General features: G+C 44.6%; 1 protein-coding gene across 2 annotated transcripts; it reads right to left on the reverse strand.

Moving 5' to 3' along the window:
• Positions 1–9,989: 9,989 nt before the first annotated feature.
• PPP4R2 (protein phosphatase 4 regulatory subunit 2) lies at positions 9,990–57,604 on the reverse strand. Of its 2 annotated transcripts, none has more exons than XM_058678500.1 (9): positions 57,436–57,604; positions 53,007–53,088; positions 27,552–27,722; positions 17,604–17,697; positions 14,920–14,957; positions 12,896–12,970; positions 12,494–12,637; positions 11,310–11,587; positions 9,990–11,074 (listed from the first exon to the last, which is right to left on the reverse strand). In XM_058678500.1, exons 1-9 carry the CDS (start codon positions 57,443–57,445, stop codon positions 10,755–10,757), a joined length of 1,212 nt encoding a protein of 403 aa, XP_058534483.1. In that variant the 5' UTR covers positions 57,446–57,604; the 3' UTR covers positions 9,990–10,754. The 2 variants fall into 2 exon arrangements, with proteins under 2 accessions (XP_058534483.1, XP_058534482.1); XM_058678499.1 differs by lacking the exon at positions 57,436–57,604 and adding an exon at positions 54,013–54,310.
• Positions 57,605–65,420: the final 7,816 nt, after the last annotated feature.

The raw sequence follows: 65,420 nt of genomic DNA on the forward strand, positions 1-65,420 counted from the left end.
GGGAGCTCTACCTGGGGCGCCTGATGTTCACGGACCACATCCCCAGATGCAAATTCCCTTGGCATGGCTGCCAGAGGCACACATGGAGGCAGAGCAGACAGTATCAAGAGGGAGGTCCAGCCGCCTTCTGTTGCCTCATGCCAAGAGGACTGGAATGTTGCTGGCAGACAGGACCTTCGACTGGACTCTCTCCGCCTGCCAGCAACTCAGTACCTCACTCACACACCCTCCGCCCAGAAGCCTCCTGCCACGGTGACCCTGGTAGCATCTTGCTCAGCCCTCTGCAGGTGCAGGGCTTAAACAAGACACCAGGCATGAGGGTGCCAGCTTCTGTGCCCACTCTCAGACAGATGGAGGAACCCAGAGACAATGAGAATAAAGAGGGAATTGGCAGCTGAGCCTTCCTTTGGGAATCAGGCCGGCCAGCCAGGATGAATTAAATGTTTATAAAAAGAAGAAAAAAAAAAGTGAAATGAGCTGGCCTCCAGCCCCAGGCCCGTCTTGCATCTGACAGTGGTACGTGTGTCTGCAGAGGCACACAGGGTCTGCCTGGCCCGGTCCCTGCCTCCTGGCCTCGCCCGCTGTGCGACAGCCTCCCCTGCCTGCTCGGTCTGCATGCTCTACTACACTGCCCTGTCTCAGGACCTTTGCACAGACCAGACCTTCTGCCCAGAGTGCAATCTACCACGTCCTCCAGTGGATGGACACTTGTCCTCCTCAGGTATAGGTCAAGTTCAAGTGCACAGCGTCTTCCCTGTTGCCTTCACCGGACACCCTTACGCAGACTTCCTGTCCACCTGCCCCTTCCCACACGCTGCTCCGCTCCGCAGCTCTCTGCAAGCCACCCCATCTGTCTTGGTTTTTATTGTTTCCCTGTGAGCTCTCCGGGGACGGGGTTCATCTCCTTGTTCCTAATTGTGACCCCATCACGCTCACCCGACGAGAAAAGGAGTGGAGTCTCCCAGCCCTGGTTCCATCTCGCCCACTCTGCCACCACCACGGGGCCCCTCAGCGCCCCCAACCCAGCTCTTGTTTGTTAAATGAGCGGGGAGGCAGGTTGGGGCATCGCAGGTAAGCCTTGCTTCTTTGAGACTTCGGCATTCCATTCCAGAGTGTCAGGTGCAAATCCCACTTCCTCCACTGCCTTGCAGGGTCTGGGGAGACAGCAGGGATCACTCCAGTCCTTGGGACCCTGCCACCCACCCACGTGGGAGATGGCCTGGATGGCGTGCGGAGCTCCTGACTGGCCTGGCTCCGCTCTGCCTGTGGGAGGCATTTGGGGAATGAAACAAAACACATGGGAGACCTCGGTTGATCTGTCTGTACTTCTTGCCTTTCAAACAGAAGTGGACGCCCACCCGTCAGCCACCTCTGCCTCCTGGGGTCCTTCACGGAGACCCCCAGCTGCATTAATTCTACCCAGATCATTCCAGCTCAAGCGTCCTTGGGGCTGCGACAGACTGCTAAAGACCACTCTAGGAACCAAAATGGGGTGAGTGGTCACTTCTTTATAACCCTGCTCCAAGATCCACTTTCAGCAAGTACTGGGAGCTCCGAGGCAGGTTCTGGCTCTGGAAGGCAGGAAAGCAGGCACTGCCCTGGCCACCAGGGGTTCCAGGGCACCTGGTCCAGCCCCATGAGCAGACCAGGGCGCAAGGCTTCCTGTGGGCATCACTGGATGTGTCTCCCATTGGATTCCCAAATGCCCAGCCACAGCCCTCTCGCGGGGTCTCCTGGTCCTGCCTGCCCAGCCTGCCCAGCCTTTACCTGCAGTGACCAAGAGGCCCCAGCGGTCAGCCAGGCAGCGTGCTCCCTCTAGCGGACATTATTTAAACTGCAGCAGCAGCAGCTCCTGCATCCACCTGCTCCTGCGGGAGCAAGCAGAGCTGGTGCTGCGGCCTCATGAACGACAACCCCTTCCTCCGCGACTTTCATAAAGTTGTGTGGGGGAGGGATGTTGGCATGAATACCGGGGCCATATCCTTGGATCTTTGGGATTTCAAAGCAAAACTTGCCATGCCTTGAGGGCGGGGGAGAAGAGCTGCTTCCCACGCGGTGGCTGCTGCCAATGGTGTCTTTGATGGCTCCAGTGCAGGGGTGATTTCCCTGGAAATCCACGGAGGCTGGGAGTGAAGGGAAGCTGAGGCTTGGGGCAGAAGGGAGGGGCAGGGATCCTACTGCCAAGCCCGAGACAGGTGGCGGGCAGGCGGACCGGATAGTTTCAGTCGTTTCTGTGAGGTGGGACGGGGGAGGAGAAGGAAGGTTGGAGGATTGCCCAAGATCAACTCTGGGGGGATCCCGCCAAGTCCACGCCTTCTGTGAGCTCCGTTTGGAGTCCTGAATGCTCCCATCCATGCACCTGGGAAAGCAGCAGAAGGGGACCCTGCACCCACATGGGAGACCCAGATGCAGTTTCTGGCTCCTGTCTTTAGCCCAGTTGCATCCATTTGGGAGTGAACTAGCAGATGAAAGATTTCTTTATCTCTGTCACTCTAGCCTTCAATTTTTTTTTAAGTATTATTTAACACCAAGAAAACACCACACACACACACACACACACACACACACACAACACACACAAAGTCTACAGCCACAGAGGGCAGGTGGTTGACACAGAGGTCAAGCCAGTGCCTGGATTGCCCACATGAGCATGCCTGGTTCAAGGCCTGGCTCCTCCTCCAGTTCCCACCCCAGTTCCCTGCTAATGTGCCTGCGAAAGCAAGACAGGACAGGCTCCTGTTACAAGCATCGTGTGCACCTGTCCCACGTCCAGCAAGTCCCACATGTCCCCACAAGAAGCCGCCATTGTGCAGCCTGGAGTGTGGCAGCTTCAAGCATACGTGTGTGGGTCTTACTCCTAGACAGTGAGCATTTGTAAATGAGAGAGTCCACAGCCCCTACACCGGGCCATCCAGCACACAGCGCGTGCTGAGGCAGGGCAAGCGTGGTTTATTCAATGGTTTACAGATAACTTCCCGACAACTGGGAGGGAATTAGATCGGAGAGCCACACCACAACTCGAACCCCCACCTGAGACTGAACCAGGGAATGGAAGATCTCTCGCTTTCTCTTTTCCCTGTCTCTCCCTCTCATTCTTTCATTCTGCCTTCCAAACAAGTAAAAAATAAATTTTAAAAATGCTAACAATTTAGTTTTCAGATAAACAACGCATCAAGCATCATTTTTAGTACACATATGTCCCCAACAGCGCATGGGAGAAACTTATACTACAATCCTTACCACATGGGCCTTTGCGATGGCTCAACTGGTTAATCCTCCCCCTGCAAGTGCATCCACGAGGATCCCATATTAGCACCAGTTCGTATTCCGGCTACTCCACTTCCCATCCAGCTCCCTGCCAGTAGCCTGGGAAAGTAGCTGAGGGCAGCCCAAAGCCTTGGAACCCTGCATCCACGTGGGAGACCCAGAAGAAGCTCCTGGCTCCTGGCTTTGCATCAGCTTGGTTCTGGTTGAGTGAACCAGCACATGAGCTTTCTATTTCTCATTCTGTCTGTAAATCTGGCTTTCCAACAGCCAATAAATAAACTTTTTACAAAGCTCATCCCAATGAAAATGTATCTGGAATTCTAACTTAACTGGGCACCTTGTATTTCACCTGGCAGCTCTGTGGTACCCCCATCCACACCCCACGCCCCCAGGCTGCACACAGATTTGCTCTCATCACGACCCGTACCCACCCTTAGACTTTTTTGTCTCTCATGGGCCTCTCAGTACTTGGGCATGGCCAGTGTGTGCAGACGCGAGGGCTACGCGGGGTGCCCGGATCACGGCGTCACGAGTGGTCCTTTGCTGGGCATTGCCGGTGTGTGGTTACGGTGACGCCTGCAGAGCTGTTTTGTTTTGATGGCGCTGTCACGTCTCAAAGGGCATCTTGGACTGAAAACGGACAGGAGCTTTTTCCCTTGCCCGTTTGAAACGCCACCACATCTTGCAATTACACAAATGCCCACTGGAGGGCACCATGAGGCCGCATTTCTGCTCCCGGCAAAGCAAGTGGGAAATTGGAAAGACTTGCTGGGGACCCGGCAAAACTCCGGGATCCTTTTTCTTATTCTCCTACCAGGAACTACATTTCTCTGTGATGACACAGCCTGCTATTATTATTGTTGTTGCTGCTGCTGCTTTTGCTGTTGTTATTATATAATTTCTTTCTAGATATTAACATTTTTATCATGAATTAAGTAACTGGAAATCTTATCCGGCTACTAGGAGCCTTACAAAAGAACCTTCTTTACTCAAAGACACCTTGACCTCAGTGTGCCAGGGTTGACTGACAGTGCACAGCTCATCAGCTGTAAGTATAAACTGAGGGCCAAGTTGCGGCTTAGCCCATTAAGACCATACTGGCATCCTACATGATGGCTGGGTTGGGTCCTGGCTGCTCCACTTCTGATCCAGCACAAGATAGTCCTAATACTTGGGCCTTTGCTGTCCCACACAGGGGACCCCTCCCAGGTTCTGACTTTCACTCACAGCTGTTTGGGATTTATGATTTTCTGAGTCACTAAAGTAAACTACTAAGGGAAGATCAGACCTCCCCTCGGTCACGGAGATCCAGTCTCGTCTGTGTAAGTCACACAAGTTGAGCCTAAAGTGTGAATGACAAAAACGAAGTCAGGTCTGGAAATCTTGGACAAGGAAGAGCAGCGGGGAGGGCCCCACTGGAACAGAAAGTCCCGGGACACCCATGTCATGCCACAGTGGCTCAGCACAGGCCTGAGGGCAGATAGCCCAGGAGCCCCCAGGCCTCGCCACAGGCCATGGGCAGTGGAGTGAAGCAACGCGTGACATACATGGGGCCCTGAAGACAAACTTAGATCCCTGCCTCACACCACACACATCGGGGGAGCAGTGCTTCATACCAACCGGTACTACTTGCAAGAAATGAGGACCCAGTGCCATGGCCTAGCAGCTAAAGGCCTTGCTTTGAACGTGCTGGGATCCCATATGGGTGCCAGTTCTAATCCTGGCAGCCCCACTTCCCATCCAGCTTCCTGCTTGTGGCCTGGGAAAGCAGTCGAAGACGGCCCAAATCTTTGAAAAAATCAACTCATAAAGATGCTGTAAAGCTGCTGGGCCTCACTGTCTTGTCACTGTCCCCTTCCTCCTAAACTCTGGACATGCAACCATCTTTCTTTCTTTCTTTTCTTTTCTTTCTTGGAAAGGCAAGTTAACAGAGAAGAGACAAAGATCTTCAGTCCTCTGGTTTACTCCCCAAGTAGTCATCACAGCTAGAACTGAGCTAATCTGAAACCAGGAGCCAGGATCTTCCTCCAGGTCTCCCAAGCAGGTGCAGGGCCCCAAGGCTTTGGGCCGTCCTCTGCTGCTTTCCCAGGCGACAGGCAGGGAGCTGGATGGGAAGCTAGTAAAAGAACAGGTGTCCATATGTGACCCCAGCATCTGGAAGGTAAGGATTTAGCCGGTAGGATTGAGCCATAGTGCCGGCCACCAGCCAGTTTTGTTTTTTCTGTCAGTGTTTTCTGATGCAAATAGATGCCCATTAGAATTCATGGCCCCGTGCCCCTTGCTCTCTGGGGTGACACTGCACAGCTAGCGTTCTTCACTGAGCACATTCGGCTGCCCCCTCGTTCACCCTTGTTCTTGGCTGCGTCCCTGTGTGCTCCACGAGTTTTCAGTCTGGCTTCTGCAGTTCTTGGTGAAGGTCATTTCCTGTTGGCCAGCTGTGTCCACAGGGTGTATTACCAGAGAAAGAACAAGAGGCAGCTGACTGCCTGGGCGGAAGCCACTTGTAGTTACTACTGAAGACATGTGTCCGGAGAGTAATCAGGGAATGAGAACCCACTCAAGATGCAGGTATGTTTGCAGAGGCCCCTGGCAAGGGGTGGGTACAGCACACCCAGTCACCCCAGACGCACCTGAGAGACAACCACCCTGCCAGCCCCACTCAGTCGGTGCTTCATCCGTAGCTCCACCCTGGTCTCCTCACACACACACACATTCTATTTCAAAGTCAGAGTGACAGATAAATAGGGTTAGGGCAGGCTGAGATGAGGAACCAAGAGCTTCGTCTGGGTCTCCCACACGGGTGCAGAGTCCCAAGCACTTAGGCTTATATTCTTGAGCTGCTTTCCCCGCCCAATAGCAGGCAGCTGTATGGAAGTGGAGCCACCAGGACTGGAACGGTGATGCTGGTGTAACGGGCGGCAGCAACTCACTGTGCTGGACAGACTGCACTCGGTGACGCTGCACTCAGACCCAGCCTCGGCACGCCCCTTCCTGGAGGCCCAGCAGCAGCAGCCCACACCCAACTCCGTCTCGGTGCCTTGGTCCTTGTGGCAGTGACAACTCACCTGGACGGAGCTAAAGGGAACGTCCCCACCCATACAGGAAGCCGCATTCCCTGCAGGATGGTCATCGGTTCCAGTATACAGGGTCGGGCGAGCACAGGGGAGGCCAACTCCACACATCCCCACACCAAGCTGAGCCAATAATGGCCACAAAAGCTAAAGATCACTTAAAGGGGCCTGGGAGCTGTGCAAACGGACAGAGCTTTCAAGGCCCCCACCTGAAGTGTCATAAACAAAAAGGGAAAAAGGCCGGTTGTACACCTCAACACGTGCCGTGTGCATTCGCTATGGCACAGGGAGCTGCAAGGTGGTGCTGAGGTGCCGCCTGTCGCACACCCACAAGGCAGGGCCAATGGTTGCCCTCCTAATGAAGAAAGGCCTATCTGGTTTGCACAAGGAAAAACCCACCCACCGAACAGCAGAGCTGGAAATCAAACCAAGAATCTTCTCCAAAGCCCTTGCTTTGTAGTATGATGCCTCACCTGGCCTGTAAGGGAACAGGGTGGCCGTTACAACCAAGGGATTTGAGCAGGAATAGTGGGATCCCAGAGTATCTGCTACTGTGTTCTACTTGAAATTCTTTGTTGGGTGTCAATTTATCTAATTTTCAAAATAAATCTTAAGTTCAAAATATCTAGCTGAAATGGGCCTCGGTCCCTGGCACCCAGGTGGAGCTGCAGGCTCCCGGGGTCAGGCTGGCCCAGCCCTGTGTCTCAGTACACAGCAGAATCCAGAGTTTTTACGACCCTCTCTCCTCTGTCATCTGAAAGGGTAGTTTCTAGACCACTCTGGTAAAAGCTGATGTGGCCGTGTGAGCAATAGATGAACTTCCTGCTGGTAAGCCTGATGAGCCCAGGAGGTCAGGCGTGTGCCCTCCCCGCCAGCAGCCCCAGCGGTCCTGCACCGGGTCCCTCCCTACAGAGCTCCACTCTGAGGAGGGTGGAGAGGCAGCGGCAGAGGTGAGGATGATGATGGGAAGTAAGTGAATTCCACACGTGAAGGTTATCTTCTAATTTATACTTTATTGCATTATGAAAATAACACATTTATTTGGCAAAGTAATCTAGGTTCCGAGTTGAAATAAAATTCTGAAGTGTACTGATTATTTCTTAAACGTGAAATAGATGTATTCTAACCAATACATACTTGCATTCTTATAAGTAGGCCAACAACCAAGCAAAACCTAACCGTAATACTTTCATATGAAATTACAGATGTTTTTGCATTCATCCATTTTATGATCAGCACGTATCGCAAGAGACATGACCTTCATTTCATCCAACCAATGTACGTAAGAAACTCCTCTTCAGAAAAAAACAATGTGAACTACCCCCAATTTTTATTTCCTTTGGTTCTACAAGCTGCATTTTCATCCTCACCACAAGCTACATTTTTCACAAACATTGTAGCAGCTTTAGATTCTGCCCAGGTACCTTTGTAAGTAAGCTAGTATATTACATTTACACTATTTGAGAAATTGCTGATTTTACAAATGCAAAAATGCATAAATACATGCCTATCTACACTGGCAAAACAAAGTCCTCTGACCTCCCGGCTGTGAGGCCACGTCTCCGGCCCAGGGCTGCAGGGACGCCCCTGCAGCCACAGCACCCCACTTAATGGCACCCAAATGGCAACTGGGTGCTACAGCCACACTTGACAGGTGTAGTTAAAACAAACCTCACGTGGATTAGTCAAATCTAATCATCAACATTGAAAACAGGACATGTTCACTACTTTATTTCTGTTCTGCTACAACTTCAGAAATGAAAACATGGGAGTTTGCAAAAATGTATGAAGAGGTTTTCACTTTTTAAGAGGGAAATGTGCTAAGAGCATATCACATACACTCTCACTGTCTTCATAAGCATCTTCCAATTCCTGCAACGTTGGGTTCAGAGGCAAAGTGCCTTTAACCACCAAGGTCTTCATTCTTCACTTGGATCATTTAATAGAACTTCGCTTGATGCGTGTTAACAAACTGTGCCTAAAACGAGCCTTTTAAAAATTCACAAATGAGTCAGAACTGGCATTTCCATTCAGGAAAGTGTGCATTAAGTGTATCTAGGCATACTTGTGGCCATCAGCATCTGGAGCAAGCTCAGCAAGGTTTCCCATTTCTACCACAGGAGGAGTCTATCTATCTTCAAGAAGATGCTCCACTAGCATTCTACAGTTATCTGCGTGAACAGCAACAACTTAGATCTATGACCAACAAATGAGTATCTAATAAATATTAACACTATTAAACTATAGATTAAAATGCAGGATTTCTCATAGAGTTAAGTGGTGTCATTGTGGTACATTCACCATTATTGTACTTTATTTAATAAAGAACTACATTTGCCCTTGCAAAAAATAGCTAATTGCAAGTTTACAAATAAAACCACAGACCTCAGAAGTCATGATGTTAAATATTCAACTTAGAACCAATGAAAATAAATTGACGAAGTTTACAAATGGTCCATGGCACAATTAAAATAAAAAATATCAAAAGGTCACAGGATCTTAAAGAATACGTTTATTGACAGGAATTCCATAAATATTCTAAAGAAAATCTCAAAAGTTTCCAAACTTAAAATGCTTAAAATCTGTTCTCATTGGCAAAATATCGCTTGATAAGATTAATAGGTCATTACAAATGAATGTCACATGTAAAATTAACTTTATAATATTTTCGCAAGAAAATTTTAAAAATTTACAGTGTTTGCTTTTACTCCTCTTGGGTACAGTAACTCATTTCAGTTTTTATTTCAACTGTTAGACATATTCATAAATATATTTATCCAGTTGCTGTGAGCAAGTCAGTAGTATGTTATTATCCTACAAACATAAATGGACTCAAATCACTTTGGTATTATTAGTCACAGCAAGTTTAGTTGTTAAAATGCAAAATTTTGTAATCTCTCTAAATTGCCCAAATATGAGACAAGGTTAGGAATTCTTTTCCTCATTTTTGTAAGTTTATCTGTGTACTTCAGGTTTCTGACACTAGAAAAGGTGTTCTCACATTTTGATAAAAATGTACTCCAATATAACATTAATATTTATTGCTTTATATGAATACTGTATTGAAAGCCCAAGCATTCAGTTTACACACAGAAATTGTACAATGATATACCGCTTCACAAAGGCAGTGAACACAGGATAGCCTACAAAATCTACTTTACACAAATTTAAAAATTCTAAATATCAAAAAGTACAGCTGAGGAAACAGGTATAAATTTGGCAGCCAGTAATTTCGACAGGGAAGTTGCAGCTCGCATGACTTTAAATATGTGAATTTTAAAATGCTGAGTTTAGAGTAATCATTGTGCTTTGTGTTGATTTGAAAAATATAACACTGGCTGTCAAAGAAGTATGTTCAAAAATATTTAATTTACTTCAAAATGTCATACAAATTATGGTGGTTCCTATGCACCCCTAACACCCTTCTTAGCTCAGGGACATTACTAAAGCAATATATTAATTTTTCCAGTACAGTGGTGTTTCTTACCATTGACATTTGCGTACTCTAGAATAATTTAGAAAGAAATGTGTAGGAAAGCAAGCAAAAAGTCAAGGGACCTGCCTGGATCTTCTGAGATGCTCTCCTATCAGCTTTGAAGCATCCATTTCTCTAACACAGCAGGCTACTGGGACCAAGTTCCAAGCACATCCTCTCATCAACAGCCGTGTTTCCTCCCCAGCCCCTCAGGAGCAGACACAAGGACTGCAGCTTCAAGATTCCTTGGAATGTGTTTAACCTGCTATTTCAACAGACAAGATGTCCAGGGTTTCACAAGGGCCAGATTTTATTTGAATTATTCAGAAGAGAAAGAAAATGCCTTCTGAAAGAGGTGAACTCAATCATTACCAATAGAAAAAGTATCCACTGTATTCATCTCTTATAGAAACAGAAAAATATAACATTTCCCCCCTTAGAATAATATATATGTATGTATATGTATATATATGTATATATGACTTAAAGTTCCATTGTACACAAACAATAAAACCTGGAAACCAGCATGAAACCCTACAATTCACATGTTAAAATATTGAAACTATGACCAAAACAGGAAAACGGCCAGAGCGTTCACAGAGAAGACAAAGAGCTTTCTTGCACATGTATAAACTAAATGTGATCACCTCAACTAAGTTTTCAAATTATAATTATTATTTTCCAGTTTAAAAACTTTAACCCTTAAAAAAAAAAATCTATACACAAACCACTGATTTGACCAGACCAAAAAAACAGTCAGTGGTGAGTAGGACCCAGAAATATTCAGAGTCCTCACATGTACGACCTTTCAGGACTCCCCCTCACAGTACGTGGCAACCTGCTTCTCTTGCAAAGCTGCAGGTGCACTTGCTCACATCCGAGTTTTCTACAGTGTAAACCAGAACTGTACGTGAAGGCCTGCACCTCGGTGCCCCTGGCGGTCAGTCCTGCTCCATCGGCTCCTCGGGGGCCTGGGCAGCGTCGCCATCATTCTCCATGGAAGACTCCGACAGAAGCTCTCCAGTCTCACTGGAGCTGCTGGACCCTTCCGAGCCGCCTGCCTGCTGGCAGCTGGAGCCGCTGCTCGCAGGGCCTGGATCTTCACTACCTTCAGAGCGGGAATCCTTCTCAGCTTGAGACGCAGGGGAATCCTCCATCTGATTACTTTCCTCAGAAGTCTCTTCATTCACAGTTAATGCATCATCACATTCTTTCTCTTGATTTTTTCTTTCTGGGATTTCTCTTGTTGTCATAAAAGACTCTAAAAATAAGCAAATGTGCTATAGTTAAAATTTTATTTTTAAAATACCTCAACTTGTTTCATGAACTTTGCTATTTTACAGCTCAAATCACAGCCCCTGGAACTTAGCTGCACCCACACAGCGGAGGGAGACAAGCCCAGCACGAGCACTATGAGGAGTTTCACTGCATTAGATCCTCTCAGGAAAAGCCAGGCAGGAACGAGAGCCTCTCCTCAGGCCACCCTTCCTACAGACCTTCGTCCTCGTCCTCGTCCTCCTCCTCTTCGGCACAGTGCTGCCTGCTGCCGCGGCTTTCCTTGTCTTTACCCTGAGGTGAAGACGAGCCTTCCGGCCCTGCTGCCGAGGGACTCGCGCTGGAAGCCATCTGACTGGCTGCCTCCCTCACTTCCCCTTCTTTCTCAAACCGCAGTCTCTTCACCTCCCGGCCCTCGGCGTCTCCGGCATCTTCTTCTGCGTGTTTATTTTTCGTAGGGCTCACTGAAGACGCTTCTGATTCAGAAGCTAGCGAGTCACTGTTAATTTTTAAAAGTATCATCAGTAAGATTATTTTCCCCACCTACATCTTTTAAGGTCTAATAATTTTTCTCAAATTGCCTTTTCATCTCAAAATTAATTGCAGCATTTACATAAAGAGAAAGTACAAGAGAATAATGTCAATTTTAAAAATGTTTTACAATTAGGATCTGGCTGACAGTGACCATTCTACGCAGTTCTCTAGTAAGCCTAACATGCATCCACAATCCAACTGTTCAGTCTTCTCCCCTCGTCTTGTTTCCCTTTAGTGTGATGCAGAAAAAGTTTTCTTTTAACTTATTTACAAAGACACTTTCCCAAGTAACTTTCAGGATAAACAAGAAATAAAGAGGGAAAGAGGGAGAAAGAAAAAAACGAACAAAACAAAGAAGGAGAGATCTTTCCTTCTTAAAACCCTTTTGCATGCATTCTCCCCACCGGCAGCTTTCAACCTTCAGCACACGGAAAGCTGCCACAGAAGCCGCACTCCATAAACCACAGAAGACTCGGCTCTCTGTGCGGAGCAATGGCCAGGCCTTTCTCAGTGCGCAGGAACCTGCTGCCGGGACCCGAGGACCGTGACACCTACAGATGCTCGCATCTCTTACTACGTAAAATGACTTTGTGCCTGTCATGTCAGGTACACATTCTAATCTGTAGGTGACTTCTCAGTTAATACAACTCTCCATGCCATGGAGCCCCTATGCAAATAGCCGCTCTAGGTACCGCCCATCCATGTGCACCAGACAGTCCCAGCACAGGTATTTTTGATATGACAACTGCATCCACAGATATGAACAACTCCTGGCTGTACAGTGGTGACTAGAGTGGTGTAAATAATAAGGAACAATGTTGAAAACCATCAATAAACTTGCTTTAATTTGTAATATAAAATCCATACGAACCTGTGATTTTTCTCTTCATTTTGCTGTAAGTTTGACTCCTTACTGTCTAGGCTCTCAGGCAACCCATTTGTTGTCATTGGGACAGACAAAGAAACCTTTGGTCGGTTAAGTGGCCTGGGGGTTCCAGGCCCATTTATATTAGACCTGCAGTGAGATAAATCAAAGTCTCATTTTCCATTTTGTTTTTTAAGGCTACTATCCCCACTAAAATCTGTTTATATAAACATTTCACAGAAATATCTGCTACAGCTTTATTTTCAGATTCATGCTTTGTGAAATTAACTAATTCCATGAATACATCCTATACCCCCCACCAAAATGCCCAAAGGTAAATAGCACATGGAGCCTGCTGTTCAGTATTAGGAAACTGCAAGATCTTTGGATATTAAAAAGCAATCTCACCTTTCAGTATAGCTTGGTGAATTACCAGGAAACATAACACCATTCATCCTATTTAAACTATTAGAATTGGTTTTCCTTTAAGATAAGAAAACAGTGTTTAAGAATCAGGGGTGTACAAGTGTTTCTTAAAGAATTCACTGTCTTTTCTAAACAGAACAAGTTTTCAAAGTGAATAGTCACACACCACGAGCATACAGGGGAAACAGCTCCCAGTCAGGATTTCACATCTTTGCTAATTAAAAACAAACAAACAAACAAACAAACAAAAAACCCACATGCTCACTGGCGAAACACTGTTTTAGCTCATAAATGAAGGCAATTCTTTACCACATCTTTTAAAAAATTTAAGAAACATGAGACTCCTTTAATACCAAAAGTATACTCTTGAGAATTCTAAAAAGTCATTGTTATTTCTATGAAAGTAGAAATGGCTTAACTTTTAATTCCTAAAGGTTTATTTATTATACAGAGTATAAAGTTTCTTTGTTTATAAACAGAGTAAAGAGGAGACAGAAAGACCTTCATATGTTGGTTCACTTCCCAAGTGGCTGAAATGGCCAGGACCGAGTCGATCCACAACCAGGACCCAGAAGCTTCTTTCTGGTCTCCCCCTTGAGTTCAAGATCCAAGGCTTTGGGCAATCTCTACTGCTTTCCCAGGCCACAAGAAGGGAAGTGGAATAGCTGGAACACAAACTGGTGCCCATATGGGAACCCAACACTTACAATTAGCCAATCAAGCCATGGCACCAAGCCCAACAGCTTACCCTTAATTCAACAGCTCCTTAAAGAGGTTGGCGGGGAGGGGAGGGACAGGCAATCAATCTCTTCTCCCTTTCACATTTCCACAGGATACTGAGTAATGTATAAAGACATATGGAGAGGGAACAACCCTGGCATCACTGGGCTAAAGTCTAGAGACACTGTTAATCCTCCCATATATTTTTCCCCATGCATTCACCCTCAACAAAGAACTCTGCTCTGAATACTAACAGTGCCACCGTTTAGAAAATTCGTCCAGAGCCCAGCACAATAGCCTACAAGCTAAAGTCCTCACCTTGCACGCACCAGGATCCCATATGGGTGCTGGGTCTAATCCTGGAGGCCCCGCTTCCCATCCAGCTCCCTGCCTGTGGCCTGGGAAAGCAGCAGAGGACAGCCCAAAGCCTTGGGACCCTGCATTCATGAGGGAGGGAGCCTAAGAGGAGGTTTTGGGTTCCCGGTTTCAGATCAGTGCAGCTCTGGCTGTTGCAGCCACTTGGGGAGTGAATCAGCAGATGGAAGATCTTCCTCTCTGTCTCTCCTACTCTCTGTATATATGACTTTCCGATAAAAATAAGCAAATCTTGGGGAAAAAAAAAGAAAGGAAATTTGCCTTGAACTGAATTTTACTTTGCTATAATAAACAACAAGGATGACATAGAGAGACTAGCAGCAAGCAGCTATTCCAAATGTGCATTATGATGTAGTGTCACCCTGAAAGGCTTCTAGGCTGGCGCCTTGGGGTGCCTGGGGTCCATGATGGCAAGCTGCAGACAACAGATTTAGCATTACAGTAAATGGGGTGGTGTCCCAGCTGGCTCTACGTCCCATCCAGCTCCTGCTCATAGCCTGGAAAAACAGCAGAGGATGGATGGCCCACGTCTTTGGGACCCTGCACTCGTATGGGAGACCCAGACGAAGCTCCTAGCTCCAGATTGGCTCAGCTCCAACTGTTGTGGTCATTTGGGGGGTGAGGCAGCAGAAGGAAGATCTTTCTCTGTCCTTCTCTCTGTAAATCTGCCTTTCCAATCAAAATAAATGAATTTTTTTTAAAAAGCACAGTAAAGTACCACTTTACAGAAAAAGTATACAGGCAGGCAATGTGACTGGTTAAACATTCTAGTTTTGGGAATGGGTGGCAGGTCTGGCGTATTTGTAAATGTCATCATGCTTAATTATATTTAAAACAAACTCACCTATTTTAACAAAACAGATTAAACTACAATTGAACAATATAGTAAAACCAGAAAACTGTGTACTTACTCTGAAGAAGGGTAAACACAGCTAACAACCATCACGTTCTGCAACAAGAAAAATCAGTAATGTACAATAAACAAAGTTTGCTTCTCCTTCTGTGCTTTAACACATTCATCTTATTTTGATGTTTACACAGCTGAGAAGGACGCACGCCCATGTGGACCACAGATTACAGAAGGGTCGAGGAATGAGGGAAAGTAGATGAGACAACTGTTTCCAATGTCCTTTTTTCTGCCTGTATCTGCGAGAGCTGCCACTAACAAAAACCAGTCATTTAGTAAATACAAAGACACTTCTCAAAAGCATCCTGGTGGATTAAATTTCTATTCATTCCCTTATCACTAATAACAGAGAAGAAATGGTTAAACATACGAACAGAAACACCCTAAGCCATTCACTTTGCTCGTTTCCTCCCCTCAGGTCTGGAGCTCCAACCTAGTGGAGCAGAGCTGTGTGTAAAGCTGTGTGCTTTACATGTTTAGCTGTGTGTTTTACATGTTTAGCTGTGTGTAAAGCTGTGTTTTACGTATGACCGTGTGTTTTACATGTTTAGCCATGTGTTTTACATGTTTAGCCATGTGTTTTACATATTTAGCCTGAAGTGCTTAGGCCAAGTACATTCACCTCTCTTATATAATAGCCAAGCCAGACCTTATTTAGCTTCACAGCTGAAGGGAGAATGCCACCTTCCTTTGCAGCGTACCTGAATCTTGAGTAATCTCTCTCATGACTGCAGTCAACACTCCCGGGAGTTTCCTCTGAGTCAGAGCCTGTGCTTGGTGTCAGACCTCGCACAGAGCCCTGTTAGCTACAAGGGAAACTAAGAGGAAAGCACCTGGTCCAAGGTTCACAGCTCTGAAACACCAAGGTCTTGACTTGCCGGCAGTTCCTGGCACAACTAATGTGATATACTGATCTTCACCCCCTGGATTCTGTTTCCAAACCCCAGCCCAGATCCAGCCACTCCAAGTGTACTGGAGCATGAGCTAGCAGATGGGAGGGAGGGAGGAATTCAGGGAGAGAGCTCCCTTCACATCTCAAATACATAATAAATTTTACAAACCACACAAAGTAAGGGGAAGTACCATGGTGCAGCAGTACTGGGCATGCCAGTTGGAAGTCCTGGTGACTCCATACCACTGCCCAGGTCCCTGTTCATGCACACCTGAGCAGTAGCAGAGGGTAGGCCCAAGGAGGTGGATCACTGCCACACAGAAAAGAGGCCAAGGTAAAGCCCTTGGCTCCTGGCTTCCACCTGGTCTGGCCCTAGCTGTGTGGGCAATTGTGAATAACAACATAGAAGACCCATCTCTTCCCCCCACCCACTCTCCATTATAACCTTTCTAATAAATAAATAAATAATCTTAAAAATTAAGAGTCTAGGGCTGGTGCCATGGTGTAGCATGGCTAGGCCTCCACCTGTGGTGCGGCCACCTGTGGTGCTGCCACCTCATATGGGCACATCTTATAGAAGGCTGTTCCCCTTCTGACCCTGCTTCCTGCTAATGGTCTGGAAAACCAGCAGAGCATGGCCCAAGTCCTTGGCCCCTTGGGCCCAACCGGGAACCCAAAGAAGCTCCTGGCTTTAGTGTGGCCCTGTGGGGAGTGAACCAGTGGAAAGTCTCCCTCTCTGCCTTCCAAATAAATAAATAATAAAAATAAAAAGTCCTTAAGGTAAAAACTACTGATGAATCATTAGTCTCCTATATTTTGTGAATATTTACTGAGGTTATAAAGACTCAACGAAACATACTCCAGTAAGAGCCTAAAAACTGCTGTCAATCAGTAAGGATTACATCAGAACCTCAAAATGAAAGCTGGACTATGTTTTAGGATCCACCATCAAATGAGAGTCAGTACCTCACTGGTCCAATCCAGGTTCCCACAAGATCCTTTATTCATGCATTAAAATCAATTGTTTTCTCTGTTCACAACGTTCTCACTTTATTAACATCCACGTCCCCACAAAATATCAGACCTACTTTTTTCTACTTAATATCTAATTTGAATAGTATACATCATCAAGGCTGATAATGTAAATGATGTCTTACTGCACACTGAGATGGATTACCAGCACAGGCTCTGAGCAGTGCACACTGTACAGCAGGTGAAGCCCGTCTGGGATGGTGACACCCCACAGCAGAGCACCAACTGCAGTTCTGGCTCTTCAGTCCTGATCCAGCTTACAGCCTGAAAAGAGGGTGGCTCCTTATCTGCTAAACAGAGATGGCCGACTTGCCAAACCATATTTTTTGCTACTGTTGTATATTTGTTTAATCCCAACCAGAACTAACTATCGTTTCAACTTTCCTTCTTGCTTACGTTTCCTTTATTTGAAAGGCAGAGACACAAAGCTGCCCAGAGCAAAGGAGGTATTTCTTCCTTCTGCAGGCTCACCCTCCAAGTCACACTGGCCATAGTTACATCAGGATGATGGAGCAGCCAGAATGCATTCTACAGGAAATCATAGCTACAAAACATGCGGAGTTAAAATCTCAACTTCTCAGAATCTTTAACATACTGACAGATATTATGAATATCCAAGAGATAATAAACTGTTTTCCCCAAACTCAAAATGACAACTGAAAACAAATTCTGGAACAAAAGCCTCAAAATCATTTAGTGCTTTCATTAAATCTGTATCAGTTATCAAATACACGTCATTTAATGTAATAGCCATAATAAAATACCTTTTCTACTCCTCTGAGAAATTTGTCTGTTCCTGTATAGTTCCTTCTTGGATCTGTTAGCAATTCACATAGTCGCTGAATAGTAAAAGGGATACTGCAAAAGAATAATTTTACACTTTGAGGTCATTAATTTATCTCAAGATATTAGGAACATTATTTCACACATGTGTATTACTAAGGGAATGAATGGTAAGTCATTTCAAAACAGACAACAAGAACACTTGTCTTAATAAGAAATTATTCCAATGAAGTATTCTAAACACATTTCTGCTCCATTAGTAACAATTTTGCATACAAACTTCATGCTTAATCCATCTTAAAATCCAGAAAACTGTCCTCAATATTTTGATAAAAATCCCGTTAACTTTGCCAAATAATTTCACCACAATTCAACATTCACTTGCTAGTAGCAAATACAAAACTGAGTTGGGTTAGAATTAAAATAACCTATTTCTAAATAAAGTTTTGAGTTCATACAACCATGTGCATTCATCAGAACTACAAACTGAACACTTTGTGAGCAGCACTAACAGACGTAAGTCTTAAAGATTTCAATGTTTGCCCTACAAATCTTAGCCCCCTTACAAGAAGGATTAAAAAGCTTTAATTTGAGAGTTAGTATTCACAAAGGTCTTTAGTTTTTATAGGCAGTCTGGAACAATACTTTCTCCTGCAAGATAAAACACCTATTAAATAATGATATCAAGACTCAAATTCAATTTCTGTACTTTAAACCCCCTGTCCATCATGTCCCACATTTAAAATCCCAGTTGTTCACTGTTTAATTAAACTACATGTTGCTTTCCTATTCTTCGCATCGATACTATTCCTGTGTCCTTATACTAAGTCAGCCAGCGTAAAATTTACAACAAATTTTGGAAATGTGTAAAGTAAGTGCTATTTGTGTGAAAATGATGTTTTTACATTATTTAAGAGTGCAAGAATCAAACCCTCCTGTATAAGCATTCAAATCCAAAGGTAAAAAGCGACTGTTCGGACAAAAGCCATTGCACAAGAAAGCAAAGATCTGCCCGATTAATAGAACTGGGACACTCTTCATGACTGTATGGGACACTCCTTTGAATTTTTGGGAAAGGACATTCTTTTCCTTTTTGAAATCTGCGCACACTGAAGTATACACACACAACTAAGGAATTCTGTGAATAGATAACAGAAAGCTCATCAACACTATGACTAATGGTCAACGAGCAGGCTCACATGTTCCTTTCTGCCCACTCACATGAAGACACATATTTGGAAACCCCCAACTATCACAACAGAACAACTACAGTTTCCCAAATATATGTCACTTCTTATACTTGACTGGAAGCTGCTGCTTCTTTTTTTTTTAAGCAAGATATATTAGAAAAGTTGAGAAAGGAGACTCCCGTCCTAGTGATGGGAGGGGGCTTTGAGACCCTCTGCCATCGTGTCAGGAGGAAAAGTAAAAAGACCCGTATCAATGGTGGGGAAAGCATCTTTTAAAGGTTCCCCTCAAAGATGTTTCTCCATAAACAAAGAAAATTCCTGGTTGACTGGAAGCTTATTAAAAGGACAAGACCTCTTCACATACATCATGTTCAATATGCATTTATTTGCATATACACAAATGGACTTTAAACCTTCATAGAGGACATGCACACAGGCCCAGAGTTAAGACATAATGGATTAACCCTTCATCCCATGAGTGAAGGCTCATGTCTTGGTTACGCTGCTTCTGACGCAGCTCCCTGCTAACTAACGTACCCAGAAGAGCCTTAAAGAATGGCCTGAGTGCTTGGACTACTGCACTCACACGGAAGACCCAAATGAAGCTCCTGGCTTTGCCCTGCTCCACCACTGGCCGTTGCAGCCATTTGAGGAGTGAAATCTAGAAGACGGGAAAACCTTTCTCCTCTCTCCATATCCCTGCCGTCCTGATAAATAAATCAGTATTTTTTTAAAAAAAACTGGCAAACATACATCACAAAGGTAGGTGTTTGGCAAGTGGGTAAGCAGTTGGCTCAGCCTGTCAGCATCTAGCTTAAAGAATGCCTAGCTTCGGGCCCAGCATAGTAGCCTGGTGGCTAAAGTCCTCGCCTTGTGCACCAGGATCCCATATGGGCCTTGCTTCCCATCCAGCTCCCTGCTTGTGGTCTGGGAAAGCAGTAAAGCGTGGCCCAAAGCCTTGAAACCCTGCACCTACATGGGAGACCCACAGACTCCTGGCTTCACATCAGCATAGGGCCACTGGGGAGTGAACAATCAGACAGAAGATCTTCCTCTCTGTCTCTCCTCCTCTATGTATATCTGACTTTCCAATAAAAATTAAAAATCAATCTTACAAAAAATCTTTTTAGACAATAACACAATTTCCATGAATGTTTTCCAGGCCATGCAATGACAAATTCCAGTAGTGACACATCAGCCTCCCAGGCCCACTTCTGCTCCACTGTTCTCCAGGTCTCACACACACAAACACCATCAGCACACCTGAGCTAGTCTCATCAACCTGCTCACAGCAACACAATGAGAATACAGAATCTACACATTCTCTGAAGAAGTCTATGGGCTTCCAAACAGTACTGAACTGAAAAACATTTAAATGGTTATCATTCAATTGTGCCCTTCCTTTTCAAACTAAAATTCTTACACCAAATCCTATTTTCTCTTAAAGTTTTTAGCATGAATATTTCAACTTCCTGTTTGATATACTGAATGTTTATTCCCAATTTTATTTAGGAAAGGAAGTAAAATTGTAGTCAGTTATTAATAGCTTACATTTTGGCAAATATTAATGCTACTTTCATAGAAGGAATAAAGTATGTTTTAATAGCAGCACCAGCAGTTATCAGCCTATGATAAATTAGCTCACATTCTTCAAGAATTTTCAGACGCTTTTAGTTATTTTGCCATCTATCCACTAGATGGTGATAAAATGCCAAACAACACTCTTCCTTCACATAAGCAGCTAAAACACAACCAAGCACGACAGACAGACCTGAAAATAATGACAACGGACAAGTAATCAAAGCTAATAAAGTAGTGCACAAGTGCCAAAGAGAATAAAGTAAATGTCAGGCAAATGAACCTGCATCTGAAAACATTTCATTTGAAGTGGGACTTGAAAAAGCAACTTATGGGGGAGCCAATACAATGGCTCAACTGGCTAATCTGCCGCTTACAAGCACCAGCACCCATCTGGGCAACGGTTTGTGTCCCAGTTAAGCAGCAGGGGATGTCCCAAATCCCTGGGCTCCCGTACCTACAGAGAAGACCAGGAAGAGGCTCTTGGCTTTGGATTGGCTTAACTCCAGCCATTGTAGCTATGTGAGGAGTGAACCAACACATGGAAGAGTCTCTCTCTCTGCCTTTCTAATACAAATAAACCTTAAAAAGCCACACATGAAGAAAGCAGATCAATCAATGTACTAGGTCTGTCTATAGCAAGTATGCTTCCTGCTGCTCTTCACTAGACACAGCAGACAACACAGTTCATTCTTACTCCTGAAAATGTTAAGGTTTCTTCCCAATAAAAAACGAACTAGCTAAATTAAAATACACATGCTAAAAATAAAGCGAAACTGGAGGTGGAGGAGTACGTGGGCCACTCTCAACAAAAACTCAAACTGAATGGGGGTAGCACACAATAGAGAACAGATGTCCATTAGCAAACAGGTTTGGTAAAATAACCGTGGGAAAACATTTCAGTTTGTTTAACGTAACATTCTGCAATGACTACTTCTGAGGCTTTTCAAGTAGGATCCCAAGTAGGGCAGTCTGCAATGCCATCTTTTTGCCTTTATAATGTAATTTGGAAACCAAGGAACTGAAAACACCATTGACATAGCTGGCACTGAGTGTGTGTGTGTGTGTGTGTAACAAATTATCCAACTAAAAAACTTTACTCATGCTCTTATTTACAAATCAGAGACTCTGAGCATGCATTTCTTATATTATCATGAAGAATAACCGTGACTAAGCATAGAATCCTATCAGTGCCTGCAATATTTTAAAAGTAGTTCGTGCATCTTATCCCTAGGTATGAATGATCCAGATCATGGAAGAAAAAACAATTTAGACATGAACCACATGAAAATAAACCAAAAGTATTACCCTATCCTTAAAAGTATTTTAGGGCACAGGCTCTGGTATGGCTAGTTAAGCTGCTGCTGGATGTGCCAGTTTCCCATATGTGAGTGTGGCTTTGCAGTCTTGGCTGCTCCACTTCCAACTCAGCTTCCTGCTAATGTACCTGGAGGCAGCAAAGGCCCGTTCGCTGAGTTCCTGCCATCTACAGAGGAGACCCACACAGAGCTCAAGGCTCCCAGGGCTCCCAGGGCTCCCAGGGCCCCCAGCTTCAGGGCAGCCCAGCCCCTGGCTGCTGTGGGCAGCTGGGCAGTCAATCAACCGACTGCCTATGCCCTTCAACTAGACAATGAACTTCCCAAAAAATTACTTTTAACTCCAAAGTAACCAATGAATCTAATAAAAATAGGATCACACATATTCTCACTAGAAATTTATCTTAACAATAATCCACCCACATTTATTATTAAAAATAAATACCACAAAAGCTGTTAAACATCACAGAAAGACATGTAAGACATAAAGCAGTGATTCAGTCAGGTGCTACTGCCCAGCACGTTAGGTCGCCACCTGCGATGGCCCACATCTGGTGCCTGGTTTTAATCCCAGATGCTCCAGCCTTTGGATCTGGCTCCCTGCTGACGTCACTGGAAAGCAGCAGATGGTGTCCCAAATATGTAGGTTCCTGCCATTCTCATGAACAGCTGGCTTACAGGTCATTGCTGGCCTTGACCTGGCTTGGCTATGGCGTGTGGCAACTGTTTGAAGAACCAAACAGAACAGTGTCTCTTTCTCAAATTTTTAAAACACAGAGGGTTTGGGAGCCGCCCTCCAAAAAGTCTGCTGTTAAGACACTGGCTGGTACACAATCCTTACCAGTTTTGGATCCAACTTCCTACTAATATTGTTCACTCTACCAGGAGGATGACGGCTCAAAGGCTTGGGTCACTGCCACTCAGATGACATTCTGGACTCCTAAGTTTGGCCTAACCCAAATGAAGGCTTTGTAGGGAAGGTACTTCACACTCTTCTCTTCCTCACTCAAGCTTTGCGTTTCAAGTAAAACAAATACTAAACTGAACAGAGAATATTAAAACCAAAATAAAAGGGCTGGCGCCACAGCACAGCACGCTAAACTTCCACCTGTGATGCCAGCATCCCATGGTACCAAGTCTTCACTGGGAGCTGCTTCACTGCTCCCTGCTGATGGGCTTGGGCGAACAGCACACGACAGCCCGAGTCTTTAAGTCTTTGCACCAACACGGCCAACCTGAAAGAAGCTCCAGGCTCCAGCCTTCAGCAATGCCCACTGCAGCCATGTGGGGAGTGAACCAGTGGGTGCAAGATCGCTTTCTCTCCCTCCGAAACTCTTTCAAATAAAAATAATAATAAAGCACAATCCAATACATTTTTAAGAGGACTTCAAAAACAGATTGCTAAATCTAAAGACATAATTTCCATTATATTTTAACCAGATCATAATCTGACTAAAATAAATCATAACCTGCTAAAATTGTTGCATCACTGTTACAAAAATATCCTGAATATATACATATTAAGGTATTCAACTAGAAACAGGTATTTAAAAAAAATACATCTTACTGTCTACAAGATAAAAATCAGTTCAGTATCTTTACAATATATAAGCAACTTTCCTCACGAAAAAATATTATACAGTACAAAGACTATTTCAGAGTGAAAATCTAGAGATGACCATAAAACCAGATATGCTACCATGATGTCAAGAGGGCAGGTTCAAGTCCTAGCTGCTCCACTTACGATCCAGCTCCTTGCTAATGCCCCGGGAAAGCACTGAAGACGACCCAAGCCATTAGGCCCCGGCACCTCCGTGGAAGACCTGGATAGTCCCAGCTTCCAGCTTCCAGCTTTGGCTGGTCCAGTCTCATCCACTGCAGCCATTTGGGGAGTGAAACAGCAGAACATCAATCACTCTCTCTCACTTGCTCTCTTATCTTTCAAAGATCAGTGTCAAAATAGCCACCCACTCTTGTTTTATGCATGGAAAGTTTATTTTCTTCTTTTATAAAATAGCCTGATTTGTACTAAAATATTTAAGTGGGAGTTAAGTATATTATCGAAGGTTTAGCAGGTTCACAGTTCTGATGACCGTTTGGTTTTATAAGTCAGAAATACCACTGCAATGCCATGTTATCACCACTGCTTCAAGCAAGATGCCACCCCATTCTTTTTTTTTTTACCAAAGACTAACACTTCAACAGACACATCCACAAATATTCATTCACATGTATCCTATATTTCCTATTAAACACCAGAAATTCTGGCGTTTTACAATTGAAAATATTGTGAAATGAGACGTGTAAAATTTAAGAATTAGCCTCCTAAATTGGATAACGAGTAAAATAAAAAGCCTTCTTATAGTAAAAAAAAATCAATACAGAAAAATAGAATTAAGACCGTAAACATGTTTTAATATACCAACAACAATGAATTTTAAAAAGTAAATTTAAACCTAGAAAATATTTATCACTGAGTAAGATTTAGATCCTGAGAAAACAGATTCAGAAACATCTATTCTGAAATGTTTAACAGTAATTTAACCCAGACCTGGAAATCACTGGAGGAGTGATACAAGTGACTGCAAACAAACAGCTGTGTACCTACTGCAATAAGTAAAACTGAACTGTAGTCCTTGGGTGACACAGCTTAGAAACCTGCCACAAGGAGAATCTGATAACCAGGGGCCCGGCACAATACCGTAGTGCTTAAGGTCCTCACCTTGAATGCCCCGGGATCCCATATGGGCACCAGTTCTAATCCTGGTGGCCCCACTTTCCCATCTAGCTCCCTACTTCTGGCCTGGGAAAGCAGTCAAGGACATCCAAAAGCCTTGGGAGCCTGCACCCATGTGGGAGACCTGGAAGATGATCTGGGCTCCTGGCTTCGGATCAGATCAGCACCAGCCGTTGTGGTCACTTGGGGATTGAATTATAGGACGGAAGATCTTCCTCTCCGTATATCTGACTTTGCAATAAAAATTTAAAAATAAGTCTTTGAAAAAAAAATGAAGGAGGCAGAAGAATCTCAAAATTAGAAGATATTTCCTGTCACCAGGAGGAAACAAACAAAAAGCTGGAAGAAGAGCTGGATCAGGCCAAAAAAGTATTCAAGAATTGAAAGACACTATTAAAAGGTCAAATATAAGAGTTATGGGAATCCCAGAAGGTGCAGAAAGAGAAACTGAGATTAAAAGTGTATTCAATCAAATAATAAGGAAAAATTTCCATCATCTAGAGAAAGAATTGGGAAACAAGATCCAGGAGGGGCAAAGAACTCCCAACAGGGTTGACCAAAAGTGATCTTCACTACGACACATGATCATCAAGCTCTCTTCAATTGAACACAAGGAAAAGATCCTTAAATGTGCACGTGAAAAAAAATCAACTGACAGGCCCAGCACAATGGCATAGCGGCTAAAGTCCTCACCTTGAATGCCCCGGGGTCCCATATGGGCGCCAGTTCGAATCCCGGCAGCTCCACTTCCCATCCAGCTCCCTGCTTGTGGCCTGGGAAAGCAGTCAAGGATGGCCCAAAGCTTTGGGACCCTGCACCCGCATGGGAGACCCAGAAGAGGTTCCAGGTTCCTGGCTTCAGATCGGCGCAGCACCAGCCGTTGCGGCTCACTTGGGGAGTGAATCATCAGAGGGAAGCTCTTCCTCTCTGTCTCTCCTCCTCTCTGTATATCTGACTTTGTAATGAAGAATAAATAAATAAATAAATAAATAAACTGACATATATAAAGGAATGCCAATTAAACTCACAGGAGACCTCTCACAGAAAATTCTACAGGCCAAAAGGGAATGGAGCGACATATTTCAGATTCTAAAAGCAAAAAAAAATTATCCGCCCAGGGTAACGTACCCAGCAAAACTTTCTTTTGTCTTTGAAAATGGAATAAAATTCTTCCACAGTAAAGAAAAGTTCAAAGACTATGCCTCTTCCAGACCTGCCCTACAAAGGATAATTAAAGACGTTCTCTTGACAGAGAAAAGGAATAGCACCCAACAAAACCAAAGGCAAATGCGAAGAACATCCCAGTAAAATAACAGAAGACTAAATCAACGAACAACCCACTGCTAAAACGACAGAATCAAATTACCACATATTTGTATTAACCCTGAATGTAAATGGCTTAAACTCATCAATCAAAGGTCAGATTAGTAGACTGGATTAAAAAACAAAATCCATCTATTTGTTGCCTACAGGAGACACATTTCGCCAACAAAGATCAGCAAAAACTATATCTCATGGTTTTTGATGTTTTTTGTTAGTTTCATCTCCACAAAACAATTTCTTCTGATTAAATTCTTCAATGACTCATAGATCATACAGTTACATCATTTTCTTCGAGAAGGTTCTTGATTTTCTTTTTCATTTCTTCAGCAACACATCAGGCATTTGGTAGCATGTTATTTAACTTCTTGCTGTTGTTAATTTTTTTTTTCTTCCTGTTGTTGATTGTTTATGGCTTTTCATTTAAGGGGATGTACAGTAAATGTGTAAGAGACTATCATATCTAATAGTACACTATTTAACTTCATGGCATTGTAAATTTCTAGTTTTCTTCCTGTTGATTTTGTATTGTGGCTTTTCATTTAACGGGATGTACAGTAACTGTGTAATGGAGACTCATATCCAGATGTGAGGATACAATACAGTATGCATTTCTACTTCCAAACAAAGATGGACTCCCACTGAAACTGTTTACTATATCTTGACAGTTAAGATGCTGGACTCTGCCTTTTGTCCATGGACATGTGACTATTTATTAAGAAGAACTATACTATATTAATGATATAGGGGAACTCAGTGAAGGGGGAGGGAATTGGGGAGGGGATAAAGAAAATCCCAGGGTCTATGAAACTGTATCATAAAATGCTAATAGTAAAAAGAAGTAAAATTAAAAAAAAACTTACAAGCTAAAACTACAACATGGTACACGGGAAAAACATATCTCCTTTACAATCTGACCAATCCCCCGCTCCTCCAGTAACAGACTGATCTCAAAGAAAAAGTTACAATTTCCCCCCCTAAAAATGTACTTTGATAATAGACTAGAAACCAGAGCATAAAAATGTGATATTTTAAGCAAAATTCCTAAACTTAAAACAGACAAGTGTGAATTTTAACAAAGTTAACTACACCATCTTGTTTAAAATTCTGTGCTTTGAAACACTCACAATTTAGGACACTAGACATTAAACTTCACCAAACAAAACATATATCTAAATATTAATTCACATTTATTATGTCCACAATGAGCAATATGTGGGACTATCATTCCGCATTCCAAATGGCTAAGTGGAAAATTAAGCACTTCAACTTCTGTTGCACTCTGAAAGTGCAGACACAAGAAACAGCCACACGGGTACTATGGGCAGAGTGTCTTACTGTTGTTTTTAGTGTTTACAAGAAGCTAAAAATGGTTACTAGTTGATGGAATAATTCGAGAAAAATCCTCAAAAAAAATTCTAAATAAAAAATTACTAAACAATAACTTCATTAAATTATTTACCATTTAGAAATAAATACAACCTCAATGACATATACATTCTATACAATTTGGCATAACAGTAAACATAAATAAGAAAATATCATTAAAATATTTCCTGACAATATTTCCACTTTCATAGCTATAGTCTGAAAGTCACTAAACTCAAAAGTAATTCAAGTTTTACTTTTAGACACTGTGAATACTTTAAGGTAAAAATCCATAAATATCATGTCGTTATAAACCTTGAAGTTATTCTAATGGATAATCAATACCACATAACCAGATACAGCAAAAGAAAAACCATTGATGCCTTGTAAAAAATATTTAAAAGAGAGTTAAGTACATACCCATTAAATCCAGTGACAATTTTCAGTATTCTTTCCTTCATTTCATCAAAGGGAATATACTCGACATTAGGGTTGGGAGGACCTCTTGGTTCAGGAGCTGAAGTTCTGAAATCATCCATCACTTTCTCCAGTTTGAAGATAAAATAACCTTTAAATTGCGACCACTGAATCCTATAAACAAAACATTGACAAAACATAAAATCACGTAGCTTTACAACTCTTGAATACAACACACAAATACAGACAATCTACTCTGAGATGAGACTAAGAAGAAATGTGCAGTACCATGCACAATTAGTATGACGCCAAGTGCCAAGCAGATTCCAAGGAACCCCCCACGCCTCTGACATCAAAATCCCACTCTTAAAATGCTCTACACTCTGCAGGCATACAAGATGCTCGGACTGAGTAATTTCAAAACACGATTGTTTCACTTGTGGTCCTATAAGAAAGCTAATCAGAAAGGTGTTACTCCTCCACTATGTCAGGCCAGAAATAAACTTGAATTTTAAGACTTTTAATGTCCAAAGCTATAAAGCTTTTAGCAGACTAGTAATATCTGTTGTCTTTTAACTATCAAACAACAAAAGCAACTTTTGTCTTTACCCAGTGAATAAGTTTAAAGTTAGGATATATGTTCTGTGAAGCCTACACTGTTGACACCCCATCTGGGCACCAGTTCGTCTCCCAGCTGTTGTCTCTGATCCAGTAGGAGGCCTGACTGGGAAGAAGCTGCTGCTCCTGGCTTCAGCATGGCCCAACCTTGGTCAAGGCAAACATTTGAGGAGATAGGCAGTGGGTGGAGCCTCAAAGTAACTGCCTTTAAAATAAATAATTTAAAAAAAAAAAAAAGGAAGCAGCAGCAGCTGACTTACTGGGATGGAATTTGGATCTATTCATACCTTCATAGCTTCATTTCTTTAAAAAAAAAAGTGTAAACAAACCCTGCAGCCTTCTTGTCTTACATTTTACCACCAACATATGAGAAATTGTGTGCTGACTAAATCCCAGGAGCCCCAAAAGTCAGGATGTCAACCGATCACCCAGGCAGGCAGTATGGCAGCACTACCGCAGGCAGTGACAGATGAACCTCTTTTACAGACTGACGACTTACAATGGCACAGAGAAGGAGTGGTAACCTGCAGTCACCCAGTCATCCCACCCAGCGAGTCCACAGGCAGTCCCAAGGGGAGTAGTTCTCAAGTTGTGGTCCACAGAAATAAGAGCAGACTTTTTCACACTGCTGACAGGTCAAATGACGGTACGAAAGTAAAGGTAAAGCTGAGAGCATTTTAACATGAATCAAAACAGTAGCAGCAAATTGTATTCTTTTTTTCTTTTTTTTTTTAAAGATTTATTTTATTTTTATTACAAAGTCAGATATACTGAGAGGAGGAGAGATAGAGAGGAAGTGGAGCTGCCGGGATTAGAACCAGCAGCCATATGGGATTAAGGCAAGGACCTTAGCCACTAGGCCACGCTGCCAAGCCCGCAAATTGTATTCTTATAGGGGTCAATTACCTGATCTTTATCACTCCAAAACCAATCTTTAAAGTCTGCTTTACTCAAAGTGCAACAATTAAATAAAAATCACTAATTTCACTGAATCTCAAAACTTGATTACATCTTCTCACGACTGGGCATACTCTCACCTGAATACTGTCATCCACTTAAAAAACTACCAGCCATCTTTCATAGAATATTCTTTCTGTCTGAAAGAACTGCCATGCAACTACTACTTGTGCAATCTAAGAGAACTGTGAAAGCCACTTTCTGGAACACAATGTAGTAGACTACCAATTCAGCAGAAGCAGCTGATTCATGTTTATTATCAACGACAAATCTACACTTCCAAGCAAAGAACAAAAACTATGGGAAATTTTTTCTTCACTGTGGGATAGGCAGTTTCCTGTAAAATTCCCAAAATATTTTTAAAGCCATCAATGTCAAAAGTATAAAGTGACAGTGAAAGATGAACATAGTAAGTAAAATCAAGTGAATCAAAATGTCATTCTTTAATATATCAAAGGACACTATCAACAGATTGAAAACTCAGAATTAGAAAATGTATCTAAAAATCTAAAAATCTTCTATCGATATCCAAAATTTATAAATGGGCAAAGGACCTAAGTAGATATTTTTCCAAGGACATATCAAAATGGCCTGTAAGTATACGGAAAAGATGCTCAAGATCACTGATCTTAGGAAAATATAAATCAAAACCACACAGAATGAGGAGCAGAGTCTCATCTAGTAATGCCTGTGTTCCACTTGTGGCTTTCCAACTCCAGGCTCTAGCCAACAGACGCTGGCAGGTGGGAGTGGAGGGCTCTTGGGAGATCTGCATTAAGCTTCCGGTCCCGCACAGCCCTGGTTACTGTGCACATGAAACAAAACCACAAGATGGGAGTGCTCTGCCTCAGTCACTGCCTCCTGAATAAATTTTAAAAACAAACACCAAAAGGTAAAAAGACCTCAAATATTCACCAACTGAAGAACAGAGAAAGTGCGCTATGCGCACACAAAAGGGTGTAGATAATTTTCTCAGCTTTTAAGAGAAAACTGATAAGTTAATACATGGATTAGCTTTGAAGACATGAGAAAGTGAAATACGCCAGACACAGAAAAAGCAAGTACACTATTCTTCCACTCATGAGGTTATCTAGAGTTGTCACCTTCAGAGACAAAAAGTAAACCAGCAGCTGGCGGCGGCAACAGGATGCAGACGTGAGCAATTACTACCGCAGTTTGTTATGGAAATGGCTGGAACTAGTGGCAGTGCAACACGGTGAATATCTTAGCCTCAGTGAATCCTATATAGTTTAAATGATAAAGTTTGTACCACCATAAAAAAAGTTCTGCAAAAATGTTGAATTGACATTTTTCCAGAGAAGCTAACACAAATGAGCAAATAAGCAATTGAAAAGATAGTATCCATTAGGTAAAGGCAAACCAGACCATAATGGGATTCCAATTTCAGCCACACTAAGGTAGCTATTATAAAAAATATGAATAAAAAATGCTGATGATGGGCTAGGAAATTGGAAACCATACACCACTGACAATAATATGTAAGTTGCTTTGGAAAATAACTAGGTAATCCTCTCAAAAGGTTAATGTGATGCAACAAATTATATTCTTTAATTGAATGAATTATGTGGTTACATAAACTTTATCACTACTAAAAACCTAGTAGGGCCAAGCACAGTAGACTAGCGGTTAAAGCCCCCACCCTGCACGCCCAGGGTGTCATATGGGTGCTTGTTCCTGTCCCACCTGTTCCACCTCTCGTCCAGTTCCCTGCATGTGGCCTGGGAAAGCAGTAGAAAATGGCCCGCCCATAGTCTTGGGACCATGCACCTGCCTGGGAGACCTGGAAGTGAAGCAGCCAGGACACAAGCTGGTTCCCGTATGGGAAATCAGAACTTGCAAAGTGAGGAATTAGCCACTGAGCCATCACAATGGCCCTGAAAATGCGAAACATTGTCTAGATTAGAATCAATTTTATATGGGATTAATTTCTCCACATAGTTCCCCCCCTCCAAAAAAATGCTCAAGAATTTGCTGCTTTCCTAAATTTAACTCAAGAATTTACTGCAATTTGGGCCCATTGACACCAGCATCCCACATGGGCGCCAGTCTGAATCTCAGCTGCTCCACTTACAATCCAGAAGCAATGGCGGCCAGTCCAGGTCCCCAAGTCCCTACACCCACATGGGGGACCCAGAAGGATCTCCTAACTCCTTCCTTCAAATCAGCTCAGCTCCAAGACATATAGCCTTTTGGGGAGTGAACCAGCAGATGCAAGATTTCCCTAACTCTGCCTTTTGAATAAAAATTTAAAAAATAAATCTTTTTTTTTAAAAAAGGGTCTATTTCTCCCTTTCCCAGTCTATTCTAGAATTTAGTGGTCATGGCCATCACCTCAACTGGTTGCTTCCTCCTGTCACAAATTACACGCAAAGCAAACTTGATTGATTGGCCTCACTGTGTTCTACACAAAACTGTGCTGAGATACTCATAAAGAGCCCACAGGAGAGCTCTAACACTGAGAGCTGCTCCAAGGGACAGCAGGTATTGTGCCATTTGTAAACATCAGAAGGGAGCAGGAAAAGAATGAAGGAATGGGCCCGGCAGCGTGGCCTAGCAGCTAAACTCCTCGCCTTGAAAGCCCCGGGATCCCATATGGGCGCCAGTTCGAATCCCGGCAGCTCCACTTCCCATCCAGCTCCCTGCTTGTGGCCTGGGAAAGCAGTTGAGGATGGCCCAAAGCTTTGGGACCCTGCACCCGCGTGGGAGACCTGGAAGAGGTTCCAGGTTCCTGGCTTCGGATCGGCGCGCATCGGCCGTTGCGGCTCACTTGGGGAGTGAATCATCGGACAGATGATCTTCCTCTCTATCTCTTCTCCTCTGTGTATATCTGGCTGTAATAAAATGAATAAATCTTGAGGAATGAAAACAAAATCCTACAGGCTTCATCACTTACAAGTGCTAACAGCCTTACAGAACATTTCATCTTCCAAAACACAGGAGACCCCACCGAGCCAGCAAAATCAGTCTAAGCGATATGGCTGGGGAAAATAAAACGAGTAAATATGATAACTGAATTAAGTGGTAAAGAGAGACAAAAACGACATGTCATATTTTGACACTTTTGCGAGCAAATTTTAAAACAAAAACCTCAGAAAACCTCTCCCAAGAGGGCCCTCCAAAATGAAAGTGAGCCGCAACGGGCCGATGCGCGCCAATCCGAAGCCAGGAACCTGGAACCTCTTTCCGGGTCCCATATGGGATCCCGGGGCGTTCAAGGCGAGGACTTTAGCTGCTAGGCCACGCCGCCGGGCCCTCATTTTGCATTTTCACACATCAGATTTTGCCTAATCAAATTTATCACTCTAAGCGGTATTAAAACATTTTTAACTATACCAATTTGAAATTATCTTTGCGGCGTTAGTATTACAGAGCAGTGAGTTTAGCCACTGCCTGGGACACTAGCATCCCACATGAATCTAGCTGAAGTCCCAGCTGCTCCACTTCAGAACCAGCCCCCTGACAATGCTCCTTCCTGGGAATCAGGGCAGTAAGTGAATGGGCCATGACACTCACGTGGGGGAACCAGATGGATTTCCTAGCTCCTGGCTTTGGTTTGGTCCAGCCCAGTTCTTGGTGAGTGAACCAGCTGAGAAGACATCTCTTAATTCCACTTTTCAAATAAATTTTAAAAACAAAAAAAAAATGCTTCTGGGCCCGGCGGCGTGGCCTAGCGGCTTAAGTCCTCGCCTTGAATGCCCCGGGATCCCATGTGGGCGCCGGTTCTAATCCCGGCAGCTCCACTTCCCATCCAGCTCCCTGCTTGTGGCCTGGGAAGGCAATCGAGGATGGCCCAAAGCTTTGGGACCCTGCACCCGCGTGGGAGACCTGGAAGAGGTTCCAGGTTCCCGGCATCGGATCGGCACGCACCGGCCCATTGCAGCTCACTTGGGGAGTGAAACATCGGATGGAAGATCTTCCTCTCTGTCTCTCCTCCTCTCTGTATATCCAGCTTTCCAATAATAATAAAAAAATATTTAAAAAAAAATGCTTCTATCTGAAGACCATACAGTGCTAGCTCCAAAGCAATGAAGTTCTGACACAAATTCTGCCCTCCCCAAGTGGGTTTTTCAGAACTGGCAAAGATTTGATACCAGTGGGACACACAAAAGGATGTAATCAGAAAAGAAAAGGAAGTTTCCGAAGGTAACACCAGCTTTCACCTACTACTTAGTGTAACCGTGGGTTTCTTTCTGCTAACTTGTACATTGGTGGTCAGGATTCTATATGCCTGAAGTTACTATCCATCTACACACCCACTCATCCCTACTAAAAGCAGCAAAATGAAGTACCAGAAATAGTGTGTTCTAGTTCATGCAGTCACTTGGGGAGTGAATCATCGGACAGAAGATCTTCCTCTCTGTCTCTCCTCCTCTCTGTATATCTGACTTTGTAATAAAATAAATAAATCTAAAAAAAACAAAAAGCAACTGGGTAAAACAGAAATGCAGTTTTGAGGGAGAGGAGCATTCTGAAATGGCATTAGCGGAAAGGACTGACCAGTGAAAAATAGTTTATTGTCACATAGGAGAAAATGCTCTACCCAATTTTCCCTTTTTATCCATTTACAAGACTGCCTGTTTTCTTTTTCAAAATATAAAGAAAATGCTTTAACTGAAAAGCAGTATATACATTTCTGCACTTATGTAAATTGCAATTCTTGATGCTAGAAGACATTTACATAAATGCACTTACTCCAAAGAATCTTCCTCTCCACCAGGATTTCCAATCCATAGTCTTGCTACTTTTTACTGCCCAGCACCCCTTTGGTATTCCCTCTCCCTTCAGCATACAGTTTAGACTGTAATAATTTTTCATAATCACAACCATTTCCCAACATGCACCTGATCTCTGGTCCATCTCAGGCTTTCCTGGTGAAATCCAATTTCCACTAAATCCTTGCCTACATACAAACCGGGAAGGGAAATGAAGTCAAAGAAAAATGCACCACACTGGATGGCTTCAAGCACACTACTAACGCTGCCAAAAAATTTCAGACTTCCCTAGTCTATTTACTCTGATTTGTGCTCATCTTGTAATTCTTCCTCAGTCTAAACACTAAATGACCTAGCTTCCTGTTTCAAACTATAACAGAGGGAATTTCCAGAGTCTTACCAATTACCCACTAGCATACACATGTACACCCACACTGAATTTCCAACGCTATCACAGATGAACTGTCCATGCATCCATCTCCTTACATGCCACAACTGTTAACCTACTCAACAGCACCACTTGAGTAATGCTTGCTACCCTTCATCCTACCAAAGCATCCGCATCAGCTTTGTTCCCACCCCACACATGCTATTTCTCCCACCTTAAAAAAATCTCACTAAGGCAGACATGGCAACACAGCATATAAAACCTCTGCCTGCTATGCCACTGGACATAGTTTCGAATCCCAGCTGTCCCATATGGGTACTTTTTCGTGTCCAGCTGCTCCACTTCTGATCAAGCTCACTGCTTCTGGCATGGGAAAAACAGTGAGGCTCGCTCAAGTCCTTGTGCCCCTGCCCCCATGTGGCAGACCCAGAGGAAGCTCCTGGCTCTGGATGTACCCATTTGAGGAGGAAACCAGAGGATGAATGAGCTGTCTTCCTTCTCTCTACAGCTCTGCCTTTCTAATAGAAATAAACCAATCTTTTTTTTTTAAATATTTATTTATTTTATTACAGTCAGATATACAGAGAGGAGGAGAGACAGAGAGGAAGATCTTCCGTCTGATGACTCACTCCCCAAGTGAGCCGCAATGGCCGGTGCGCGCCGATCCGAAGCCAGGAACCTGGAACCTCTTTCAGGTCTCCCACGCGGGTGCAGGGTCCCAAAGCTTTGGGCCATCCTCGATTGCCTTCCCAGGCCACAAGCAGGGAGCTGGATGGGAAGTGGAGCTGCTGGGATTAGAACCGGCGCCCACATGGGATCCCGGGGCGTTCAAGGCGAGGACTTTAGCCACTAGGCCACGCCGCCGGGCCCCAAATAAACCAATCTTAAGAACTTGCCTTCCTAGTTGTCGCATCATCTATTTGCTATCCTTACAATAAAATTCCTATGAAGAGCTCCCTCCCATCTCTGGAATCCATTCCAAACAAGCTTCCATTCCCATCACTAAAGCCAACTTGCCTTCATCCAGGTCCCCAATGATCTCCACATTGTTAACTGTACCTAATGTTAAGTGGCCTATCACTTCTCAATTATCTTTCTGGATTTTATCAGACCCCACTCTTTGGTCTTTCTCACTCATTTTCATTTTCAGGCTTCCCACACTGCTTCAAGGAGGAGTACTATCCCTTCTATTCCTTCTCTATAAACATGTGGCGACTCTGTCCAGCTCTTGAGATTCTAATACTATGCATATGCCAACTGCCATCTTCTTATCTCTAGATTCATCCATCTGACTACTTAATCCACGTCTCCCCAATACTTGGCATGTCCAAAAATGAACTGATGTTCCCCATAAGCGTTCCTCCCTCAGCCCACTCAAGTACAGTGAATCTCCACCCTGGCAGCTAAGTAGACCAAATCCTGAGTCACCACTGACTCCTTTCTCTCCCCCACCACACCCAGTGTCGGGAAACTTGGTCATGTTACCTTCAAGCATAAACAGAGCATGACACTCTTCCTACCTCCCCTTCCCACTTAGTCCTCCAAACCACAATTACCTCAGGTTATCTCTTAACTCCTGGTTTTGGCGAGTGCGTGCATGCGTGTGTCTGTCCAATGCTGTTCTCTGCATCGCATATGGCAGCACCAGTTCCAGTCCTGACTGTTGTTCTTCCCTCTGGCTTGGGAGGACAGCAGAGGACAGAATGACCCAGTACTTGTGTCCCTGCCACCATGTGGGGGAGCCTAATAGTGCTGTGGATTCCTGGCTTCTAACCGGATCAATCTTACCTATTGAGACCATTCAAAGAGTCAGCCACCTGATAGAATATACATCAACCTCTCTCTACCTTGCAAATAAGCTAAGTATTGTTTAAAATAACAGCACCTGCTTTAGCTTACTGTAAAACATCTTTCTCGCACAGCCAATTCAGAGAATAATTATTCCTTCAGTGCACTGCTGCTTGTCTGCTTAAAATTTTTTTTTAGAGATTTATTTTATTTTTATTACAAAGTCAGACATACTGAGAGGAGGAGAGATAGAGAGGAAGTGGAGCTGCCGGGATTAGAACCAGTGGCCATATGGGATCAAGGCGAGGACCTTAGCCACTAGGCCACGCTGCCAAGCCCCATGTCTGCTTAAAATTTTGTGATAGCTTCAGATTTCACTCAGTACAACCACAGTCCCCAAGGCCCAAACTGCCTTCTATGAGCTATCCTCCACTCCCTTCATCAGACTGTCCTTACTCAGTCTACACTCAGAAGTCTAGCATTCCGTGAAAGTTACAAGCACTCTTCTGAAGCACTGGAAGATTTTTCTGCATGGAATCCTTGCCTGAAAAAAACACAGGATTTATTTATTTCAAAGTCAGAGTTGCAGAGAAAGGGAGACAATGAGATCTTCCATCTGCTGATTCACTCCCCAAGTGACTACAATGGCCAGAGTTAAATCCAGGCACTTTTTCCAGGTCTCTCACGTGCGCAGAAGGGCCCAAGCATTTGGGCCATCTACTGCTGCTGATTTTCCCAGGCCACTATCAAAGAGTGGGATGAAGTTCAGTGTTAAGTTAGGTTGCCAAGCCACAAATCAGCTCTATACAGGAGTATCACAGGTGGCAGCTTTACCCACTACACCACAGCCACTGGTCTGGAACGCTCCTCTAGATACTAACACTTCTTAAGTCTTGATGAAACCTCTTTCAAAGTCAGGTTTGCTTTGACCATTTTATTTTAAATCACAAGTTACTATCATTTTTTTCTTATTTGCACTGCTTCTAGAATCTAGTGGCTTAATCATTTATTTACCATATTTATTGTCTGTTCATGTACTAGTTTAACCAATATGGTTAAACACAAACACCCAGGAGAGTATCTTGCAAGCAGTAGACACTAAGTTACCACCTGATAACTAAATCTCCTAAAGCCTACTTGGTGAGAATAACATACACAACCAACTGATAGAAGAAAATAATCGGGAAAATGTCACTTTCCAAGATACGGAATTAGTATATTCTTAAATGCCTCAGCATTTAATGAGAATAGATTTATACTTGAACTACAATGCTACATATAAGGTTATAAACACATATCCACAAAAGCCAGGCACTGTTCTCATACTTTGAACACATTAACTGACTCTGTGGTATCATTTCTCCCCCATCTTATTATTGAGGCAAATTAAAAACAAGTCACCTTCCAATTACTACAGTCAGTTCAGTTAAGTGGCAGAAACAGAATTTCAACCCAGGCATTTTGGCTTCAGGATCGAATCCTTTTTTTAAAAAGATTTTATTTAATAAGTTTATCTTATTATTTCATTTTATTATCATAAAGGCAGATATACAGAGAGAAGGAAATACAGAGAAAGATTTTTTGTCTGCTGGTTCACTCCCCAAGTGGTCACAACGGCTGGAGCTGAGCTGATCCAAAGCCAGGAGCCAGGAGCTTCTTCCAGCTCCCATATTGGATTCTGGTGCGTGCAAGGTAAGGATTTGGCCACTGGGCTATTCGTATCGATAGTCTGAACACACTACCATGTCCAGATGTAGAAATAGCAGGGGGGAAGGTAATGCAAACAAGCATCCTGAAATACTTTGTGGTTGGTAAGACAGACATGAGAAAAACCTAAATGCCTTCTGGGAGTTCACAATCTAAACAAAGATTAGCATTGCAACTATATCCATCTACACACAGGATGAGGACACCTAAGAGTTAAGGAAGGCTTCCTAGAACAGCCCTTAGCAAAGAATTTAGAAGATGAACATAAAAAGGTCTTTGTCACCAAGAGATGGTACAGAAAAGTTGGAAGACAAGCAAAAGTGACAACTACAGCATTTCAAGTTTAGCAAAGAAGAAAAATATAGGGAGCAAGTGGGGGAACAGTAAGATTAGCTAGACACACAGCAATCATAATAACATTTTCACAGATCTTGAGTTTTAACTTGGGCAAAGAAAGGAATTCATGCTGCATGAAGATTTTAATAATGGGAAAAATCCATTTACATTGCAGCATGGTAACTGGTAAGAGCATAGATTACACAGACTAGGAACAGCAAGTAAAACTGCAGTTAGCGAAGTCTTTCAGAGAACATCACATAGAAATTTTAAGCAAGATGACAATGACAAATCATGTCTACAGAACCACAACCCAGACTTCTACAAATCTTCATGCCCATTCCTACTAAAGCTGTACTATCACCATTTCTTGGTTTCCTCTATGCTACATAATCTAAAAGCCTCCAGAGTGATTTTTCTAACTACCCCAAACTACACTTTCATTTGTCCATGGCAAAGCTCGATTTGTTTTTCTCTGCTTAAAATCTTAGTAGCTTCCATATATTAGATACTTTCCGATCTATTTCAGATCTTCCTCCACAGTCCTACGCTTGTTCCAGACTATTCCAGGCTCACTACCCCTGAGCTGAAGCATCACTGTGCCGCCAAGCCACTCATCCTCCTAGCGAGAAATCGGTATTTTAACTTACTGCTCTCAAAGCACTTTGTTCACTGCATTCTTGAAACAAGCATTTTATTCCGCCCAGAAAAATCAGGTTCCATGATGGTGAAACTTATGCACAAGCACTCCACTTCTCTTTTAGGAATAAATGGTGGTGTTAATAGAAACACACTGACACTAACTTAGCAGACACTGCATTCTAAAGAAACACAAGCAGTTCAGGAATTCAATAGATCCACAGAAAAATGAATTTAAAAGAAATGCTGGGGCTTGGGCCTGATTGCCTAGTGGCTAGATGTTCACCTTGCAAGCACCTGGATCCCATACAGGAGCTAGCTGCTATCCCAGCTGCTCCACTTCCCATCCAGCTCCCTGCTTGTGGCCTGGGAAAGAAGCGAGGATGGCCCAAAGCCTTGGGACACTGCACCTGTGTGGGAGACCTGGAAGAAGCTCCTGGCTCCTGGCTTCGGATCAGCTCAACTTAACTTGGCTGATGTGGCTGATGTGACTACCTGGGGAGTGACCCAGCGGATGGAAGCGTTTTATGTCTCTCCTCTCTGTAAATCTATCTTTCCATTAAAATAAATAAATCTTAAAAAAAAAATTTTTTTTCTTTAGTTTGCTATCAAAAGGGCTGATACTCTATAGTGACTTCTTTAGGTATTTCACATTTCTACTTGAGATTATTCATTTTTTTTCGTGGGGTTGGGGGGCAGGTGCTATAGGCTGAGAAACAGAGCTAACACTGGAGGCACACCCCATATGCCCTTTCTAAGAAAGTGGGTACCCCATGTTAGGGAACCAGTTCATTATCATGTCTTGCCATCAACATAAAAGTAACACCAATTCATCACATAGGTAAAACCTACTGCAGTTGTTGTCTCAAACTATCGAGAAAATTAGGATCACAGGTCATACCAGTAAGAAGTTATGCTCTTAAGGATCTACATAAATTTTGTATTTTTTTAAAATTTATTATTTGAACAACAGTGTTACAGGGAGTGTGGAGGGACAGAAATCAGAAACAGCGAGTGAGAAAGAAAAGCACAATATATGTCATCTGAAAGCAGACTAGTACCCCTATAAAAAAGACCAAAATAAACAGCCATCATATAGAAGCCCCTTTAACATGTAGACTGTGAAATACAAATATTTTACTTTTAGCTGAGTTATTTTGCCATACCTCTCAGAAACATGCACTAGTGCAAAATTACAAAAGATCACTTACGTTTTTTCGAACTCCAAATTCTTCTACATCAAGCATTTTTTGTTTCATCACTTGTAAATGGAAATAGAGCCAACCACCTCTGAATATTACAAAAGACCTCTAACATTCTTTGAATTCCAAATTTGTCTACATAATTTTTTTTCAGTTTTATCATTCATAAATAGAAATATTACTACCCATCTCTGAATACTGCTGCCAAGGACAAGATTTCTAATTGGGAGTAAAATATCTAATGTATATATTAAAGAAAGCTATCATTCACCCACCTATTCATTTGCAAATTTTTTTGGTTGTGAAGAAAATTGCAACTACTAGGTACTTTTTGCCACTGCAAAACAATCGAGATTACAAATATTAGCAGCCAACACCGTAGTTCAATAGGCTAATACTCCACTTTACGTGCTGGTACCCCATATATGTGCAGTTCAAGCCCTGGCTGCTCCACTTCCCAACCAACTCCCTGCTATGACCTGTGAAAACAGCAGAGAATGGCCCAAGTCCATGGGACCCTGCATCCACGTGAGGGACCCAGAAACAGCTGTTGGCTCCTGGCTTCAAGCTGATTCAGGTCTGGTCGCTGCAGCCATTTGGGTAGTTAACCAGCAGGTGAAAGATCTCTCTCCTCTGTCTCTCCTCTCTGTAAATCTGCCTCTCAAAGAAAAATAAAATCTTAAAAACAAAACAAAACCTTAAAGTCCATCAATCATGTATCTTACTGATCACTACACTTAACCTCTCCACATTTGCCACAAGCCCTCTCATACTATGACCTCAGTGTGTTTATGCAGACTCCAGGAAAAAAGGATGACCAGATGGGTACATGGGGTGAGGCCTAAGCAAGCAACTTGAAAGGAATCTGAGTTAATGGTGATAACACAGTCTGACACAAAAGCACAGCCCCAAATTGTTATGGTAGTTTTAAAAAGAATTTTGAGACTTTTACAGCAAGGAAGGAAAAGACAACAACTGAGTAGGGGGCAAAGTACATAAAGCTTGAGAAAGAGAGAATCCGCAAGACTGAATGCCTGAGCCTCAACCTAATTCCATCATTCACCAGCTGTACAATCCCACACAAATAACGCAGGCTAAGTCTCAATAGCTACATCTTTTAAAAGGAGAGCTTATGAGAGTACGGAAAAGATGACATATATAACACTTGATAATGCCTCGCACAAAATACATGTTCATTAAATATTTTCCTCTTAGGAAAAGGACCAACAATCCAAAGCAGAAATTTCTGTGTGGAATTTAGTCCATTAAAGACCAACACAAATCACATAATTTAAAAATGATTCAGAGGTTCTTAACTAAATAGGACTGCCGAGAAGCACCTCATAAAACACAAGAATAAGGCATGGCCCTGTGGAATACTAGGCTAAGGTTTCACCCACTGTGCTGGTACCCCTTACGGGTCCCGGTTCGGGCATAGCCACGCCACTTCCAATCCAGCTCTCTGCTTAGGATCTGGGAAATAAGCAGAAGATGTTCCAAGGCCTTGGGCCCCTGAACCCATATCAGAAACTCAGAAGAAGCTCCTGACTCCTGGTTTCAGACTGGCTCAGCTCTGGCCACGAACCAATGGACGGAACGCTCTCTGTTTCTCCTCCTCACTGTAATAACTCCCCCTTTCAAATGAAACAAATCTCTAAATGAATCAGTAAATAAATCCTAACAGAAAGATTAACAAAATGGTCAAAAACAGAAGGCCATAACCCCTGAAGGGAGCCTAGACAAAGACGAGGGAGATGGAAACAAAAACCATACAGCCTCCGAGGGTCCTGCCCAGTGCACAGACGCCTGAGTCAGACATGCTTTACAGGAACAGAGCGCGGGGAGTGGCACAAGTGGAGTCTTTTCAAGTACAAGGAATGGGTAGCTCACTCAGGAATACAAAGCTGGATGAGACTTGGGAACTACTTGGCCTAGACAGAAACCACTGTATCAAGTCAATCTACTGAATCTTAAGACTTCATTTTCAGGAAGCTGCCAAACTTTTAGGTATCAAAATGGGTAGTACATATTATTTTTCTTTTCTTACTGCAATGTATAAACAATGTAACCTGAGATTTGTTGAATGCCTTTATTTCACAAAGACTTTGTGAATTATGTGCTGTCACCCACATTTTCCCTTGGCAGGCAGAAGACAACTTGGGTAACTGATTCCATTACACCCATTCAAATAGATTATAATCAAAGACCTTTAACCAGGAGCATCTCTTAAGTTAGACTCAAACAAATGATAGGCACAGAAGGGACCAAACACAAGTACAACTGGTTCCTCCTTCTACCACAAGGTTCTTTCCTCTACCAGTAAGGCTGTTCCATTTTCCTTGAAAACAAAAACACCCTACTTCCATTACCACATATATAACTTCCCTTTTTAAAAAAATTATTTAAATGCAGAGTAACAAAGAGAAAGAGACTGAGACTGGAATTTTAATCTTCCATCCACTACTTCACTCCCCAAACGGTGGCAAGAGGCAGATCATAACCTGTGGCAGGTCAAAACCAGGAGCCATGAACTCCATCCACTGGCTTTTCAGGTGCATCTGCAGTAAACTGCCAGGACCTGCTGACATCCCAAAAGGTAGCTTCATCTGCTGGACCATATTTCTCACAACCAACCAGGGCACTGCATAATTTTGCTTGATTATAACTCTCACTTTGCGTCAATGACGCAAGTCTTCGATATGTAACAGGCAATAGGTAATGCTCTCACAGGCACGTGTCCTACACTGATGTTGTCATGAAGTCCACTGCCATTGATACTGATACTTACTGCAGCCTGGTGGACACACACGTGAACTCACTCATCCCAGTGTAGTACCAGAAATGTACAAAACCTGCAGTCTACAGCGCAAAGGGAGAGCACAGCAATGTGGCCCATCATTCTGTATCTTCTTACTACTGAGACTGACTGAAGCAGGAAGATGCTTTTGACAGGCTTCCAGGAACAGTCCATAAGCATTATGAACCCATGTGTTCATTGGCAGACACACAGCAGATTTCTGTATACAGATTAAAACCACACTTGTGCATACAGGCAACTGGAAAACCTTTCCAGGGCTTGAGTGAGCTTATCTGTATCACTGATCGGTCTTTATCACCCAAATCCTGAGAAGTGACACAATTTTTTCTTACTACCGTCTCCAAATCAGTCAAATGACTACCAGTTAACCCCTTCATTATCACTAGATACTAATATCAGCTAATTTCACCATGCCCCATTCCCAACCCTTAATCACTGCTATACAGAATTAATACTCCCAGACGAGTGTGGCAATATGAACTTGGAGACCCAGGCCCTCATCGCCAAGGAAACTGACACAGTAATTTGTTTTTCAGGAGCTCCCACTTGGGAGGACTCTTACTACACACCAATCACTATGCTAAGCACTTTATTTGTATAAACTCATTTAATCTCCACAACATTCCTCAAAGTAGTTTACTTTATTATCCATATTTTACATACCAGGAAATTAAATATGACAAAGCAGTTCACATGTGAGTGGATGAAGTGAGAATTCAAACCCATATTCTTGTGCTCTCTAGTCTCAAGCCACAACTTGTTTACTGTTTGAGTAAATTTCTTTATTACACTCTGCACACAACACCAAATTCTAACTTTCACTTTCCCCCTAAACTCTACTACATATGTACCTTACTCTAATTCTCAGCTGAGGCAATTTACAAGGTAAAACTCTACTTTTCAAGTGAAGAAACAGCTCACAGATACTTTCACACACAGAAGCATGTAAGCTAAATTCAAAATCCAAGTCACACTTCTTTCAAGATACAAATTATTACTCTATCACACACTAAACATTAAATCAGTGAACTTGTTACCTACTAGCAAAAATGGGGGCTGAACATGGAAACCATGAGCTTACTAGAGTACCTAAGAGAATGAAGACTAGGGCCCGGCGGCGTGGCCTAGTGGCTAAAGCCCTCGCCTTGAATGCCCCGGGATCCCATATGGGTGCCGGTTCTAAACCCGGCAGCTCACTTCCCATCCAGCTCCCTGCTTGTGGCCTGGGAAAGCAGTCGAGGATGGCCCAAAGCTTTGGGACCCTGCACCCGCATGGGAGACCCGGAAGAGGTTCCAGGTTCCTGGTTCCCGGCTTCGGATGGGCGCAGCACCGGCCCGTTGCGGCTCACTTGGGGAGTGAATCATCGGACGGAAGATCTTCCTCTCTGTCTCTCCTCCTCTCTGTATATCTGACTTTGTAATAAAATAAATAAATCTAAAAAAAAAAAAAAAAGAATAAAGACTAGCAAAATTAACTCATAAGAAACAAACCTGGCATGCCTAGCTTCCAAGGCACCATTCTATATACACTATGCATCTAGTGTGAACAAAACATGACACTATAATATACATATCCACACTTAAATCACTGCACTTCCAAAATATTCAGAAGCTAAAGTATATATGTTCAACTAATATTTACTAAAAGAATCAGCTTCTTTTAATGTGCCATACCACTCTGAAAATAGGTTTTTTAGATTGCACCTAGGTCATTATTACACACATTATAAATACTAATATAGCTACAATAAAACCAGTGGCTAATGAATTCATTGTTTGTAATGAAGCAACATCTCTCAAGACTAAAATAGATTAGGAGGGGCCTGGCATCCATTGCTCAATGGCTAAATTCTCCCCTTGCACATGGGTACCAATTCATGTCCCAGCTGCTCCATTTCCAATCCAGCTCCCTGCTTGTGGCCCAGGAAAGCAGTCAAAGATGACTCAAAGCCTTGGGAGCCTGCACCTATGTGGGAGTCCCGGAAGAAGCTCCTGGCTGCTGGCTGTGGATCAGCTCAGCTCCAGCTGTTGCAGCTATTTGGGGGTTGAACAAGCAGAAGATCTTGTCTATCTCTCCTCTCCATAAATCCAGTAAAAATGAATTTTTAAAAATAAACAAATTAGGAGGCATGTGCCTAACCTTAGAGACTGCAATGTCAGCTGAAGTGCCCATATGCCCTATCAGAGTGCCTGTGCTGAGCCCCTCCTCACCCAGGGGGCCAGCTTCCTGCTCAGGTAATGGGATCTCTGCCACCTGCCTGTGCAGTCATTCCTCAGCCTCCCACGGTTAGGACCTTTAGGAGCACACTGGCTGAAGCCTTCTTTTGCTCAGACCCTGATAACGAACAGGTCATTGTATGAAGACCATTTTGTCTTAAATTATTTTAAGGATTTGTGGGATCATGTTTTCAAGCTAGCAGCACTGGAAATGTTTACCATTTTTGGTTGTGCTATTTAAAAAAAAAAATCCGTAGCACTTGTAAGTTCTCACAATACTGCTTTTTAAAATCAACCCCTTTTAAAATATTTTTAAAAAATTGAATAATTCCACACTTTCCACATTTACTTCATCTAAATACATGCATAAGCACACATACGTACTATTTTTTCTTGGAAACAACATTAAAATCACAAAGTGAGGGATTCATGGCTGATAAAACAGGAAAAGAGGAGTATACTGTCATGTACGTGATGTAACTCAGTGAAGGAACATTTAAACAACATTCACACAATTTTTATACTCTATAGGCTAATTTCCTCACTTGAAATATGGAAATCATAAAATGTGGATAGATTATATGCAGGAAATTCAGCATAGTGCTTGCTACGTGCTGAGTAAGTGTTTAGTAATCAATCATTAGTTTATTGTTGGAAACACCTTGAGTCTGTTTTTTCACTCCATGCAGTAAAGTTGCTTGGGTTTGCGTTATTTTAATGTAACAAGAAACTAAAAGCAAGGAATGAAGCTCCTGCCCCTCCCAAGGCCAAAGCTGAGAAGGGTCCACAGCCACAAGACGGCCCTCAGTCACTCACCTTCCGGGGCAGCCCGGCTACCCTGAGAAGAGTGCCCCAGGAGGAACAAGCGTGACCACTGTGCCATCATCAGGTTCCCCCTGACCACAGTCCGCTATGAGGAACACAGAAGACAGCAACACACTGGGGTTCACTGTCAAGGCTAATAAGCACTAGATCAAACAAACCGTGAAGAAGCTCTGTGACAGCAATACAGCCAAAGTCAATACCCCATCAGTCCTGAGGGAGAAGAGCGGCTGCGGGCACTGGCTCCTGATTATAATGCTCTGGATGCTGCCAACGAAATCGGGACCATCTAGTTGCACCCAGCTGCCTGATTCTAAATATATGTGGGTGGTGGGTGGAAGGAAGAAAGGAAGCCAGCACACAAGAAGAGAACACGAGCTCCAAATAAGTAAAGTGGAAGAAGAGCCTGGAGGTTCAGATCACAAGCAGCCACATCCTCTCAGAAGGCACAATCACACTCAGAGTTCCTGACTCCCAGAAAAGTGACTCTGACCACACATCTCTGTCAAAGTTCAGGAGGAGAAATTCCATAAAAAAATGAGTAACAGAAAAATGTAAAATTAAACCCAACAGTTATTATTATTATAACTAACACTCTCACAATAAAAGTCAAAAATAACTTTTGTTCAGAGATAAAAAGTGCAGCATGAAGAGTTAAAAGATACTAGGAAAAAAGAAGATAACTACATCAAAATCACAGAAGCTTAACTTCCAAAACAAGGACTAAGTGCAAAAGCACACACAAATTAAAAATGCAAAAAACCTTTAAGGAAAGAAACTGCTTAAAAATCAAAATCAAATTACATTAAAATGTCTCTTAGAAAGAAGTGAGATGATAAAAAGAACAGAGGTAATAAAGCATTTACGAGCAATGTCACATAAGAAATTTATCTGAAACATGTAAGAACTCCCAAAACCCAACACTAGAAAAACAAGCAACCTACTTTTAAAACGAGCAAAGATGTAAACAATGAAGACATAAAGGTGGTAGAGAAACATGAGAAGATGCGGAAAATCTCATTTGGGAAAATGGAAACTAAAACTGCTACGTATTGGGCCCAGTGTGGTAACCTAGTGGCTAAAGTCATCACCTTGCAAACACAGAATCCCATGTGGGTGCTTGTTCTAATCCCAGCTGCTCCACTTCCCACCTAGCTCCCTGCTGGTGGCCTGGGAAAGCAGAAGAGAACTGCCCAAACCCTTGGGAGCCTGCCCCCAACCCCCCCACCCCCCCACCCCGCCGCCTGTGCAAGACCCGGAAGAGAGGCTCCTGGTTTGGGAACAGCTTAGCACCAGCACATGTGGCTGCTTGGAGAGTGAACCTGCAGACAGAAGATCTCTCTGTATTTCATTCTCTCTGCAGATCTACCTTTCCAACAAAAATAAATCTTTTTAAAAATAAATAAATAAAAAGCAAGTCTTTAAAAAATAGAGTACATATGAGCAGAATAGCTAAGATAGAAAAGACCAATCACAAGTGTTGAAAAGATATGGAGGAAGTGAATTCAACTCCTGAAACACTGGAAAACATAACCTAATGCAATCATTGTGAAAAACCACCTGGCATTTCCTTTGATTTTTAGAGATTTATTTTTTTTTTTAAAGACTTATTTATCACAAAGTCAGATATACAAGAGGAGGAGAGACAGAGAGGAAGATCTTCCGTCCGATGATTCACTCCCCAAGTGAGCTGCAACGGGCCGGTGGTGTGCGCCAATCCGAACCCGGGAACTCCCACACAGGTGCAGGGTCCCAATGCATTGGGCTGTCCTGACTGCTTTCCCAGGCCACAAGCAGGGAGCTGGATGGGAAGGGAGCTGCCGGGATTAGAACCGGTGCCCATATGGGATCCTGGGGCATTCAAGGCAGGGACTTTAGCCGCTAGGCCACGCCGCCAGGCCCAAAGATTTATTTTTTTAAAGATTTATTTATTTTTACTGGAAAGGTAGAGCTATAGGGAGGAGAGAGTTCTTCCATACACTGGCTCATTCCCCAAATGGTCAGCTGACTGGATCCAGAATAAGAAATTTCTTCTATGTCTTCCACGTGGGTCTAGGGTCCGAAGGATGTTTGCCATCCATCACTGCTTTCTGAAGTCATAAGCGGAGAACTGGACTGGAAGTGGAGCAGCTGGGACATGAACCATAGTCCATCTGTGATGTCAGTGCTGCAGGCAGAGGCCTAGCCTACTATGCCACAGCATGGGCCCCTTGGCAGTTTCTACTTTCCTATCCAACTTATCTACTCCTAGGTATTTAACTGATGCAGGGAAGGGGACAAGGCAGAGAGAAGCTGGGTCCACATCAGATTATCATTAAGAAAAAATATAAATAAAAATTATACAGAAAGAATCTAAATATCCACAAACAGCTTAATGAATAAGAACTCTTGGGGCCCAGCAATGGCTCGACTGGCTAATGTTCCATTGTGAAAGCACCAGGATTCCTTATGGAAATTGGTTTGTGTCTTGGCTGCTCCACTTCCCATCGAGCTCCCTGCCTGTGCCTGGAAAAGCAGTCAAGGACGGTCCAAAGCCCTGGGACCCTACATCCATGTGGGAAATATAGATGGAGGAAGCTCCTGGCTTCGGATCAGCTCAGCTCCAGTAGTTGCAGTTGCTTGGGGAGTTCATTGCGGACAGATCTCCCTCTCTGTCTCTCCTCCTCTCTCTGTATATCTGACTTTGCAATAAAAATAATAATAAAAAAATGATGCCTGATAGATAAGGATTAGATGCTAAGCAAACCTCGAGAATCAAGACTTTCACAAAATGACTTGTGGTGACAGTTTCACAAGTGTAGACGTCCAAACCTAGGGCCAGCATCATGGCATAGTGGACAAAGTCAGCATCCCATATGGGCACTGCTTCATGCTCCTGCTAATGGCCTAAGGAAAGTCACGGAACATGGCACAGGTGTTCAGGACCCAGAGGTCCATAGTGGAGACCCACCTGGTGCTCCTGCCCATTGAAGCCATCCGGGTACACTAGCAGCAGATGGAAGATAGCTCTCTGTCTCTCCCTCTTTCTCTGTTAACTCTTTCAAATAAGTAATTTAAAAACCATACCTTTTCAGTAAATATACTGAATGTCATTACGCCTCAGCAACACTGTTTTCTAAAAAGAATTCAAGGCAAAATGGAAACAACTGAAAACAGGCACAGGCAATTCAATAAAGGAATAAAAGGGGTCCCTGAGAAAGGCACAGAACTCAAGAATCGCTTTCCATGAACAAACTTTGTTTTGTTTTTATTTTTTAAAGGTTTATTTTATTTTTACTACAAAGTCAGATATACAGAGAGGAGGAGAGACAGAGAGGAAGATCCTCCGTCTGATGATTCACTCCCCAAGTGAGCTGCAACAGCTGGTGCTGCGCCGATCCGAAGCCGGGAACCAGGAACCTCTTCTGGGTCTCCCACACGGGTGCAGGGTCCCAAAGCTTTGGGCTGTCCTGGACTGCTTTCCCAGGTCACAAGCAGGGAGCTGGATGGGAAGTGGAGCTGCCAGGATTAGAACCGGCGTCCATATGGGACCCTGGGGCGTTTAAGGCGAGGACTTTAGCCGCTAGGCCACGCCGCCGGGCCCCAAAATTTGTTTCAAATTTAGAAATACATATTGAATAGCACATCACACATTGGAGCACACGGACTCAAAATGCCCAACATCATTTTAAAGATATTTTTCGGGCCTGGCACAGTAGCAGAGTGGCTAAAGTCCTCACCTTGCACGCACCGGGATCCCATAAAGGCACTAGTTCTAATCCTGGTGGCCCTACTTCCCATCTAGCTCCCTGCTTGTGTCCAGGGAAAGCAGTCCTGCGACCCTGTACCCACATGGGAGAAGAGGAAGAAGCTCCCGGCTCCTGGCTTCAAACTGGCACAGCTCTAGCCATTGTAGCCACCTGGGGAGTAAATCAGTGGATGGAAGATCTTCCTCTGCCTCTTCTCTCTGTATATCTGACTTAAAAAAAAAAAAAAGATATTTTTCAAGACTAGTCTAAGAAAAAAATCACTGCACTTTCTTTAAAAGAACAGACTTTGGGGGAAATCAGCAAAAAAAGAGTAAGGAGCATTAAAAATTTATTATTGGAAAACCAGAGTGACACAGAAAGATATCTCCCATCTTCAGCTTCCTTCCCCCAGTTGGCGGCAATAGCCAGGTGTGGGCAAGGACAGAGCCAGAGCCAGGCGCCAGGCGCTCCATCCAGCTCTTCCATTTGCACCTAGAAAGCAGCAATGGATGGCCGAATCCTCAGTCTTGCAACACCCTGAGTTCCCCTGGCTTTGTCCTGGTCCAACCCAGATCATGGCAGCCAATGGGGAGAGTGAGCCAGCAAATGGAAAAACTCTCCCTAGAAAATGTATCAAAATATTTTTTTTTAAAAAAGCAGCCCTCTGAAGTCCTGAATATGAATTGCAAGTCTCAGCAGTGATCAACTCAACAAATAGCCCACTCTAGCACCCAGAATGTGGCCTTTACATATCACGTGCCTTAATGATAGGGCTTCCTGAGAACAACCAAATCCACGATGAGGGTCAGAATTGAGTGGGATGCATTAGACAGCAAGGACATGGGGACCAGGGTCTCCTCAGAAACTGTGGGTCAACCAAATCCAGCTGTCAACTGAAAGACAATCTATCAGAAAGGATAACTGCAACCCCAACCCATCACATACTGACACTCATCATCACTTCTCCCTGTAAACACAACTTAATACACTTCACAATGTTAAAACTTTCCTAAAGCTAGAACGGAAATATCAAATCAACTGTTTTTAACAGTGCCCACCTAAATTGTCACATTTTCACCCATTATAAAAGGTTCATATTTGATGTTTTCTTGCTATTAAGCACTCTGAAAATTAAAATGCTCAGAATTGAAGAATTTATACCTTAAAAGCCAAAACAAAGATATCTGAATTGCACTCCTCAAAATTTTACTCTTCTGTTGCAACCTTAAACCATGCAAACCCTGCTTTAATTAAGGTATCCTCTATTAACAAAAGGAAGTCAAAGACTAGAGCTAAATATAAACACTTCATTGTCTTAACAATGAAATAAATATTTTCTGGGGGCACAGCGCAGTAGCCTAGTGGCTCGTCCTCGCTTTGCACAGGCAGGGATCCCACATGAGCACCAGTTCTAATCCCGACTGTTCCACTTCCCATCCAGCTCCATGCTTGTGGCCTGGGAAAGCAGTCAAGAACAGCCCAAAGTCTTGGGACCCTGCACCCGCGTGGGAGACCCAGAAGAGGTTTTCAGGCTCCTGGCTTTGGATCAGCGCAGCTCCAGCCACTGCACCACTTGGGGAGTGAATTAGTGCACGGAAGATCTTCCTCTCTGTCTCTCTTCCTCTCTGTATATCTGACTTTGCAATAAAAATAAATAAATCTTTTTAAAAAAAGGAATCTAAAACACCAATCATTCTAAAACAAAACAATCTTGGTATGTCTATAAACATCTAGATGGTAGATGGGAAGATTAACATTCTAAGTCCACTATCAGAATAAAATAACTACCAAGAAAATCAGCTGATTTTCCCCCAGCTACTTGGTGAGCCACTAAGACAATTTTCTTCCATATATGCATTTATAAATTAAGTATTTGATCAAAAAAGGCAATCTGTATAGACCTAATAAGTTTTACACAAGAATTATTTCGAAATAAGTTAACACAATTTTGTGTATTAAAAATTTTTTAAAGCAGTCTGGCATGGTAGCCTAGCAATTCAAGTCCTCGCCTTACACACACCAGGATCCCAAGCGGAAACCAGTCCTAATCCCAGCAGTCCCGCTTCCCATCCAGCTCCCTGTTTGTGGCTTAGGAAAGCAGTTGACAGCCCAAAGCCTTGGGACCCTGCACCTGCACGGGAGACCCAGAAGAAGCTCAGGGCTCCTGGCTCCTGAGTGAATCAGCGAACAGAAGATCTTCTCTCTGTATATCTGACTGTCCATTTAAAAAAATTAGACCTTTAAAAAAAAACTTCTAAAAGCAAAACTCCATTCCTCTAAATGCCACACAGAGAACTTGGACTGGCCAGTAATTGCAGTAATGAGCTCCGCACTGAGATGCCCATCAGGTGAGTATCTGTCAAACTCCCATTGCAGTGGCAATTCAGCTTCAGAATGCCAGCTTTCTGGTATCGCATCCCCTGCCCCGCCCCACAGGGATTGGCTAGAAGGCCCCGGCTCCTGCCCAGGCTTGGCTGCTGAAGCCACTGGGAGGGAACCAGCAGATGGAGGTGTTTTGGTTTTTTTTTTTCTGATTCTCAAATGAAAATAAAACAACAAAAGATTTAAAGATCACAGCTCAGAGGTTAAAAACGCTTTTTTTCTTCATCTTCAGGGTTTCATTCTTAAAACACATTTTCAGGAAAATTCACAGTCATGTTCTTAAACTGATTGCTGTATTTTACTAGAACAGCAAGGAAATTTGGCTTATCTTCAAGACCACTAAACCAAGCAACCATACACTAATCTTGTGAGACAGAACACTCAATAATAAAGCCGGAGAAATTACAAGCACTTACTGAAGAGCACACTCTCAGATCTGGCACCGGCCACACTCCTTGCACCCTCAGGCTCATCACCCAGCACTCCCCACAGTGCCCAAGCCAGACAAGCCAAACTCTCTGAGTTTGAAACAACCCCCACCAAACACACTGCAAAACCATCAACTGCAAGGTTCCTTCTAAGTTTCAGATTCAGAACTTTTGAAAAACAAACCTAATAAAATATTAAAAGTTTACAGGCCAGTCAAAAACTGCAGCCTCTTCAACTCCTCAGCTAACCACCCCTGAGGCCTCAAAACAAGGAATCGAAGCCACACTTCAAACACCGACACAAACATAACTCCCCCTCCCCCACACACACACACAAAAGGCTGGACACAGAACAACATGAAACAACACCACCAACACAAGACACACACACAATCAACGCCACAAGATTCTGAAAACAAGCCTGTTTGTTCTGGCCAAAAAAGGCTGTGATGGAGCAAGCATTCTTTCCCAGGGGCTCTCTCTGACTACCAAGTTTTCAGACACCAGGAACACTGAACACTACGCCAAACTTTACAATCCATCAGAGTACGCGCACAGTACACGCTTCTCAATGACTAGGGCTGTCTCCACATTACAGATGCAAAATTCTGCCTTCTTCCAGAATACACTTTCCAGCTACTAGAAAGTAAGATACCCCGGAGTCTGGAACGACACATGCCATGTTTGAAACTTACATTGTCTCTCCAGTCTTGGCGACATGACAAAGAAACTGATCCAGGACAGGACACACTTCCTTTTTACCCCTCTTCTCAAAATCTGGATAAGGGAAGAAAGAAGGAACGTTAGCGTTGTTTCTCCAATGTTCTCTGCAAGACAAACTTCGCCCCCCACCCCGACCTTTCCCTTGCCGAGGAAGCCATTTTTTAAAACATCAGCCTCTCAGAACCTCCCGGTTTTATTTTCAACACGCCACACTCCTCACGGGCAACAGGCAATCATCCCCCAAGGGGGAAGTGAACTTCCCAAGCCGCTCGGAACTCGGTTTCTGCAAGGGCGGCCCGGAGGAACGCCGACACCACAGTCCCCCGCCCCCATCTCTGGTTCAAATGTTTACAACCCTCAAGGTCCCACAAAACGGGTGCGCTCAGGGAAACCCACACTCCCCTGCCTCTGAAGAACTCACCAGCCACCCCCCATTACCCGTCCCCAGCACCTCCCCCCCCCAAAAAAGGGCGATCTGCGCGTCGGAGAACAATTCTCGAAATGCTAAAATCCTGGTATTTCCAGCGGGAGCCCCTCGCGTCCCCAACCTGTTGCTTGCAGGCGGACCCCACCACCACCAGCACCAGCACCACCTCAGGAGCTGGGCAGCCCCTGCCCCCGACAACTCCCGAGTTCCTCGACCACCCATCCCCGTCACCCCGCACCCCTTGGCCCCACAGGCCTGACGGAGCTCCGAGCCCAGCCCGCCGCCGCCGCCGGACGGGGGTCCCCTCCCCCAGCCCGCACGCCGGCGGCCGACACAAAGCCCGGGGCCGGGCGGGAGAGGCGCTGCCCACAAGGCTCCCCGCCCCTGGGGGACGCGGGAGGGGGATGGGGCCCCGGGAGCGCGCCCCGCACCCGGCCCCGGCCCTCGGGCTGGCCCGCACGGCCCCGGCCGGGCAGCACGGGGGGCAGGGAGGAGTGGGGACGCGCAGGGGGCAGCGGACACGAAGGGACGCGGGGGGCCACCACCCCCACCTTTGAGCGCCTCCTGCAGCCTCTCGACGTCCATGGCTTCCCGGAGTCCCTCGCAGCCTCCGCCTCACTCCGCGGGGCCTCCCCGGGGCCCGGAGCGTCTCCCCCCCACCCCCCCGGACGCCCGCCCCCTGCCTCGCACACACACACTCCGGCACGCAGGCGACCGGGGCGGGGCACCGAAGGGAGCCGGGGGAAGCGAGCGAGAGAGCGAGACGGACGGAGCGAGCACCTTCCCGAGCCGCCACCACTAGCCCTCCAACATGGCGCCCGGCACGTCACGCTACGCGCACACTCGCCGCCGCCGTCCTCGCGCGCCGGCCGGCAGGCGGAGTGCGCGTGCGCCCTGCGGCCGGCCACGCCCCGCCCCCAGCCGTGGCCACGCCCCTCCCTCCGGGGCCGCAGCCGGTGGCGGCTGAAGGGGCGGGCGGGGAGGCCGGGCTGAGGGTCGCAGGCCTCTGTGCCGGCTGTGCCACCTCAGGCTACTTGCTTCACCTCGCTGAGCCTCGTTCACCCCGTCCGCACACCCCGAGGGCATGCTCTGGTACGTTTGCAGCGACGCGTTGGAAACAGTCGGACAGATAATGCTGACAGCAGGAACACCTGCCTGCTCCGGGCGGTGGAGAGCCAGGCACCTTCTGCGAGCCGCTGGGATCCAATCCCAAGTCAGTTCTTCTACTCGTCGGGGCTCCCCGGCCTTGTGGCCCTGAACTCGCAGAGCCTCGGGTTTTTTCTCTTGATCGAGTGGGTGATTGGGAAGCAGCCGTGAGGCTCGAGCGAGATGACAAAACCCGATGCTGAGGGGTGCTGGGGCTATTTTTGTTAGGTTTGTGAGTACTGTTGAATTACATCAGCGCCAGGGGGAAGGAGGAGTGGCCGACGTTTCTCAGCCCTCCTGGCCCTGGTGCGGTGCAGATGGGGGAAAGCATGGTGAGGAGAGAAGCCAGGCGGCCAGGACAGATAAGGCAGCCCAGGAATGGCTGGCTGCCGACTGGCCAGCCCGCGGCTAGACGCCTCAGTGGTCCTCTCTGTGGAGCCTTTACAAGAAGATGTTCAGTAGTCCCCTCGTGGGCTCACAGCACAAAATCAGGACAGAGGTGCAGGCTGTTGCTTGTCTTAAAGGGGGGCAAATTTGGGCACATTTAAAAATAATGATAATAATAATAATAGTGGCTCTGGGCCTAGCACGTGGCTATTCCTCCCCTCGCAAGTCCCTGGATCCCATATGAGCATCGGTTCATATCCTGTCTGCTCCTTTTCCCACCCAACACCCTGCTTATAGCCTGGGCAAGCAGTGGAGGATGGCCCAAGTCCTTGGAGTCCCCTGCGGTCACATGGGAGACCCAGAAGAAGCTGCTGGCTTCTGGCTTCGGGTGGGCTCAGCTCCAGCCATTGTGGGCATTTTGGGAGTAAATCAGCGGATGGAAAATCTTTGTCTATGCTGAAATTTTACTGTCCGTTGACTTTGTCTTCAGACTCTCGTTGTTCAGAAGATGCGGGGTGGTATCGTCAGAGCCCCAGCTGCCGTGTGACATGCCCTGGTCTTAGCTGACTGTGGTCTCTCGTGCAGTGGAGGAGCCCGCATCCTCCCCTTGTGTATGCCTGTCTTGTTACTGGGGCAGGATACTAGCTGTACAATACCCTTGCTGCTAGCTCCGCATAAGTATTTAAATGTGACTTGCTTAAAATTCAGTACAATTTGGGGCCCAGCGGTGTGGCCTAGCGGCTAAAGTCCTTGCCTTGAACGTGCCCCGGGATCCCATATGGGTGCCGGTTCTAATCCCGGCAGCTCCACTTCCCATCCAGCTCCCTGCTTGTGGCCTGGGAAGGCAGTCGAGGACGGCCCAATGCCTTGGGACACTGCACCCGCGTGGGAGACCTGAAAGAGGTTCCTGGTCCCCGGCTTCGGATCACTGCGCACCGGCTATGGTGGCTCACTTGGGGAGTGAATCATTGGACAGAAGATCTTCCTCTCTGTCTCTCCTCCTCTCTGTATATCTGACTGTAATAAAATAAATCTTTTTTAAAAATTCAGTACAATTTAAAATCTAATTCCTGAGTTCTTCCGTAGATCCTTCCTTTGTAGAACCCAGGTCCTCAGTCACACGCGCCACATTTCAGGTGCCCAAGAGTCACGTGGCTGGCGGCTTGTGTATCACACATTAAAAAAAATTCCATGGTTTGGGCCTCTGTTGTGACACAGTGGCTTGAGCCTCTCCCTGAAGGGCAGGCGTGCCATATGGGTGCTGCTTGAAGTCCCAGCTGCTCCACTTCCAATCCAGCTCCTGGCTGATGTGCCTAGGAAAGCAGCTGAAAATGGCCCAAATGTTTGGGCACTGCACCCACATGAGAGATCTAGAAAAGGCTACTGGCTTCTGGCTTCAACCTGGCTCAACCAGGCCGTTTGGGGAATGAGCCAGCAGGTGGGAGATACTTCTCTCCTCCTCTGCCTCTCCCTCTCTTTATAACTCTGTCTTTCAAATACATGAAATAAATCTAAAAATCATGCCATTGTTGCAAACCGTACTATGGGGACTTTCCATTAGAGAACATGCTATGCAAATTTATTCCGCTTGCCTTTATCTCTTGTTACTCTTGGCTTTAAGTCAGGCTGGATTTCTTAGGGCTCTTAAGAACTCCCCTGGCTCTTCCTATTTCAAGGCCCGCACCTGTGGCATTTCTATTTGAAAGCAGTTCCTCTTTAAACCATCTGACTGCCTTCCTCATAACTCAGGTCTCAGCTTAAATAACACCCTCTGAAAACCTTTCCTTTGATTCCCTTAGGCTGTCATTGCTGTGTGCACCCCATCTCCTGTTACAGCCCTTATCCCTTGTTTGGAAATCAAGACTGTAAAGAGAGCGAGGATTAAGGCCGGTGGCAGGTTAAGCCGGAGCCTGATGGGCTGGCGGTCCATTGGAACACAGATTCCAGTCCAGGCTGCTCCACTTCCACTCCAGCCCTCTGCTAAGGCATCTGGGAAGGTGGCTCAAGTGCTTGGACCCCTGCAGCCCACACATGTGAAACCCAGGTGGAGTTCCTGGCTCCTGGCTCCTAGCCCTGGTCATTGATGCACTGGAAAGTGAACCAAGCAGTGCATGGAAGATCTCTCTCTGTGTTCCCCTCTCTGTAACATTGCTGTTTAAATAAATCAATCTTTAGAAAGGAAAAGAGGAGATGTGGCCAGTGGTGGCTGTTTGGCCTGCTGTTTAACACACTGCTTGGGATGCTCACATCTTCAAAGGAGTGCTTGGATAGAGGTCCTGGCTGCACTCTTGCTCATGTCCGCCCTGGAAGGTAGCAGTGATGGCTCAAGAGGCTGGGTGGTTTGAGGCCTCAGCTCACACACACACTCTCACTCTCTCTTGTTCTCCCCTCCCTTTCAAATATTTGTTTTAAAGAAAGATGTGACAAAAACATAAACTTACTTTGCTTCATCTTCCATAGATGGCTTCTCTAGCTTTGGATGTCCCAGTGTTTGTCATGTGAAAGCCTTCTAGTGGTGATAGCTCTTTTGGAGGAAACCACAATCGTGGCAGCCAGCCTCCACAGCTCTCCCTGGTGCTCCTGGCTTCCTGGGACTCGCTGCATCCCTGTGGAATCTCTCACACTGAATCGGAACTCTCCATGTGACCAATAAGATGAGGCAAGAGCGGTGATGTGGGGATTCTAAGATGAGGTCATAAGCAGCGCTGAGTCTTCTGTCTTACATTCTTGGGCTACTAAGGCGAGATCCTACCAGAATGCCCATCTGAACCGCATCCCAATCAAAGAAACATGTCAGATGTGCCTAAATGTCCTAAACCTCTGTTTCAGGATAACTTATTAGGTAGCAACATAGAACTAGTGCAACAAAGAAGAAACACTACCAGCTAATACCTATTAAATACTTTCTATGTGTCGGAGCCTCTTTGAGGCACATTATAAATACCAGTTCAATCCTCACAAATCTCCTCCAATGAGATGATACAATTAGCCCTTCTTAACAGAAAACAGGGCTGAGATAATGGGGCAGTAGGTTAAGCTACCCAGTTACAGCACCAGCATCTCATATCTTACCTAGTTCAAGTCCCAGCTGCTCAGCTTTGGATCAGCTTTCCTGCTAACATGCATCCCGGAAGGCTGCAGATGACAGTTTGAGTGCTTGGTCCCCTTGCTACCTGTGTGGGAGACTCAGGTGGGGTTCCAGGCTCCTGGCTTCAGCATGGTTCAGCTGCAGCTCTGGAGAGCATTAGGGGAAGGAGCTAGTGGATGGATAAAAGTCTGTCACTCTGCCTTTCAAATACAAATTGTTTAAAAAGACGTACAATCACTTGCCCACTATCGTGCAGCCACACCACACGGGCAAGTGACTGGCCCCTGACCCAAGGCCAGACTAGCCTCAGACCCCCAACCCTTCCTTGTCATCAAGAAGTCTGCAGCATGCCAGGAGACATTAAGATGCAGGGGTAGGCCCCGATGCAAGGTGGAAGGCACAGAAGGAACTCAGGTTTTCTAAGGTCTCCAGATTCCACAGGCAGGGATGGAAGTCACTTTTCCCAAGTCTCACTTTAAAGACCGGAAGGGATTTGTACCCAGGGAAAAGAACTCTCCCATGAGCACAGGGAATGAATTGACCTTCTGTGCACTGATTCTCCCCTGAGATGGCTACAACATTCAGGCAATGGCCAGGAATTCCATCTTTGTCTCCCACCCTGCTGCCAAGGGCACAGATGTTTGGGTCATCTTCTACTGCCTTCCCATGAGCCACAAGCTGAATCTGAAGTGTGATAGTCGGGACTCCAAAGCTCTACTGTGGGATGCTGGCATCACAGGCAACAGCTTAATCTGCGAAGCCAGCCCCTTCAAAGTGCTCTTTCCCTTAGTGGAGGGAACAGTGTTTCAACTACTACAGTGAGAAAGATCTCTGATCTGCTGGTTTACTCCCCAAGTGGCCGCAACAGCTAGAGGTGAACCAATCCAAGGCCAGAAGCCAGGAACTTCTTCTGGGTCTCGCATGTGGATGCAGGGGCTCAAGGCTTTGGGCCATCCTCTACCACTATCCCAGGCCATGAGCAGGGAGCTGGATGGGAAGTGGAGCACCCGGGACATAAACTGTACCCAAATGGTATCCCAGGTATGCAAGGCAAGGATTTAGCGACTAGGCTATCATACTGGGCCTTTGGCTTTTCTTAAAATAAATTAATAATTAATTTATTTCAAGGCAGGGTCACAGAGGAGAGGGCGATAGAGATCATCCATCCACTGGTTCATTCCCCAAGTGGCTGCAGCTTCCAGGCTCTGCCAAAGCCAGGATCCTGGAGCTCCACCCGGATCCAGCACTGAGATTGTCTTCTACTGTTTCCTATGTGCCTTATTAGGGAGCTGGATTGGATGTGGAGCAGGCAGACTTGAACCAGCGCCCACATGGGATGATGTCATCCTCTGTAGGTGTCGGCTTAACTCATTGTGCCACACTACCAGTCCTGGAGCTTGCCTTCTTTTTAAAAAGATTTATTTTTATTTGAAAGGCAGAATTACAAAGAGAAGAAGAAAGAGCTGTTTCCTCTGCTGGTTCATTCTTCAGATGGCTGAAATGGCAGGAGCTGGATCAGTCCAAAGCCAGGAGCCAGGAGCTTCTTTCATATCTCCCAAGTGAGTTCAGGAGCATAAGGATCTGAGCCATCTTTTACTGCTTTCCCAGGTTATAAGCAGGGAGCTGGATCAGAACTGGAGCAGCTGGGGCATGAAGTAACGTTTATATGGAATGCTGGTGCCTCAAGTGGGAAGTTTAAACTACTATGCCATGGCACTGACCCTTAGCTTGGCTTCTTAAAGAAATAGGAAGCAAACCAGCATGGATGGAAATGAATGGAGTAGGAAACAGTAAGTCAGGATGAGGCTGTCAGGGCTGGTGCCGTGGCTGAAGTCCTCTCGCCTTAAACACGCTGGCATCCCATATGGGTGCCAGTTCTAATCCCGGCAGCCCCACTTCCCATCCAGCTCCCTGCTTGCGGCTTGGGAAAGTAGTCGAGGATGGCCCCAAAGCCTTGGGACCCTGCACCCGCATGGGAGACCCGGAAGAAGTTCCTGGCCCCTGGCTTCAGATTAGCGCAGCACCGGCCGTTGCGGTCACTTGGGGAGTGAATCAGCAGATGGAAGATCTTCTTCTCTGTCTCTCCTCCTCTCTGTAGATCTGACTTTGCAATAAAAATAAAATAAATCTTTAGAAAAAAAAAGATGAGGCCGTGGACATGGGTGAGAGGGAGAGAGATCACAGGGAATTTCTGAAACATTTGGCAAGAAGCATGGATGTTATTCAAAGAACAAAGGGGAACCACAGGAAGGCTTTTACCCATGAATTGGAAGTGGGTTGTGGTTTAGAGGGGGTCAGAGTGGATGCGGAGAGGCAAGCAAGGCCTTAGGGCCATCATCCAGGCCACAGATGGCAAGGACCGAGGCAGCAGTCAGGATCAACAGATGCCGATTCAGTGACTAGCCAGGTCCAGTTTACTGCGTTGGCTTCGGTAGTTGACCATCACTAGGCACTCAGAGGGTTTTGACTGCTACAGAAACTGGTGGCAGGAATGGGGTGGGGTAGTGGTGAGGTGACAATATAATGAGGAAGAGGAAAGACACAAAAATAAAGCCCAGGTTTAAGGGACTTTGGTGACATTTGCTCATCGAACAATGGAGCAGGAGGAGAGTGCCATGAGAGCATGATAAAGGAAGGGGGCTACCCTGGGCCATGTGCCAGTCAAAGGTCTTGATAAGGGAGCAAACACACCACCCGGGTGGGAATGGGAAAGCTGCTGAAGCCGGAGTCTCAGCTTCCCACCCGAGTTTCCCTAAAGCGATAAAGGACGCTGTTTGGGGAAGCGCCTGAGCGCCCTCATCTCACACTGACACACCAGGGTCGGATCTACAGCTCTCTGCTCCCAACCCCAGCTTCCTGTTCCTGTGCACACTGGGGGGTAGCAGGTGATGGCTCAGGTGGTCACCTCGCAGACCAAGTTCCAGGCTCTCCTTGGCTTCAGCCCAGCCCAGCCCTGGCTCCTACAGGTGTTGGAGAGTGAGCTGGCAGTGGGAAGATTTTATTTTCGCTCTCTCTGGAGAAAATCTGAATACAACCTAAAGAAGACAAGACTTCTCCATGTAGATTGCCTGGTAAGTAAATGAGTGGCCATGTGCTTTAGCTAAGACATCACCTCAGTTTTGCCAAAGAGAATGTAGGAATGCGGAGAACTAATTTGCATGTTTCCCACTGTTTTTTCTACCTCAAGCACAAAACCAAATAAGAAAATTGACAATGTGGCATTTTTATAAACAAAGCACATTTTTATGACTTAAAAAAAATAGACTAAGCTACCGACTTAAGATTTGTTCACTAGCTAAGTTAGAAACCTTATAAAGGAACAGACACACAATTTTCAAATAATCCCCAAAGGCATATATTCAAAGATGTTCATGAAAAAAAGAAAGGCAAAACAGAAGATGGCATTTTGAAAGACAATAATCAAATCATGATCATTGGTATTCCCTTTCATTTGTTGCAATAACTTTTCTTTGGAGTATTCTTTTAATGCTTTTAAACAAATGCTACCAAAAAATCAATTTCCCCAACATAAAATGCATTCAGGGCCATGTTGGGAGCTATACACAATGGATGCAGTGTTGGTGTGACAGCATGAACGTGTACGGCAGCAAGAGGGCTCTGGAGTCGTACATGTCCTGGCATACGCTGCACAAACACAAGCACTCCTTCTTGCAGGCTCCAGACAGTATTTCATTCTGACCTGTGGCAAACTAGGACAAAGCTCTCTGCTATCGCTTTGCCAGAGAAATCACATCGGCTTTAAATACCAGCAACGCCACTGTGGCAGGATTTGCATTCTAGATAGTCCGGCCAACACACATCGCCTCCTCCATTAAAAGGTCTAAGAAGTGTTCTGTTGACTTTTTCTTAATTTAGGGATAATTCTCATCTTAAAGATCTGATCTCAGGATTAGAACTCAGTTCCATCTGTTGAGGGAACCCCACGTTCTGTCACTTCTGCCACCTCAGCCAAGCTTTTTGTGTTACCCAGGGAGCGTCAAAACTGCAAAAACTGTGAAAATAGCTAGTGACAGAAACACAAGAAAACTTACACACCTCCCAATAGAATGGGAGTATAATGGCTTGTGCTACCATGAAACTCAGCGTATTTCTGGATTTGGTTGTGAAACTACTAATTTTGGTTTACCAAACATTTATCTTTTCATATGCATCAGGCAATGTGCATACCCAAATCTGATTTTTATAAATAATCTGTGATCGGCATGGATAGGAGTGATAATTTCCTTTATCGGATCATCATTTTTCTAAACAATTACTGGCCTGGTGCAATGGTTCAATTGACTAATCCTCCTCCTTCAAACACTGAGATTCTGTATGGATGCTGGTTCATGTCCTGGCTGCTTCATTTCCCATCCAGCTCCCTGCTTGTGGCCTGGGAAAGCCAGAGAAGATGGCCCAAGTCCTTGGGGTCTCCTACACCCACATGGGAGACCTGGAAGAAACTCCTGGCTTCTGGCTTCAGATCAACTCAGCTGTGGCCATTGCAGCCATTTGGGGAGTAATAAACTGAAACTTCTGGGGTCCATATGACTTCCCGTTTTCATACCAAATTCAGTACAAGTCACAACAATTTGCAATGAATCACTGAACATTAAATAGGGATTTCATGTTAAAAAGAACCTTGGAGCATAATACTCAAAATGTTAGACTGTCATTTTGGAAGTTATAGGAAAACTGAAATCAGTCCAGCCAGTTGAGTTTTTAAAATATTGGAATTTTCAACATAAGTTATAATTGATGAGATTTGTATTATTAAAAAAAAAAAACTGAGTAAGAAAATATGCCTGCAGTAGCCTGGGCTGGAGTTGGAAGCTAAGAGCTGGGTTCTCAATCCAGATCTCCTACTTGGGTGACAAGAATCTAATCACTTGTTCACGTTCATCATTGTGCAACACCAGGAAGCTGGGGTCAAGAGCTGAAGCAGGGTATCAAACCCAGGTACTGTGATATGAAACCTGGGCATCTTAAGCGCTAAGCTAAATACTTATCCTAGAATGCTTCATCTTAAGATGCCCAAAAATACCATCACATTTTGCTTTCCCTCTCCAAAGAAACTTCCTAGCTATATATATATATGAAACATAATTTTAAATGAGAACAGAGCAGAGGAGAGAAGCAGACCAACAGGCCCATGGTTTTCCCAGTGGGGACTCAATGCAGTGTATGAGGCGACACAACCTGTGGCAGACTTCAGACCACAGCACATGCTGAAGTCCACAGGACCAGCATCTGGCCTGGCAGTCAAGACACCCATGCCCCATGTCCCAGTGCCTGGGTTCAACTCCCAGCTCGGCTCCTGGTTCGAGCTTCCTACCCATGCAGACCCTGGCAGGCGGCAATGATGACCCAAGCAGCTGGATTCCTGTCACTCATGTGGGAGACATGGGGTGGATTTCTTGCTGCTGGTTTCAGCCATTGAGGGCATGTGAGGACTGAATCAGCAGTTGGGATCGCTCTCTGTTTATCTTACCGGTTGAATTATAATGATAATTAAAAAAAAAATAAACCCACCAAGTTAAACTTGGTAGATCCTAGACTTCAAAGATAGTTTGTGAGGAACTGAGGAAGGCGAAGGAAGTAGCAGCTGCAGGCAAAGGGGGCTGAAAGAGCACACAGGCCCTCAATTCTCAGCCAAGGCAACCTGGAATTTCAGGAGGCAGCATGGGAATTTCAAGGCAGAAGAATCACGCCAGATTCTACATTCTTCCCAAGCTCCTGATTCATCATTCTGACACGTTCCAGGGTTCTGCACACTCAGCACCAATAGCTGAGAGTTGCAGTCAGCCTGGCTCTCACAAAAGGAAAGGCACCCTTGTGTGTGACGTCTTTACAGGCGACTTTTGTAGGCCTTGCCAGAGGAGCGAGGGCATCCTCTGTGGCCCATTCTAAACAGGCAGGATTATGTTCCCACTTTGCTTCTCTCACTGGAACTCTTGTACGTAGGATGCATTTTCCCCCAACCAAAGACGAGTCAAAATTTCTCCAAATCCTATGTGCCGGTAGCATAAATGGAATAAAGTAATGACCAATGCACCTGCAGCACCTCCTCTAGTGGTAAAAAGAGGAAGCAAAATAGGAAAGCAAAAAAACAAGAGTCTGTCATCCTAACTGAGGTTTCCCTAACAAGCCACACACCACCCAGCGGGTCAAGGAAAATACGAGTTATCACTCTGCAGTTTTAGACTTAAATTTATCACTGTTGTAATGGTGCCACATACCAACATGACTGATGCCCATTTCTTTGTAGCAACTGAAGTTTCCACAGGTATTTCTGACTAGGTTTTTCTTTTTCCAGCTGATATTGCACCTACGCTAGACAGGATACCATATTTGCATTAACAAATACAGTTTCTCACTTTATACTCTGAGCTTGCTTTCCATTCATGAAGGACTTTTACATTGCCTTTTCCAAAAATTCCTCTGTACATCAGGATGCATTTACACAGACATGCGTGTCTTGCAAAAGAAAAGTTATATTTGGTGCATTCATTTCTTTGTATTACAATTCCTTTATTTACCTGTTGGAGATGATGCAGGCCCTACTAAGCTAACCAGGGTTTGCAAACATCAGAGGGGCCGTTTATGCAAAAGTCACCTGAGATCCCCACAGTATTATGCAAAATGCCCCTGTGCTAATATCAGCTATGTGAGCAGTGATGGATGAAGTCAGAGCCCTTTGGGTAATAAAATATGAAATTTCCTCTACATAGCAAGATTACAAGATCTACAAGCTCTCTCTTCATTAAAGCCTAGATGAACCACCAACAAAAGAAAAAAAAAAGTAGAGGAACTTTTGGGCCAGCATCATGGTTCAACAGACTAATCCTCCACCTACAGGCACCAACATCCCATGTGGGTGCCAGTTTGTGTCCCAGCTGCTCCACTTCTCATCTGGCTCCATGGTTGTGACCTAGGAAAGTAGTAAAGGATGCCCCAAAGCCTTGGGACCCTGCACCTGCCTGGGAGGCCGGGAATAAGTCCTCGCCCCTAGCTTTGAATTGGCTCAGCTCAGTCATTGCAGCCATTTGGGGAGTGAACCTGCAGACAGATGATCTTTCTCTTTGTCTCTCTTTTTCTTTGCAAATCTACCTTTTCAATAAAAATAAATCTTTTTTTAAAAAAGTGGAGGAGCTTTAACATTTGAAAACTTAAAGTTGAATTTTGTTGCTAATGGAATCTGCTGAACTATTTAGAGACACTACAGTTGCCATCGGCCTTGATTTTCTAATGCATGGCCCAAGCGCTTAAAGAAGGAAGCTTGAGGGCCCGGCGGCATGGCCTAGCAGCTAAAGTCCTCGCCCTGAACGCCCTGGGATC

The sequence above is a fragment of the Ochotona princeps genome, chromosome 21 (genome assembly GCF_030435755.1).
Source record: "Ochotona princeps isolate mOchPri1 chromosome 21, mOchPri1.hap1, whole genome shotgun sequence".
Taxonomy (NCBI): Eukaryota; Metazoa; Chordata; class Mammalia; order Lagomorpha; family Ochotonidae; genus Ochotona; species Ochotona princeps.

Bases quoted from the DNA above. Each gene is read 5' to 3' on its own strand.
- PPP4R2 (XM_058678499.1), bottom strand. From the start codon at position 54,046: ATGGACGTCGAGAGGCTGCAGGAGGCGCTCAAAG. The intron at 27,723-53,006 runs GTAAGTTTCAAA...TTTTGTTTATAG, and splicing joins GCCAAGACTGGAGAGACAAT to GATTCAGTGGTCGCAATTTA. The intron at 11,588-12,493 runs GTTCGTATGGAT...AAAAATTAACAG, and splicing joins AATGAAGAGAAAAATCACAG to TGACTCGCTAGCTTCTGAAT.